General features: G+C 32.2%; 2 protein-coding genes and 1 long non-coding RNA gene across 6 annotated transcripts; 2 read left to right on the top strand and 1 right to left on the bottom strand.

Moving 5' to 3' along the window:
* The first annotated feature begins 12,621 nt into the window (after nt 1-12,621).
* LOC132254901 (putative disease resistance RPP13-like protein 1) lies at nt 12,622-17,702 on the top strand. Its single transcript, XM_059741920.1, has 5 exons — nt 12,622-12,758; nt 15,759-16,348; nt 16,997-17,234; nt 17,298-17,449; nt 17,662-17,702. Exons 1-5 carry the CDS (start codon nt 12,622-12,624, stop codon nt 17,700-17,702), a joined length of 1,158 nt encoding a protein of 385 aa, XP_059597903.1.
* A 3,609-nt stretch (nt 17,703-21,311) lies between these two features.
* LOC104881239 (uncharacterized) lies at nt 21,312-38,764 on the top strand. 4 transcript variants are annotated; one of them, XR_009467232.1, is made up of 7 exons: nt 21,312-21,350; nt 22,454-22,539; nt 22,667-22,725; nt 22,822-22,947; nt 23,966-24,686; nt 24,772-26,084; nt 27,780-28,851. It is a non-coding gene; the product is annotated as an uncharacterized LOC104881239 (long non-coding RNA). The 4 variants fall into 4 exon arrangements; XR_009467233.1 differs by lacking the exons at nt 24,772-26,084; nt 27,780-28,851 and adding an exon at nt 38,680-38,764; XR_009467231.1 differs by having other exon boundaries at nt 24,772-28,866.
* A 3,263-nt stretch (nt 38,765-42,027) lies between these two features.
* LOC104881240 (phenylacetaldehyde reductase) lies at nt 42,028-52,020 on the bottom strand. The gene is given in 5 exon segments (XM_059742141.1): nt 42,028-44,248; nt 44,250-44,339; nt 44,918-45,109; nt 50,632-50,801; nt 51,873-52,020. Coding segments are annotated over 5 exon segments (846 nt in total). The 5' UTR covers nt 51,991-52,020; the 3' UTR covers nt 42,028-43,972.
* Nucleotides 52,021-72,089: the final 20,069 nt, after the last annotated feature.

Below are 72,089 nucleotides of genomic sequence, written 5' to 3'. Positions count from 1 at the left end.
AAATCTTAAAAGAATTCTGGGAAGGTGCCTGAATCGTTCCATTTAGAAGCCTGAAACAATTCCAGAAATGTGTTGATGCCAAAGTCCCACAATTTTGAAGTGTGAGACTTCTTGACATGGATGACAAACCTGTCTCTTGGCAATAGAATCTCAGCCCGCCTGTTATTAACTTGTTCAGTGTATTTGTGTGTATTTTTGCCATCTGAATACCAACCATTTTCTTATTATTTTTTTTCTCAGTACTTTTCAAAACTAAATATTCCGGAAATACATAAGCCAACAATGGCATGCACAGCATCACATGCCCAGTCTCGGGAGCCATAGATTAATGCTCCTCCTCACCATATCAAACAAAATAAAATGTAGTTTTTTGAAAATAGATTTTTTTTAAATTTTTAAATAAAGGTATTTTAAGATTTTTTTTTTATAAAACATTTTAAAAAAAACATATTTTGGGTCTAAAAATAATTGAGAATGTGCTAAAAAAAATATTACTTACAAAAGTGTTTTTAAAGAAACGCCACACCTTTTGTTCAATTGGGAAAGTAATTTTTAATATAATAAATTATTCATCTCTCAATATCATATAATGGTCATTTAATAGTGATTTTAAGAAGCGTTTTTAACTTAATAAATGTTTTTACAAAAAAATTGTATTTGATAAAATTTAGAAAATACTCTCAAAAAATCTTGTAGGATTGAAAAATAGCTTATAATGTTTTATGAAAAAACAAGACTACCTAACTTAGTTCAAAATTGGATTGAGTTGAGTTGAGTTGAATATGTCCAAATTACACCTCTAATTTAATCCATGACTAATTAAAGCAATTATTTAAAAAAATAATTAAATATAAAAAAAAGAAGCCATGTGACACTCTAATTGGGAATAGTTGTGCTAATCCAATTTTGCAAAATAATAATAATATTTATGTAGTGTGATATTATTTCACATTATAACCTATAGTTAATTATGAAATAATAAAGGAATTGGGTATTTATAATTAATTTAAATTGTGACCGATTAAAAGTTGTTACATGATATAAATCTCCTATCAACAAAATAAAATCATATGAAGTACACATGGGAAACCTTTTACGAAAAACAAATTCAAAATAAATACTAACTCGTCTTTTTAAAACATAAGTTTGATATATAAAAAAATAAAAAATTCTTTTTACATTGCACAAAAAAATCAAGTCCGTGCTTTTAGAAGTAATTTGTCTTTGAAAATATAAATTTAATATCTGTCTTTGTGTTTTAGTTTATTACTTTTACATTCAACTTTTCTTTTGAAAATACTAATTTATACTTTACGTTAAATTAAAATAAAGAAAACGTAATAATATATTATGAAAATTTATAAATTCATTTTACATGCAATTTATAATTTAATGTAAAATATAAATTTAATTTTTTTTTATATTAAACTTGTTTTTTCAAAGCAAACCATTTTCCATTCAAATAAAGAAAATATAATAATATATTATGAAAATTAAAACATAATTGGCCATTGGAAGTTTAAAACTCCAAAACTTATGTCCAGTCCAGCCGGCTCTACGTGATCCCCATGCACCTTATTCCAGATACATTATAGATGGTACAAGCATATTTAGGATAATGTGATAGCATGTGAATTTAAGCTTAAAAAATGCACCTAAAGTTTTAAAGTGAATAAATAAACAGTGGTATGCACATGCATGGTCAGTCTTAAAACTTCAAAACTTGTGTTACAAATAAATAAATAAATAAATAACATTTATTTAAATCAACAAAAAATTAAATATTTACGGTTTTAATTTAAATTATTGTTAATTAAAAGTTATTACATGGTATAAGTTTCATTTCAATGACATAATATCATATGTAGCATCAGACTTTCCATTCAAGTAAAACCGTTCAAAAAAATTGAAATAGCATTTTTCCAAAAATATTTCTTAAATTATCATAATATCGGGTTTTTTATTTTATGAACCGAATAGAACTATACTTTTCCCTAATTTATACTAAAGTGAGTTCACTGGAAAACTTTTTTTTTGAAAAGATGAATTCAATATAAAAACTAGATTTGTCTTTTCAAAATAAATTTATTTTTTTAATTGGAAAAAGTAAATATTAAGTCTTACAATGAAGAAAGTACTTTTATCTTTAAGAAATAAATAAAAAAAAATTTTAAAAAATCTTTAAAACTCTTTGAAGCCTTTTTACATAATCTTCATTTTTATTTATTTATTTTTATCAAATTGCGTTCAAATTAGTAAAATCTTTAATTTACTTACATCATTGCCATGAGAATCGTAAGCTTGAAAAATGTGCCTGATGAAATTTTGAGAATTTTTAGAAGTACTAAAATGAAAAAACTAAGAACACGAACAATGGGATGCACATGGGCAGTCTGGGAGTCTCAAATTCCAAAAACAGTGTTCCATTAAATATATAATTTTAACAATTTCCAATAATTTAATAAATTGCCTTCACTCGGTTATACTAAATCCATTAAAATATGATGTTGTAGTAGAGATTTCGATTTGTTTATTTGAATGTGACACCAGTCACACCACAATAGACGGGGTGTGGAGCACATGGCCTACTCAGCATATTGGATTTAAGGGTATGGAAACAAAAGACTAGTCCAACTTCCAACTTTCTCTTTCTCTAAGCTTTCTAATATTTAAGCCATCACCCAACAACCCACGCTTCTTTCTGCTTCCCCAATTTATTTTCACAGTGCTTTGGTTTATAGCTACAATTCTCTCTCTGCAAACTGATCACCATGGAAGTTGTTGGAGAGGTTGTTCTTTCTGATTTGTGGAAGTACGCATGCCAAGAGTAAGTCCACACCGACCTCATAATCTTTTCAAATACTAAAACATCCATCAAATTATTTTGTTATGAGCTTTTTATTTTAATTAAAAGTTTAAAATATGTACTATCTCTATCAATTTTATGTTTTAAAACAAGTTTCTTTCAAAGCTTGTAATGTAAATTAATTAATGAATTTTAGTCATGAATAACTTTGAAGGAGTTTGAATTAAAAATTTTGAGATAGCACTTTTTTGATTGTTTATGATTAAATATGTATCAAATAAATGTACAAAATTGAAAAGACTTTAGAGGGTGATGATAAATCAATTTAATGACTTAATTTTAAGTTATTAAGTATATCAAGTATGATTGATAAAATAATAAATTTAAAAATGATTTTGAGAAATCGTATTAATAACTATGACTTAATGACTTAAATACAATTAATTTAACTTAAAGTCATCTTACCTAGTTAAATATCAAGTTTTACCAAAATTACTTGCTAATGATCTTAATAATTTTTTATTTTCCTTCTAAATATAATTATTTTTATTTATTTATTAATGGATTATGGAGAACAACCATCCTCTCTCCATCCTCTTTTCAAATTGCATATCAAAAGTTAGATAGATATTTGAAAAGGATCCTTAAATATGGTCTAAAGTATCATTGAACTTGGTCTAATTAAAGTGACATGAACAACAACAACATGATTAGACTTCTCATCAAAGCTATAACTATCTAGGAACCTCAACCTTTAGACTATAATTGCAACTTGAAAATTAAAACAAATATTGTATAATGAGCATGAAAAAAAATTTACTAACAATTACATAGATGTTTTGCAATTGCATTCAATGGTACAATATTAGAGATCATGATGGTAAATTAATATAGACAAAAAACATTGAAGATTGTTACTTGATAAAAACCTATCTCTAAAATTGCTTCTTGATAAAAAAAAAAAAAAAAAACATCAATTATAATATTCAATATAGGAAAATATTGATTATACTACTATTTTTACCATCATTTGTACCACTTTGTTAAATGTTAAGTGATGATCATAAACTTTTGAATTTAATAAACAAAGACCTATTTTTATTTTATCTAGGTATACCCACTTGTTATATAATAAGATGATAAAGGTTTACTAGTGGGTTTGCTTGTGACAAAAGTATGATGCATTGACCGAAATTTCTCTATTGTACCAAAATACTTAGCCTTTTTACGTAGTAACTCTGGTCAAGAAAAATTAGAGAAAGAGTCACTACGGCTTTTGTAGTATTCCGGGTATCGTTCTCAAGGACTGGCTTATGAAAATTGTCAATACTAGATAAATGAATTGTTTTTGTTTAAATCCTTAAGTGAAAAACAATATGTGAATAATATGAAACTAAGTAAAAGAAATTGGATTAATAAGAGAAAATGAATATTGATTTTAAATTCAATTGATTCAAGTTTGGGGTTTTCCACAATCCAACCTAGGGTATAGAAATTATAGAAAACAAGGGTATTTTAAGTAATATGATCTTAGGGTTTTGGGATCCTTGGCCACTCGCGATCAAGTTGGGTTTTATAACTCAAAATTGCATCCGAAACCTAATTTTTCCTTTTTCAAACAGATTCCTAAAACCATCAAATGAATGAGATTGATTATCACTTTAAGATTTGGCTTTTTAACCCTTCCTACTCCTTATAGCTTTGTTTAGGGGCAAATAACGGTAGGGAAAACGAGGATAACTAATGATCAAGAATTACCAAGAATCACTAGTATCAAGTAATAACCTATCGTATCATTCCCTAAATGAACTCACAAGGATAGGATAAAAAAATATAATAAATTGTCACCCAACCAATAATTAATCTCATTGTTATAGTAATTTACCCATTGTCCCTATAGGTTTCCTAACCCTTAGGTTTTCATGCTTCAAGCCCCAAGTTGGCTCTTAGCCTCTCATGGGGGTGATGTCACATTCACAATCCATAATAGGGTAAAAATTCATAATTTGAATCAAAAGAAACTAAAAACAATATATTCAATAAAGAAGAAAAAGAAAACAAACCAAAGTTCTCGTCTTCTTCCACCTTCAATGTCAAACTCTCTAGAAAAAAAATCCAAGATCCAAGATCCAAGATCCCTAAAACCTAGAATTGAGAGAGTTTATATAATATCCTCACTTACCTAACATGTGGCACACTCTCATTGGCCACTTATTACAAAAATAATTTCCTAAAAATGATTAAAAATAATAAAATGGTGATTTCTAGTCGTGTGGGGTCCACCTAGAGCGGATGGAGTGCTTTAGATGCAATTCCCGAGGTAGAGGAGGCGGAACATCAAAGTGGCAGTGGGTGAATTCGAAATTGGTGTCATTTCGAAGTGGATTTCGAATTCATAAGTTGAATAGATGCAATTCTCGGGGTAGAGGAGGCGGAACATCAAAGTGGCAGTGGGTGAATTCGAAATTGGTGTCATTTCGAAGTGGATTTCGAATTCATAAGTTGAATTTCGAAATCATAAGTTGAATTTCGAAATCATTTCGAAATGACCCTCCAGCTTGGTGCAGTTGTCTTCAAATGGACATAACTTCTTCATTTCAGCTCCGATTTGCAAACCGTTTGAAGTGTTGGACTCCTGACTTCCCGAGATTCGAAACGATATATAGTATGTATATAATGGACTCCAGAAAGTGCTCCAAATTTGTCCTCAAAGTCAGAGTATATAATGCCATCAGATTTTTGAGTTCTAAATTTCCATGCAGCTAAATCTTGCTTCATGCCTCATTCCCCATGCTTTCTTGCCTTCTTTCTTACTCCATAATGGTCATTTATAATCCTCCAACCTCATGATATCCTTGTTTTGCCTTTCTTTACGTTCAATGAGTCTTGACTCACTTATTTCCTCATTTAGCCCTTTCTTGATCTTTCAAAATCTAAAGTCATTCAATTTGCACAATTTTCTTCCCTTGAACCTGAGATAAATCTCCAAAGTATAGATTAAACCCATGGCTAGGGCCTTAGCATTGATTTAGGTCAAGTTGGGTGATTTGAATGTCCTTTGGTGCACAAATCATATCGAATATGTGCCATTAGAGCACATATTTTGGCTCCAATCATGCATATATATATATATATATATTATTTTTTGTTATATCTATATATATCCACTTGCTATATATTTTTTGTTCTCTACAAGCTTCTTATCCTTATAATTGAAGGCAGATTGACCATCAAAACTTAAAATTTGAAGTCATTACACTACACCTTTTGAGAGAAAATTTTTTATCTTGTTTGCTTCCCTTTGTTTCATTAGCATAATTTTAATTATGCATTTAATATTTTTTAAAAACATTTTATTTCTTTTTTTAAAATTAATTTTAATAAAAATTTACCAAAAACTTTTACAAGTGGCAAACACTCGAGAAACTACTTAGGCTAAGGTTTGGATAACCTAAGCTAGCCCAAACCTAATTTTATATATTTATAATTTATATTATTTTATATAATAATACCTATTTTGTGTTTTTTTTTTTAGTTTTTTTTAAAAAATGTTGAATTTTAATTATATTATTTCATTTTTGTTAGACATATACATAAATTTATTTATTTTTGTTATCATGTTTAAAAGTTATCCAATTTAATTTTTAAAATTATGATATAAAATAAATATAAAAGAGAAAAAAAAAACATTTATGAATAGGTTCAAACTAACTCAACCTTACCAAACCTAGTTATGATCATACAACCTAATCAACTCAACTAAAAGTACTATGAGTCAATTTAAGCCTAACTTTAGTCGGTAAAAATGAGTTTGAGCTAAGTTTGGGTCAAATACCTCACATTAGAGGCTAAATTTGATTGGGTTCGAATTGGCTACCAAATCGATCCAGTTCGTTTAAAATGTAATATTAGTTTTAAGTTTTTATTAGCCTATCTTGGAATTTTAATTGGAAAATTTAAAAATTTTTAATTAAAAAGAAGAGAAAACATGTATAAAGTTTAGACTATGGAAAGTTTGGATAAAGTGGGAAAGATCACAAAGGAAAGAAAAATCAAGAAAAACAAAAAAATTAAGCTGAAGTTTAATATTTTCCATAAGTTCATAAAAATTTATTTGCCTTTTTTCTTTTCTGTAAAGAGTAAATATTAAAAGTATATAAAACTCTAAACAATTTTCATTATATGTAATTTCTTTCATATTTTTAAGATAATCAAATAAAATTTGAACTTCTTTCATTTTCTTGTTTTTTTGGTTGCAATTTCAACTATCTAAAAATAACTTTAACCATACCTTTAATGTTTTTAAATTTCTAACTCTTCATCAGTGTTCATATTTCTAAACGAGTTTGAGACCTTACAATATGCAAAATAAATAAATAAATAAAAAGAAATACAAATAAAAAAAAATTAACTCCAACATAAATTTTTTTCCAACCTAACACGATAGTAAGATCACATTATTCTTTTTAAAAAAATTAGTGATATTTTTTATAAATTATCTCTCCATTAAATTTAATATCATTTTCAATGCAATGACATATCATTTTTAAGGTAATTACTTGAAGGTGTTGTAACATCAGTTTTATAAGTCAAAAATTGAGTCCACATTCTACTTTTCCATAACTTTCATTTTCTATGAGACTCACTACTAAGTTAAGGCATTAGAAAGTTCAAAATTTGGAATCCAAAGTCATATTCATAGAATAATTCATTTTGTTATGAAACATTTCACTGAGACGTTATATGATAGAAAATACTATTGGAATCTAAAGTGGTTTTAATCATTTATCATATCAAATTTTCTTTTTTGTCTTTAAAATTACTTTAAAAAACTTCATTATCCTGCAATAGGTCATATATAAGTTGATAGGGTTTGGATTAATAAAGATTTTTTCTTCAAACAAAAAAGAAGGGTTTTTTCTTTTATTTATTGGCACTCAAAAGAAAAACCAATAGTCATAAAGACTTTAGAAAACAAAAATGAGATTTTACATCAAGGTGCTTATATTGAACAAGTTAATTGCATCATATATACATGAAAGTTCGCATTTGATAACTCATCTTCTATTACTATATACAATACTACAAAAGATTAAAAAAAGAAGATATAATTAATTAATTTAAAACATCTTATATTTCCTTGTTCTTTGTATCTATACTTGAATCATATGTCCCCATTCCAAGAAATGTTTCCCACTCTTTCCCATATCACTATCTTTTAAATATAAACTATACATGTTTTTCTTCATGTTATAGCTTTTTCTCTTAATAAAATATTTATAGAAATACTTCTACCACTTTTTCTTATTTTATAAGGAAACTTATTTTTACAAAAAAATATAACAATCTCTATTTAAAAAAAATAAAATTAAACACATTAATAGTATGATAATTTTTTTTTTTCCAAAAAATAAGAGATATTTATTACTTATCTCTCTTTTGAAAGCAAATCCTTATGATAGTTGGTCAAATTTAATATCAATTCTCAATTCAATGATATCTCACTTTCAAAATAATTACATAAGGCATTGTAACATTACTTAACAAGTAAAAAATTGTGTCTATATTCTACTTTAATTTTCATATTTTTTGTTTTCTTCTAGACCCATCATTGTGGCATTGAAATTGGCTCAAAATTTGGAATCCAAAGTCACTTTCATAGTAACTACATAAGGTATTGTAACATCATCTTACAATTAGTAAAAAATTGTGTCTATATTCCACTTTAATTTCCACATTTTTTATTTTCTTCTAGACCCACCACTAGGGCATTGAAATTGCCTTAAAATTTGGGATCCAAAGTCATATTGACATGAAAAAATTCCTTTTCATCCTAGAATCATTGAGACATTGCATTGGGAAAAAGATAATTGGAATTAAAGTGGTTTTTAGAATTTATCATGGAAATTTTTATCAATGAAATTTCTTGGCATTTTTCTTAACTACAATAAGCAAATAATATATTTGTAAATGTTATGATTTTTGATAAATTTTCTTGGCATTTTTCTTAACTATAATAAGCAAATAATATATTTGTAAATGTTATGATTTTTGCTAAATTAACCTAAGGTAGTCACCCTCGGGGGGAAGGGGAAGGGGAGGGGGAGGGAGGATAAATAGGGTGATGGTTTCTTTTTGCAAACTTAAACTACATGAATACAAAAGACAATTATATGCAAATATACAATAAATACAATGAAAAGTAATTTCATACAAATTAAAAAGATTAGGGAAGAGAGAATACAAACACAATATTTTTATTGTGGTTTGGTGCAACTCGTTCTATGTTCACTCTCCTATAACTTCAATCCTAAACTTGAGGTTCTACTAATCTAAAGTTTCTAATCATACTATTAGATTAACTGACTCCAATGGACACTTACAAATTTTTCAAAAAATACCTCACTCTTGAATTTCCTAAGTGATACCCCACACTTGACAAACACTAAGTGATACCTCATGCTTAAATTTTCCTTTAAGTAATACCCCACACTTAATCTCCCCTTACAAAGGTTTACACAAAATGATAGGAAAGATAATCTCACACATTCCTAGTACAAATTTAAGCTCAAATGATACAAGATAAATTAAGATTAATGGTGAACTAATGATATGCAAGTTTTGAAACAAGGTGTGCTAAAAAACACTCCACCAAGGCTCAAATACTGTTCATAAAAGACTTGGGAATGTTAGACTTACCAACAATGAAGATTGGAACCTTTATGTAGAAGTAGAAAGGCTAAACTTGTTGTTAGGCACATTTAGGGGGTCAACCAGTCAAGTTCCGATTTGACTGATTCACTAACCGTTAGCAATTAATGCTAAAATCATTAGCAATTAATACTTTTAGTAAGTGTTCGTTAGGGTTCAAGACTTTGACCATGAAAGGCAAAGTCTTGACCAAGAAAGAGAGAAAGCGTGTGTAAAAACACCCCTCAATTGATTGAACCTAAATGATTTAATCAATTCCCTGGACTTTTGACCGGTTGCACTATTAAGTACTCAAATACTCAGGTTTTAGGTTTCAAACCTCTAGCAACTCATGCAACCCTTTTAAAAAGTTTAGAAAAAAATTTGGCATAAGGTTTTAATTAAAAACATGAAATCATCTAATTATAAAAAAATTTAAAACAAAATCGCACAAGGATGATCTTTGATGCTTGAATAAAATGCATGTAAATTCTAGTGCACCAACAACCTTACAAAGAGATCTTATAAAAATTTTTGAAGTCTCTTCTCTTTGAGGTCTTCCTTTTCTTTCTTTTTTTTCTTTTGTTTTGGTTTATCTTTGTAATTGTTACTTTAAAAATCATCTTGCCTAGTCACACTCAAGATGAAACTTTAGTCGAACCTTCTTTTATTATCATCAAAACTAAGAATTATCCCATCTTTGGTTTTGCAATAGAAATATGAGTGATAATTCATGTTGGTAACGTAGATCAAACACTCAACTAAATTATAATTAAAAATACAAACTCAAACACAATCTAATTATTAACCAAGTAATACATTGTAACCTATTTAACTCTTATAATAATTAGATGTTATTTAATAGTCAAATTGAGTTTAACATTGTATGATCTTATATGGTTAGTGTCCTAAACTGACATGTTTATAACTCAATTATGATGTCACTATTGAAAATCAAATTTTAAATGAGTCAAATATGAGTTAAATAAGTTAAAGTTATAATTAAGATTAATATTATTAAATAAGTCAATTTGAGTTAAATGTTTGTTATGAAAGTTGACCTAAAAACAATTTATTTTTATTCAAATACAATTATACTCATTTCAAATTTATAAAAAAATGTGTTGGATTTGAATGGTGTGAACAAATCATATTAGACTTTACCCGTCTTAGATAGAAATTACTTATCATAAAGTTTTCTTTACATATTCCTAGAAAATTCTAAAAATATGTTTAGAATAAGACTTTAAGTGAAGATGCATTCATCCCACTATAAAGGCAATGTATAATTAGGATCACAAACATTTTGAAAAAGTGAGATATATTTATTATTTGTCTCTATGTATGGCAATTCCTATAGTTACCTCATGAGATTTAATATGAATTTTCAATATAATGACATCTCACATTCAAGGTAATTACTTGGAAAGCTGTAACATCACTTCAAGCCTTTAAAATTTTGTCTCCATATTCCACTTCAATTTTCCAATCTTTTCTTTTTTTCTTTTAGACCCACTAAGGCATTGAAATTGGCTCCAACTATTCAAAGTTTAGACCAACTCCAATTGCATGCTTCAAAAATTAAAAGAAAAATGGAATAAATTTTAAAAAAATTATGACACAACATAATTAAATTGTTTTCCAAATGAGATCCAACATGACACAATAGTAACATCATAATATTGTTTTAAAAAATGGGTGATATTTTTATGATCCAACATGACACAATAGTAAGATCATAATATTGTTTTAAAAAACGGGTGTTATTTTTATTAGATATGTCTTCATTAAATTTAATATCATTTTCAATACAATAACATATCATTTTCAAGGTAATTAATTGAAGGTGTTGTAACATCACCTCCTAAGTCAAAAATTATGTCCATACTATACTTTTTCCCAAGTTTCATTTTCTATAAGGCCTACTGTCAGCCCCTTAGCCTCTTGACTTAACCATGGAGGAAAAGGCCTCATGGATAGGCCTTGTACCCATGAGAGCCTAGGCTGAAAGCAAGGAAATCCTAGAGGTTTGGTGGTTCAAACTCTAGGGGCTATGTGAGAGGTTACGGGTGAGCCAAATACACACCACGTGCACACCGTGGGCGAGCCAAACGTGCACCGCGCGCGCACCACGGGCGAGCCAGACGCGCACCGTGCGCACATTGTGAACAGGCCAGATGGGCACCGTGCGCGCACTACGGGCGAGCCAGACATGCATCGCGTGCGCACCAGATGGGCATCGTGTGCGCACCTGACTTAGGTGGTGCAGATGAAGGCTGAGAGACTTTTGGAATTTTAATTTATAATTATTTATTATTCCATTATGTCTCCTCAGGCATATTAATGTCTCCTCCAGAAACAATGAAAACGACCCGTATTGCTCTTTAAGGGGGGGGGGTTAGGTGACTCAAAGGAGAGAGCACCAAGGAAAGCCTTGACTGCACCAAGGGGACACCATGGCACGGCCTTGGGCGTGCCTAGGACACACGGATGCGACTTGAGCATGCACACATGGGCTCCACGACATGTGTGGTGTGTACCCCATGGCCACAACGGCATGGGGCTTGGTGCGGCCTACCTCCTTCCCGCGCAAGCACGAGAGTGCCTAAGACTTGTGCGGTGAGCCAGCTGATGAAACCATGGGCACAATGCCATGGTCTGATGGGGCACCAAGCAATAGCTGACTCGCACCATGATGTCTACGCACAGCACCGGGGCACAATGCCCTGTGCACTAAGAGGGATTAGCCATGGGCGCAATGCCATGGCTCGTTGCTATGAAGCTGGATCTGACAAGGGAAGCAAGCAACAAGCCCAAGCCATGGGCACTTAGACATGGCATGGGCTCACACATTAGTGTGGGGAAGGCACACTGATGCACCAGACGCTTGGTCAGCTGGTTGGTGCACACTGCCTGGCTTAGAAGGCCTTGATCAAAGACATGCTGATGGGCACCCAGTCACAAGAGGCACCTTGCGGGGAAGGAGACAGCTTGTTAGGGGGACTCTCCAGCAGCTTAGCGAGCAGGGCTTGAGAAGATGGCAGTGTAGCTAGCTAGTGGCAGCTAGCTCAGACAGCAAGTGACTAAGTCAAGCTGTCATTTGACTTGTAGTTGGCTGAGGGCTGATGGCTGGTGCAAGTGGGTGGCATGTGCAGGCCACTATCTGGGTGGTGGGTGGTTATGCAAGGCAGTTATGGGTGATTCTGGCTAGTTGCATAACCACCATATTGGCTCCAACATTTGAATTTGGAAATTCAAATTTGTAAGTGCAGCTTAAGTCTTTTAAAAGGGCTCCTAGAGCCTTGAAACGGAGAGAGAGAGAATTTGGGGAAAAGGGTTCTTGTCGTAATGCTTGGGTGTGAGCATTGTACTCTGGTTCAGAGGAACAATTTTGTCTTGTAGAGTGAATTAATACAAGTTGGGAAAGGTTTCTTGTAAACGTTTGTGTCCCTATTGATTTACTGTTGTTGTGCTTTTACTCTGTTTTTCTAAACGCTGGGAAGGAAGGTTGGCTAAGGAAGGGTCCTTAGCACCGCGCACTTGTGAAAAATTTGGTGTGACCTTCAGGGGTGTGACACCTACCACTATGTTAAGGCATTAGAAAGTTCAAAATTTGGAATCCAAAGTCATATTCATAAAATAATTCATTTTCATACTAAACCTACCAAGGAGACATTGTATTGAGATATTATATTGATAGAAAATATTATTGGAATCCAAAGTGATTTTCACTATTTGTCATATCATTTTTTTTTTTTTTGTTATCTTTTAACTAAATTGCTTTGAAACTCTTCAAAGTCCAACTGTGGGCCATACATAATTCATATGAACTCTCAAAAAAGTAATAGGCTAGTTGAAGGAACTTTTACTTATAGGTTATTATAGGCAGATGTTTTTAATAGCTTTTAATTTTTGAAAAGTTAATTTTTTTTAAAAAAAATTGTTTTAGGAGAAAAATTAATGCAAGGAGGATTTTTATTTTTTTTGTACTACGAGGGAAAGCCAATTGTTATAAAGAATTTGGAAAATAAAAAGGAAATTTTACATCAAGCTAAATATATTGAACAAGCTAATTGCTTCATTTATGCATGGAGATTTGTATTCACCTTATATTTTTTTATCTCATTGTCCTATCAACATGAACCCACGTACAATCTTGTATCATTTATTATACTAGTAATTTCTTTAATAAAACATTTATTGATGCATTAATACAAAGATTAAAAACCAAAGAAAAACTTCATAAAAATGGCATAACTTATAGGATCCATTGGAATTGATTATCATAAATACGGTTTTAGCCTATAACGCTTCCATTGATAGCTCTTTTGGAGGGGGAAAAAACCATTTTTGTGAAAGCAAACCAAAAAGATGGTTTGAAACGGTTCTCGATGATAAAATGTATAATAAGAAAAAATGATTTTGAAGAAGTATCTTTTAATTGCTAGTTCAAAATAACTCTCTAGATTTGAAAATAATTTTTGAAGTTATATATATTTTTAAATTATCTTTAACTTAAAGTTAAGATTAGTTTAATAATAATAATAATCATAATCATAGATATTCAAGTAGAGCCATGCATAGGACTATTTTTGGGACATTGGTTTGATCAATTCATCTCCTACTTTTTATTTCATTCTTCTTTTAGTTGTGGATCGACCCCAATCTTAACTATATCTTTCTCGCTTAAACAAAGTTAATTAGCCCTCGACCAATAGCATTATAATTTTATTTGATAAAAAATATTTAAAGCATCTAATGAAAAAAATGTAATAATAAAGTACAAGAAGTTAAAAAGTTTTTTAATTTTTTATCCTTACATTTTTTTTTATCTTAAATGAAAATATCTCTTTATTTCATTTAAATGAGTAGGAGTTTATACCATTCAATATTAAGTATTTGTTTAGATATACTTCTCATTTTTTGTTTTTAAAAACAAAAAGTGATAAAAACGTTTATATAAAAATAGGAACTCTTGTATAAAAGGTATAAATTTAGCTTAAGCCCTTAAAAATATCAAACTAGTTTGCCTTTTTCTCCTCCTTATAATTATGATCTTTATAATTTTTATTGATCTCAAGATTAATTTAAAAGGTTAGGTAAGAGATTAACCTACTTGCAATTTATTAAACTCAAGTTAATAAAATTAGTCAATTAAATTAGTTTGTCGGCCTTTTCTTTTTTATGATTACAGTTGGCAAGGTTCTTATATATATCAAGATTAATTTAAACGTTAGTTAAGACTTAAGAAAACTTACTTGTAATTAATTAAATTTGAGTTAATAAAATTAGTCAATAGAATTAACTTGTCGTCTTTTTGTTTTTATAATTATTGTCGGCTTCATTCTTATCAATATGAAGATTAAATTAAAAGATTAGGTAAGGGCACCGACTTGCAATTTATTAAACTAGATTAGGTCAACTTAGCTTCAATTATTTCTCTTTTTATAATTATGGTCGGCAAGATTCTTGTCAACATCAAGATTAATTTAAAAGATTAGCTAAGGGACCTATTTGCAACTTGTTAAATTTGAGTAATTCAAAAGGTTAGTCAAGCAAATACACTTGCAATAATTTAAATTCGAAATACACTTTAAAAAGGTGTTTCGCTTATTGCGCATTATTTCCCCAAGATTACGAGTTTAAGAAGGAAGAGCTAATCCTCTTGTGGATGGCGGAGGGGTTAATTCAACAATCAAATGAGGATGAGAAAATGGAAGATCTTGGTGATGATTATTTTTGTGAACTATTGTCAAGGTCATTTTTCCAATCGTCGAGCAGCAATAAATCATGATTCATTATGCATGATCTTATTAACGGTCTAGCTAATTCTATTGCTGGAGACACATGCTTGCATTTGGATGATGAGTTGTGGAATGATTTGCAATGCCCCATTTTTGAAAAATGCTCGTCATTCATCATTCATCCATCATCATTATGATATCTTTAAAAATTTTGAAAGGTTTCATGAAAAGGAGCACTTGCGCACATTCATAGCTTTCCCGATTGATGAACAACCAACATGGCTTGATCACTTCATAAGTAATAAGGTGCTTGAAGAATTGATACCAAGGTTAGGGCACTTAAGGGTGCTCTCATTGACTAATTACATGATAAGTGAGATACCGGATTCATTTGGTAAGTTGAAACATTTGAGATACCTTAATTTATCCTACATTAGTATAAAATGGTTACCCGATTCAATTGGTAATCTTTTTTACCTTCAGACATTGAAATTATCATGTTGTAAAGAGCTTATCAGGTTGCCTATTAGCATCGATAACCTAATCAATCTTCGACATCTTGATGTTGCCGGTGCAATAAAATTACAAGAAATGCCTATACGAATTGACAAACTAAAAGATTTGCGGATATTGTCTAATTTCATTGTGGACAAAAACAAAGGTTTGACAATCAAAGAGTTGAAGGACGTGTCACATCTGCGAGGAGAACTTTGCATTTCGAAATTGGAAAATGTGGTGAATATTCAAGATGCAAGGGATGCCGATTTAAAATTAAAGCGTAACCTTGAAAGCTTGATAATGCAGTGGAGTTCTGAGTTGGATGGTTCAGGGAATGAAAGGAATCAAATGGATGTCCTTGACTCTCTACAACGTTGTTTGAATCTGAACAAACTCTGCATTCAGTTGTATGGTGGTCCAAAATTCCCACGTTGGATAGGGGATGCCTTGTTCTCTAAGATGGTGGATCTAAGTCTCATAGATTGCAGAAAGTGCACGTCTTTACCATGCTTGGGGCAGTTGCCATCGCTCAAACAGTTGAGGATCCAAGGAATGGTTGGAGTAAAAAAAGTGGGTGCAGAGTTTTATGGAGAGACTCGTGTTTCTGCAGGTAAGTTTTTCCCATCACTAGAGTCTCTACATTTTGAGAGCATGTCAGAATGGGAGCACTGGGAGGACTGGTCTTCCTCAACAGAGTCATTATTCCCTTGTCTCCATGAGCTTATAATTAAGTATTGCCCCAAATTGATTATGAAACTACCCACTTACCTACCTTCTCTTACAAAGCTCTCTGTTCACTTTTGTCCAAAATTGGAGTCTCCACTTTCAAGACTTCCACTGCTGAGGGAATTGCAAGTAAGAGGATGTAATGAGGCGGTCTTGAGAAGTGGAAATGACCTCACCTCACTCACCAGGTTAACAATTTCTAGGATTTCAAGGCTTGTAAAATTGCATGAAGGACTTGTGCAATTTTTGCAAGGGCTTCGGGTTTTGGAAGTATCAGAATGTGAAGAACTCGAATATTTGTGGGAGGATGGTTTTGGATCAAAAAACTCTCTTTCTCTTGAGATTAGAGATTGTGATCAACTTGTATCCTTGGGATGCAATCTTCAGTCTTTGGAAATAATTAAACGTGATAAACTAGAGAGGCTTCCAAATGGATGGCAGAGTCTAACATGCCTTGAAGAATTGACAATCTTCTTTCCAGATGTAGGTTTCCCACCAATGCTGAGAAATCTTTTTCTTAATAATTGTAAAGGTCTAAAGCGTCTACCTGATGGCATGATGTTGAAGATGAGGAACGGTAGTACTGACAACAACTTGTGTCTCCTTGAATGCTTAAGGATATGGAAGTGTCCATCTCTCATTTGCTTTCCAAAAGGGCAATTACCCACCACCCTTAAGAAACTAACCATACGTGATTGTCAAAATCTCAAGTCTCTTCCAGAAGGAATGATGCACTGCAATTCCATCGCCACCACCAGCACCATGGACATGTGTGCCCTTGAATACTTAAGTCTAAATATGTGTCCCTCTTTGATTGGTTTTCCGAGAGGTAGGTTACCCATCACTCTCAAGGCACTCTACATAAGTGATTGTGAAAAGCTGGAGTCTCTACCAGAGGGAATAATGCACTACGATTCCACATATGCTGCTGCTCTTCAAAGCCTGGCTATCTGTCATTGTTCATCTCTCACATCCTTCCCAAGAGGCAAGTTTCCCTCCACCCTTGAGGGACTTGACATTTGGGATTGTGAACACCTCGAGTCAATTTCAGAGGAGATGTTTCACTCTACTAATAATTCACTTCAATCTTTAACCCTCTGGAGGTATCCTAATCTCAAAACCCTACCAGATTGCCTCAACACCCTCACAAATCTACGTATTGCAGATTTTGAAAATCTGGAATTGTTGCTTCCTCAGATAAAAAAGCTCACCCGTCTTACACGGCTCGAGATCTCTAACTGCAAGAATATCAAGACCCCCCTATCCCAATGGGGCCTTTCCAGACTCACCTCTCTTAAACACCTCTGGATTAGAGGCATGTTTCCAGATGCAACTTCCTTTTCGGATGACCCCCACTCGATTCCTTTTCCTACAATTATCACCTTCCTTTCCCTTTCAGAATTCCAGAATCTGGAATCCCTAGCCTCCCTGTCTCTCCAAACCCTCACCTCTCTTGAACAACTAGGAATCGAAAGTTGCCCTAAGCTCCGGTCGATTTTGCCAAGGGAAGGACTATTGCCTGACACCCTTTCTCGACTGCATGCGTGGCGTTGCCCACATCTAACACAAAGGTACTCGAAGGAGGAAGGAGATGATTGGCCCAAGATTGCTCACATCCCCTGTGTGGTGATTAGGGGTCTCCAAAAAGCCCGCGGCCCGCGGCCCGCTTTAGGCCCGGCCCGGCCCGAGCCCGTTTATGGGCGGGCCGGGCCGCGGGCCTAAAATTAGGCCCGGCCCGGCCCGTAGGCCCGGCCCGTAGGCCCGGCCCGTAGGCCCGCCCTTAGGCCCGCCCATTTAAAAAAAAAAACTACAAAAATAAAAAGTATTAAAAAAAATATTCATTTCAAAATTTTATTCATTGAATGTATAATTACATTTAAAAATGTGGGAAAATTTTACATCACTACAAAATAAATACATCCCAACTAGGTTGGCACCTATTTATTTGTCAATCATTTGTATTTTTCAACCACAAAAAATAAAAATAAAAATATAATATACATTTAGTCATTATTTTCTGGCGGTGATGGCGAATTATCATGCATCCATGAAGATCTTGATAGTTTTAAAGATTCCATATCGACAAGCATCTCTGTTTCTCGAATGGAATCGTACATCCTTTTTTCTGCAATTTCCCAATCTTTTACACATATCCCTGCTTCAATAACGTCTGGCGCTAAGTTGCATCGTTTTTTACTAATAACTCTTCCACCTGCACTAAAAGCAGCTTCTGATGCAACTGTACTCACAGGAACTGTTAGTACATCACGAGCAATTATAGAAAGCACAGGATATTTGTGTTGATGTGATTTCCACCATATTAAAATATCAAAATCTTCAAATGGAATTATATCAGTATTAAGATATTTATCTAAATCAGATGTATTATTTGGAGAACTATTTGTTGTCTTTTTTCGACTTTTCAACATTTCTAGAGCTCCTTTATAAAAAGATGAGGAGTTTGTAGATGTAGGTGGTAATTTATTAGTATTAATATCATTACCATATTTTTCTTTATAATAGTTATATAAATTATATAATAATGAATTTATTTCATTTTTAATTTCTTCAATTTTTATTTGGTCATTAAAATAAATAATTGTTAACCATTCATCCAAAGCTTCAAATTTCAATCTAGGGTCCACAATTAAAGCAATATAAAAAATTAAAGGTATTTCTCCCCAATATTTTCTAAATTTTTCTATCATTGCAAATATTGTATCATTAAATATTTCAAAACTTAAATATTTTTGAAGTACAATAAAAATATTAGTTATTTGCATAATAACTCGATTTGAAGTTGGATAATATACACCACAAAAAATGTTTGTTGAAGTATCAAAAATTTCAAAAAGATCTCTTAAAAGATCCGCAACATGCCAATCATAATCACTTAATGCATCAATATCTGCATCACAATCATTGTTAAGTAATTGTATTTCATATAATTCGACTACTTTTCTATATTTTGTAATATTTTGTAAAAGTTTATATGTGGAATTCCATCTAATGGCCATATCCAAATTTATATTTTTTCTTTTCATATTTAACATTTTGCAACAATCAAAAAATAATTCATGTTTTGCTTGAGAACTATTAATACTATATGCAATGCCTCTAATTTTTTCCAATGTATCATCAACATTTTTTAATCCATCCTTTACAATTAAATTTAAAATATGTGCACAACAACGCACATGAAATATTTTAGCATGATCATCTTTTACTTGCCAATATAGTTTTAGTCTATTTATTCCTGCATCATTATTAGCAGCATTATCTAATGTTACTGTCAATATTTTATCACGAAGGCCTAAATTTATAATTTCTTCATTTATTAAAGCTGCTATATTTTTACCACTATGTGGAGCATTTATTAATTTAAATGAAATTATTCTTTTATTTAATTTCCATTCATTATCAATGTAATGAGCAGTTATACATAAAAAACCAGTGTGAGTTAAAGATGTCCAAATATCAGATGTTAAACAAATATTTCCTTCAAAATTTGCAAAAAAAATTTTTAAAATTTCTTTTTGTGTATAAAATTTTTTCATAATATCTCTTTTAACTGTATTTCCAGACCAACCTTTAAATTGAGGATTAATACCTCGTTGAATTGTTCCTACAAAATCATGAGTTTCCATCATGTTGAAAGGTTGTTCTGCTCTTATTATATAATCAATCATTTCTTCACGACAGTTAGATTCATCATAAGAAAATGTTTTTAAATTTCCACTTTCATTTTTACCTAATTGCATATAATTTCTAATATCTACATTATTTTTAGTTTTACAATTTTCGTGATGTCTTTTTAAATGACTTGTGCCTGCATTTGAGCCACCAGTAAGAAATTTATTACAAATTTTACATTTTGCTTTTATTTCTTTTTTATTATTTTCTAAAATTATTTCTACTCTATCAAAAAAATTCCATATATTTGAAGTAAATTTTTTGTTTGATGATATTTCATCACATGGACTAGATGAAGAAGCACTTGTTGTCATATTATAATTATTGATAAAATATTATGCCAAAAATAATAAAGTAATAAATATAAAAAAAAATGTAACAAAAAAATAAAGTAGTAGAGGTGAAGTATGTTACTCAATTAGAGAACCGATGCAGAAATTCCTAGCAAATTTGAACTCTTGGAGCCACCAATGCTTGTTTTGCACCACCAACAATATTGTATAATTTGAGGGAAAAATAAAAAAAATTGAAATATTGTAGAATGTGAGAGAAATAGAGAGAGAAATAGAGAGAATTTGATGAAAAAATGAAAAGGGAGAAGATGTATTTATAGGAAGGTTTTTTTTAAAAAAAAAAAAAAAAAAAAATTGGCCATGTGACCGTTGCCCAACGGTCACATGGCAGCTAGGAGCATGGGTTGGACTGTTGGAGCTCCAACGGTCACATGACCGTTGGAGCCTTTAATTTTTTTTTAAAAAATAATATACTTTATGTTATATATATATATAACTAACTCTAACATTAAACACAAAAGTAATGTGGCTCAGTTGGTTAGAGCCTTTACTTTGAACCATGAGGGGAGGGGTTCGAATCCCCCCCTCTCCATTCATTTCTAAAGCCTTTTGGCTTATTTAAAAAAGCCCAAGGCTTGGCCCGCCAGCCCGCCCCCAGCCCGGCCCGCCAGCCCGCCCGCCAGCCCGGCCCGCAGCCCAGCCCGCCCAGCCCGCGGGCTCATAGGCCGGGCCGCGGGCCGAAGATTTTTCCCTGGCCCGGCCCGGCCCGGCCTGTTGACCAGTCAACGGGCCCATAGGCCCGGCCCGAGCTGGGCCGCGGGCCTCCTATTTACGGCCCGGCCCGCCCGTTGGAGACCCCTAGTGGTGATAGATGACTAATCCATCTGAGTAATAAATAAGGTATTACATCTCATTCCCAACACATCACTCTTCCTCTTTCTCTTCTCAACACCACTTTCAATTTCTCTTACGCGCTACTATAATTTTCTAATTGGACTTAATTTTTAACAAGAAAGCAGCTCTTGACATGGCTCCTGGCTTGGTATTTTCTCAGTGTCTAATTTTCTCTATAATCTGTCACAATAAAAATGAGCATTACTACTTCTACCTTGCCAGGTCCAACAAATTCAATATCTAATGTATCAAGACCTTTAAATATCTTTTACACAGAGGCTATACTAGAGGAAGTTCTAGTTTATTGACTTGGTTTGGTTTACTAATTAGATGACATGATCACTTCACTTATTGTAGTTCCAATGAGGTCATTTACCGGAAAAACGGTGACACAAATATTGAACACATTTTCATGCTCTATTTTGATTTGGCAGTTTGCAAAAATGAAATGAATCATTTATAACTGTTGAAAAATTAAGAAAAAATAACGTAAGAAGTGTTCTCTGTTTTTTGTTTGCTTTTTTTCTGGGTTTTTTTTTTTTTTGTGTTCTCTGTTTATTTCTTATATAGAGGGCACTGAACAACTCTAGGGCATATTCTAGTTAGTTGCTTTATTAGCAAGTTATTCAAATTGCTTTGTTTTTTTCTTGTTTCAATAAACCAAATTTTATGGACAACTTTAATGACTTGAATTTCAATGCTTTTAAATAATTTTATTCACAATTTCATGTGTTTGATTAAACTCAAATAATTGGAATTAAACACATTTAAATTACCGATTTGACAACATCTAAAACATTTTTGGTTCCTCAAAAGTGTTAAATAAATTTCTCATAGATTTTTGTTTTTCCCTCAATTTTTCGATAAATAATCAAACAAGAGAAAAAGTTCATAATTTTTTTCCCTACTTTCCCATAAATTTTTTGAGAACCAAAATAGTTTTATAATTACTAATTTTAAAAAATTATTAAATTCATATATATATATATATATATATATATATATATTACTCTTTCCTTTCTCATGCAAGAAAAAGGAAATTATGTGTGCTAAATTTATCAAACCAAACTAATCATCATTTTTTGTGTTTTTTTTTCTTTTCATTTCAGTGTTCATTGTAAGTTATCAAGATGAGCATAGAAGATTTCTTATGATAAACAAAGTTTCGATTATGACCATGGAAGAAACATGTAAGGTAAACAACAATAATTTTATGCCAATGTTTTTTAGATATGAGATCATTTAGAATTCATATGAAGTATTTTATGATACTTGAGTTTTTCAAATTTTTTAGATGTTTGAACTCTCCTTTGGTTCAGCAGCTTGCAGTGATTGGGCGTCCATGTAAAATGTGCTCTAATCAAGTGGCCTTCTTCAAAAGGTAAGCAATAGGCATAAATCTCTTCTTGAGATAGTTGATGCACTTATTTTTGTCTCAATTTTGATGATATTTTCTTCATGTTTTGACTTTTGCAAGGAAGTGGAATATGAAGAAAGGATAGATTGTTCAGACTTTGCCTGTGGAGGAAGGGAGATTCCTAGGTGCTCAACACTTGATGCTCATTGCTCTGTTTAAGAAGAATAAGAAACTTAGAGATACAAGGTTCATCTCCCCATAATTATCTCAAAAAATTTTGAATAATTCATTTATACATTAATCAATTGAAGAGATTTTGGATCCTCTTCTGTTAAATATCTACTTGTGTATGTGATTTTTTATTCCAGGATCAATTTCAGCCATGTCAAAAGCTGAATATACTAGTATTGTAAAGTTATATCAATTCATTTTCAATGATGGAAGTAAGTTAAATCCTACATTTTATAATCTTAGCAACATAAAATGGTTTCCAGAGGAGTTAGTAGTGATTTTTTTTTTTTGGCTGATAGAATGGAATTTGGGTTTTATGTTGAAGGCTCAAAACATGCAGTGAATGGAGTTAGTGCTTGATGATTGCAATCCAAATAAATTATAATAGGAAGCAACAACTTGTATCTGTCTCAATTTGTGGAAATCTTGAGATGTCCAAGTCTCATAAGCTTTTCCACTAGATAAAGTACATACCATATTTAAGCATCTACATATTCATGATTGTTCAATTTTGTGGTCTATAGCTAGCTGAATGATGTATGATGGCAACAATAGCCATAGGAATTATCCTCTTGAATCACTAGAGATCGAGGGATTTCCACCTCTCACATTCTTTCAGAGATATGAGTCACCCATTTCCTTTAAAGCAAATTAATAATATTTTGGTACAAGCAAATGGGGCCAATTAGGAACAGAAATTACAGAAAAAAAGTCATTTGAAGTCTTTCGTAGTTGGTTAATTCTTTAATGATTGATGCTTATTTGGATTTAATCTTTCTTAGCTCAACTGATTTTAACTCATTTACTAGAATTATTTTATTGCCTAACCATCAAATCCTTGTGGAATTTTTAATGATGCAAATTAGGTACTTGTGGTGGTGATATTCTTAAAACTTTTGGTGTCATTCCCTTTGTGCTAAAATCAATCATGATAATTCACTATATATAAATCTTATCTTCTTAGACATTAACTTCATATTTTTGTTTTAGTAAAAGTTTTTTGTTTTAATGAAATTTTTTGTTGTACATGTAGTATGCCCAAATAGGTTGCACATCCTATTGGACATCCTGTTGGAGTAGCAATGTCAAAGAAGATGTACGTTATACAAATAGTTGAAGAGAAGTATCTAAATCTGGAAAGTACTAGTGTGTCTACAACCTCAGAATTCCTCACTAAAGAAAATGCGAATCTCAAGTCCTACCTCATCAAATTTAGAGTCTCACATCTCTTTAATAGCTTTGTGTTGCACATTGTCCAGGTTCAAGTTTCCTTTGAGGAAACAATTTCAAGAATACACTTGCAAGGGTATTAAAATCCCTTATCTTTGTGGAGCCTCCAAATATTCACCTCTCTAAAAACTCAGTTCATTCATTTTATATTGTATATTGTTAAATGCAATTTCCTTTTGACAGGATTTCTTGCTACAACTCTCTTTGATCTTTCAATGAAAATAATGTCAAATCTGGAATCCTAGCCCCCTCCCTTGGTCTTCAAAACTTCATTTCTTTAACTTGTAGAGATTGAGGGATGCCTTGTTCTAGTCCTCCTTGTCAAGTGAAAGGATGTCTTCTATGTTTTATCAAACTTTGAAATCAAAGATGTTTCAAGGAGAATGATAGAGATTGACCCTAGATTGCCCGCTTCCCCTAAAATGAGGATACGTCATAAACTCATTTTTGAACCATAATAAATTCAAATTGCAAAAATGGGTGTAGAGCCAATTCAACCCTATCCTATCCTTACATTCATTAAGGTAACTCTTATTCTCAATACACATTTCTTACTCTTTTATCTACATAGCCTTGTAAATTTCTCATATTGATGTTGTGTTTTACCAGTGGCTCAACAATTTATGGAAGTCTCCATGGAGTTATGTTGAAAGTTTGACTAGGAAGCAAGTTTTGAGTACAATAGTTACAAACTTATAGGTGAGTATTTTGTTTCTTATCGATCTCTCCCATGGTCAATGTAAGCATCTTAAGTTCTACCTGTAATGAAATCTTCGTAATTTTCTTTAGGTGCTCTTTGAGCAGTCTTAGTTAGAGATTTGACAAGCAAGCATGGGACGTAAAATGACAAGGGAGGGTGTTATTTGACGATAGTTTCAAATTGGCATGGATGCCTTCATTTCAATTAAGCATCTTTTGTGATACCCTTCTAACCGGATTTAAATACAATTTTCTAATTCAATATATAATGCACAAATTTTACCTTAATAAGTACACTTTATGTTAAAATATCAATCTTCTGTAATCAAGGAAATGACAAATTTTCCTTTTAGAATGAATGATGAAAATTTTCTTTACCGTATAGTTATTTATGATCTCAAGTCATTCCTTTAAGGTTTTCAAATTTTCAAAAGGAAGGATTCAATTTGCTATATGTTTAATGCTCTTATTCTGTTGACAAAATGAGATTTGGATTTCACATTGGAGACTACAAGTTTGGCCTAAATGCAAGTAACACCTCTTTATTTATTTCACACATGATTAAAAAACTAAGTAGCAAGTGCATAACTTCCATTTATTTATTGTACAGTTTCTACAACACACCATGTTCTTATGTCTCTTGGAAAGTTAAGAACCTTGTTTAAAATATAGTGTGCTTTCCATGCAAAGAAGTCTCGTGCTTCGTGATTGTGGTGGCTTGAATAGAAACTTGCATCTATTTTGATACGTGGAGAACTCAAGACAACATCTGGTTTTTAGTGCCTTTCAAATTAGTGGATTTCATATTAATTTCTCAATCAATATGCAATGTGTTTTTCATGGAACATTGCTAAAAAAATTTGTAATTTTTTTTTTTTGTTTATAAATCATTACTAAATTTTGATTGCAAATAATTGTCAAGATTCATTAGCAAGAATTTTATCCAACATACAAGCTTTTAGGTGAGTGATATACACTGAAATTTTTTCTATTTTGTTTGGTTTGAAATGCTCTTCAATTTTAAACCAACATACTGTTATTTGTTTGCAACATGTTATATTTGTAGAAAATTATCTTATCTAGATTTATACTATGGATTTGAATAATGTTTGAGGTGAAGGAGTCTTTTGGCATGTCTTGCTTTCTTGAGTTGTGCAAGTCAAAGGCTCGAAGAGCACAAACTCTTATGACTAGAGGAAAGACAATTGAATTCTCATTCTATGGTGAGCTATGAGGATTCTGTTGTGAGTTGTATGGTATTATTTGAATTGCAAATAGCCTTATTTGGCTTTCAAATACTTAATGCAATTGTGCATGGTCACGAATCGAACTCATACTTGACAAATTTGTGAGTTGTATGGTATGCTTTCTTATTTTCTTTTTATTTTATGCATGGGTGAAAAAAAAACATTCTTGGTAACCTGAGGAACATTTGGTTATTGCAATACCTAATGTTTTTTGGAAGCTGATTACAATATTCATGGGTGAAAAAATCTTTGTTTTTATAATTTATTTTTTGAAAGCAGATTCATGGCCTTTATCAATTCCTTGCATATTCCTAATATTATAAAGCTTACTTGTTTTCCAAAATTGCTTATCGTATGATAGAAGTGAATGCATTAAAGATTGTTAATTGAAAGAAATAATTTGTTTGTAGCTAGAGATTGGAGATGACATTACAACATGATCTCATGTCCTTGGTAATTTGTAGATTGAGGGTTTTCAAAAGGCTTTACCCCAATACCAGTAAAAGAACTACCACGGAAGCAACTAACATTAGTACCTTGTATCTCAAGTTTCATAGAGAGTTAATCATTGAATTGGTGCCCAGTCTTTTTTCCAAGATAGGTGTGTTATCCATGCCGAGGGGATGCCCTATTTAAATTATAGGGCTTTGGATTCCTTAATGATTGGAATGAACTCCGGAATTCTTGCATATTTCTAAATGTCATGTCACATCTTTCCAACAAGGAAAATTCCTTCAATGCTCTAAATTGTGGAGATCACGAGTTGCTAAAATTTATGGTCTGCATTAGAGAAGGATTGTTTGATGCTCTCACTACTGGCTACATCTCTTGTCCTTGCAACTACATATCTTTTAATCCCCTTTAGTGAGAAAAGAATAAAGAACATAAACAAGTTGTTCATGATGACTCACATTCCTAATTTTCTAGTTGATGGTGTACCTTCTTGAGATTGAAGAAGGAGAAATGTCAAAGACATCCCTTATCTGAGGGAGGCCTTCACAGACTCACCACTCTCAAACAACTCAAGATTGATAGTATATTTAAGATTTGTTTCTTCTCATATGACTAAGGCTTGCCCTTTCTTCCAATGAATCACTCATGTATATTTCCATGTAAAGATTCCAGAATCCATGAATTTCCTATATCACCAAAACCTCACCTAAGCTCTAGTTGTATTTAATAGATGGAGAAATCCAACTTTGATCCATAATAATTTGGATTCCAAAAATGGAAGCAAAGAGGGTTCACCCTATCCTATCCATATATTTAGTAAGTTTCATCTATTCCCAACACATAATTCTTACATTTTATCTTCTTGTTACAAGTATAAATTATCATACTGTTAAAATTTTCTACAAGTTCAACTACTAGAGAACCCCTACACTCAACCTTTTTGTTGAAAACTTGACTAGGAAGCAGCATCTAACAACAATTACAAGCTTTATGGCTTCACATTTTCTATTCATAGTATGTTCCTCTTGTTGGTCATCCCATAGTCCCATGTAAGCATTAGTATTTTTATTTCTCCCAATTTAAATTTTAACACAATAATTTAACTGAGTGAATTCATTTATGTTAACAAGAAGTTCTGCTTGGTGTATTCTTGTTGCAGGATTCTTTTTGTGAAAGGTTGTCTAACTTCCTATTCACCATGTTTTCTACTTCATTTAGGTGTAGTGACATGTCAATTGGATATCTGGAAGTTATATGATGTAATGAATTAGAAGCTACCAAGAGGGTGCACTACTTTAAGCCTCTTCGAGAGATAATAATTGATGGTTGTATGCCCAAGACACCTTTTTCCTAGGGATAGGTTTTTCATTCAATGTAAGAAGGTTGACAGTTCAAAATTGTATATAGGGCTTTGGGGTTGTTACTGATTGGAATGATTCACAATTCAAGCAACAACAAGTCTCTGGAATTCTTTCAAATTTCTAAATGTCCTCTCACGTGTTTCCAAGAGGCCAGCTTCCTACAATCCTAATGAAGGTGGAGATCCTGAGTTGCTAAAATTTAGGGTGTAGAGTAGATGAATGTTGTCGAATGCAAAAGAAGAATACTACTTCTCTTGAATAATGGTATGTCACTTGTCTCTATCTTTCACATCATTGCCAATTGATACCTTACCTGATCCTGAAACACCTTGGTATTTATGATTGGAATGATTCACAATTCAAGCAACAACAAGTCTCTAGAATTCTTTCAGATTTCTAAATGTCCTCTCATGTGTTTCCAAAAGGCCAGCATCCTGCAATCCTAATGAAGGTGGAGATTCTGAGTTGCTAAAATTTGGGGTGTAGAGTAGATGAATGTTGTTGAATGCAAAAGAAGAATACTACTTCTCTTGAATGCTGGTATGTTGCTTGTCTCTATCTCTCATATCATAGCTAAGAAATGTCTTACTTGATCTTGAAACACCTTGGTATTTATGATTGGAATGATTCACAATTCAAGCAATAGCAAGTCTCTGGAATTCTTTTAGATTTCTAAATGTCCTCTCATGTGTTTCCAAAAGGTCAGCTTCGTGCAATCCTAATGAAAGTGGAGATCCTAAGTTGCTAAAATTTGGGGTTTAGAGTAGATGATTGTTGTCAAATGCAAAAGAAGAATACTATTTCTCTTGAATATTGGTATGTTTCTTGTCTTTATCTCTCACATCAATATCAAGAGATGTCTTACCTGATCTTAGAATACTTTGGTATTTATGATTGGAATGATTCACAATTCAAGCAACAGAAAGTCTTTGGAATTCTTTTAGATTTCTAAATGTTCTCTCGTGTCTTCAAGAGGCTAGCTTCCTGCAATCCTAATGAAGGTGGAGATCTTAAGTTGCTAAAAATTTGGGATGTAGAATAGATGAATGTTGTCGAATGGAAAAGAAGAATACTACTTCTCTTGAACACTGGTATGTTGTTTGTCTCTCTCTCACATCATTGTCAAGAGATGCCATACCTCATGCTTAAACACCTTGGTATTTATGATTGTGGGAAACATGTTTTGTTTGTGAACTAGCTATGGTGGTTGCCCACTTGGCCTCTCTCAATTTGTTGCATATTGGAAACATTTCAAAGCTTAATTCTCTTCACAAATCACATGCTAGAATAGAAGTGATAGAATTAGAAATTGTTGGTTGCATATTGGCAATATTTTGAAGCTTAATTCTCTTCCCAGATCACATAATCTCATTTCCCTTTGTAATTAGCAGATGAATGGTCTTCAAAAGCATTTTCCCTAGTATTAATGGAGGAAGACAATCTACCTCAGAAACAACTAGCATCTTTGATTGAATTGGTGTCTCAAGTCTCCTAAAGAACTCATAATTGAGTTGGTGCTCAAGATAGTTTACTTTCACAAGATGGAATTGGGGTTTGTTCCTTAAGACAATTCAAAATTATAGCACTTCGATTCCTTACTGATTGGAATGATTCATGATAGCATAAAACATGTCTATGGAATTCTTGCATTTTTCTAAATTTGTTATCATCAGCTAAGCTCCATTTGTATTTTGCAAGTGGAACCATATATGAGAAACAGAACTCCTAAATCCAATATTGAGATATGGGCCAAAGATAGCCCACATCTCCTATGTGAAAACCAATGGTGAGATTCATTTTTGATCCATAATGGTTCACTGCAATAGCGGAAGCGAGTTCACCATATCCTAGTTTCACACCATTGAAATTTTCTACAAGTGGAGCTATTAGGTGAATTTTGCACTTACCTTTATTGTGAAAAAACTTCACTAGGGAGCAACTTTTGACAATAGTTACAAGCTTTATGGATTTACATTTACTATTCAATGTTTGTTCCACTTGTTGACCCCTTCCACAATCCTATGAAAGCATTAATATTTCTATCTCTCCCAATTCAATTTTTCAAGCAACTTTATCTTTTAACTGGATGAATTCATTTATGTTAATAAGATTTTCATTTTGGTGTATTCCTATAGGATTCTTTCGATGATGGGTTGTCAACTTCACTTTCAGCATAACTCCTAGTTCATTAAGGTGTAGTGATATTGGTAGTTGAATATCTTTAACTCATATGGTGCAATATATAAGAAACTACCATGAGGGTGCACAACCCTAAGTCTATTAGAGAGATAGTTGCATATGCACATGACACGTCTCTTTCCCAGGGACAGATTTGTTTATATCTTTTAGAGTTGTTATTAATTGGAATGATTCAAAAGTAGTAACAAGCCTTTAGAATTCTTTTGGATTTCTAGATGCCCCATTTCCATGTCTTTCCAAGAAGCCAGCTTCCTGCAATCCTAATGAAGGTGGAGATTCTGAGTTGCCCAAATGTGGAGTTTAGATTAAATGAATGTTGTCAAATTCAAAAGAAGAACATCACGTCTTTTGAATACTGGTATGTTGCTTGTCTCTATCTCTCATATCATTGTCAACAAATTCTTACCTGATGTTTAAAACACCTTGGTCCTTATGATCGTGTAAAATAGATTTTAGGTGGTAGAGGAGGGAATAATGCACCACAACACGTTTCTTGTTCATCTTACAATGATGCTCTCTCACAATGATCAAAATAAACATAGTCAAAACTAAGCAATGATGCGATTTTGCCTCAAGGAGGAAGGAAAGGGAAAGGAGAGGAAGCAACCCAATGCAAAGATGCATCAGATTGATGTGTCTTGACAAGGGATGGAGAGAAGGAGAACACAAGATGCTGCTTATTGGTAACACGAAGTCCTTATGAAGACAAATTGTTTGTCTTGACCAAGAGAGGAAGAAACAGAAAAAAAAAACCCAAGGTTCATCAAAGGATATTGGTGTGACAATTCACCCATGTAAATTTAAACAAGTAGCCCCATTGAAAACGGTTCACATGACATACCCATGAGTGCTACACTTCTATAATTTCATTAAACTGTCATGCCACAAACTGTGTGGATCAATATATTGTGCTATCATAGTATTTCATAATTGCTTCCCAACTTTACATGATCAAAGAGAAAAATATTCATAGGCACGACACCATTTTTGTGATTTGCAAACCTAATGAATATAATTAAATCCTAATAATAAAATCATTATAGCTCAATAAAGAAAAACATTTTAGAATTGTTCTTGGAAAAATGCAACAGAGCAAATCAAAGGGCCAAAATTGCAGGATTATCTGGAATTGTTTCTGATTACAGTGATTCACAAGTAGCAACAAGTCTCTAGGCTTCTTTCATATTTCTAAATGTAGTTCTCTTATGTCTTTCCAAGAGCTTAGATTCTAGCAATCCACCTTCAAGTTTAGACTAAATGAATGTTGTCTAATGCAAATGAAGAAACAACACTTTTCTTGAATACAGGTATGTTTCTTGTTTCTACCTCTCACCTCATTGTCAAGAGATGCCTCACCGGCTGCTTAAACATGTTGATATTTGATTGTGAAAGAACATGTTTTGGTTAGTAGAGAAGGGGATAATTTAGCACAACACAATTATTGTAGACAAAACCATTGAAGATTTCTAATATTTTGTTAGTTTGGATGGAATATGAATTAGAAAACTTTTAAAAGTTATAATTAACTTTAATCATGCATTTAAGATTTATAAAAAAAATTATATCTTCTCAATTTTCTTAATTGTAAGAAACAAATCACTTATTAGTAGAAGTGAGGATGACAATTTATGTTAGTGGGTTGTGTTTGTGTTATATCAAAGGTTAGATCCTCCACTAAATAACTCAACCCAAACATGACATGAATAATAATAAAAATTTAAAACATAAACTCAAACACAATATAATTATTATCTAGGTGATACATTATAACAGGTTTAACCGATTTAATAATAAGATGTTATTTCATAATCAAGTCAAGTTAAATGTTGAATGAAATAATATGGTTAATATTCTAATATGACATGTTTATGACCCAATTATGACATACTTATTGAAGAAAAAAAATTTACATGAGTCAAATATGAGTTCAATAAGTTAAAGTTATTATTAGGTTAACCAATACCATTATTAAATAAGTTAATTTGAGTCAAATGTGAGTTATCCAGATTGACCTAAAAATAATCTATTTATTAAATGGGTTATGTAGATTCATATGATTAATTTAATTTAAATATGATTTTACTCAATTCAAATCCCTAAAACATAAGTTGGGTTTGAATTATGTTGGCGAATTGCACCAAATTGGACCTACCTTAACTAGAAAGAAAGCACTCATCATAGAGTTTTCCTCGACATCCTACTAGAAAATTCTAAAAATATATCTAGGACATGACTCACGTGAAATGCATTCATCCTACTCTAAAAGTTTTATTCACCATTTTATTCACTTAGGGTCATAAACTTTTTGAAAAAACAGGATATATTTATTACTTGTCTTTATGTAAAGCAATTCTTATAGTTACCCAATGAGATTTAATATCAATTTTCAATGACATCTCACATTCTTAGGCAATTACTTGGAAACGGTTGTCACATCACTTTAAACCTCAAAATTTTGTTTCAAGATTCCACTATAATTTCCACATCTTTCATTTTTCTTTTATACCCATTGGGTATTGGATTGGCTCCAACTTTGAAAAATTACTATTTATCATATGATCAAATTTTCTTACTTTATAACTCTTCTGATTCCATGCCAATAATGTATATAAATAAGTGGGTTGGATTTGGATTTGAATTTTTGGGCTCAAATAAATGATTTCATTTTAGTGAAATTGAACTAAAATCAAGTCAAAAGATGTAGCAATTATGCAAGTGGGGCCTTGAATAGGACTAGTGTCATCACTTTATACTATTGGGCTTTGCTTTTACTATTTGGAAGAAGGCATAAGCTTTGGTCAATTCATCTCATACTTTTTTTAGTTGTGAACCCACCTCAACCTTATCTTCATCTTTACTTTTTATTTCATTTTTGTTTTAGATGTGGACCCACTTCAATGTTATCTCTATCTTTCTCACCTAAAGCAAAGTTAATTAGCCCTCCATCAATATAATTATAATTTTATTTCATAAAAATTATTTAAAGCATCTAATGAAAAAAGTGTGTAATGATAAAGTACAAGAAGTTAAAAGTTTTTTTTAAAAATAATTTTTTATCCTTGTATTGTTTTATTTATTTATTTTTATCTTAAATGTAAATCTCTCTCTTCGAAGAAATTAATATCATTACATACTAAAAGTGCATTTTTCAATTGTTTCAATAAATAAAATTTTTTATTCTTCAAGTATTTAAAATATTAGAAAGACTTCTTAAAATTATTGTCAAAGGTACTCTAAGTACTTATTTTTTGTTTTTAAAAATAAAAATTGATAAAAACTTCCATATAAAGAATAGAAATTCTTAACAAAAAATATAGATTTAGTTCATGCCCTTAAAAATTTAAAATTTAAGATAGTAAATCTCAATTTGAAATTAGGGTGATTCTATGGTATTGGAAAGTAATTTTTCTATGGAATATAAAAAAATAAATAAAAATAAAAATTGGTGGTCCATTAAAAACAACCACATAATAAAAATAATTTCATTTATAATCAATCTAAATTTTATTTATATGTATCCGATTCCTATTTATTAACACTTAAATATCATTTCTTTATGTCATGGTTTTATTTTATTTCTCATAGATGTGTTTTAGGACTCATTGGAATTGATTCTCATAGACTTGTTTATAGTCTATTACACTTCCATCAATAATCTCATAAAGACAAAATGTCTACTTCATACCATTCATTTTTTTTTCTTTTGTATTGATCAGCTTTTGTTTGGTTTTTTATTTTCAATAAAAATTGGTCACCCAAATTGATAAAACTTAATACTAATTACTTAATTATTTAAGTTGACTTTTAGTTAAATTATTAACTTAAAACTTATTACTTAATTTTTATTTTAAGTATGAAGATTGTTTTACAAAACTAACTTATGATTAATTATAAATGATCAAATTGACATATTTATCCTCATAAATTATAACTAGGGTAAAGGAGATCGTGTAAAAGTAAAGATCGTGGAATAGTAAAGGAAATTGTGAAGGTAATTATGGAAAATTAGGATAAAAAGGTAAAATAAAAATATGAATTTAAGAATAAGTTAATTATTTTTATTTATCATTTAAAGTTTTTTATTTATTTTAAATCATACCATTATGTTATTTTACTAAACATACTTAATTTATTTAATGATTTAAATTAAGTTTTTAATTTAATTTAATAAAGTATCCCATAAAAGACCTTTTGTTTTCATTTCTTAACAAATTCATCAACTTTCAAGAAAAATATTTTCTTTTCTCATTTTCCTTGATTAGTAATTTTTTCACCGTTTGATAACAAAATTAAGTATTAAAAAAGGAAGAAAATAAATTGGTATGACCTTCAATAATTTAAATGCAATACTATTTCGTTGAAATAAATTTCAAGTGGATTAAAATCTTCTTAATTTTCATTTCTTTTTATGAATTTTATTGTTAATCATTTTCTTTTTCCATTTTAATATCTTTCTACTTTAGTATGTTATTGTAAAAGAAATTATATGAACATTCTTGATTATAAGTCAAAAATAGAAAAATAATAGATAATCTTTTATTTTGATAGTGAATTTTTATTTTAGCTAGTGAATTTTTTTTTTAAATTTTTTTAAATATTATTATTTTTTATAATTTTCTTTTTTAGGATTGTAAAAATTAACCAACTAATTAACTTTTTTTTTTTCTCTTTTCAATTGTGGAAAGATTTTTATTGAACTCAAGATTAATATAAATGATGTAGAAAGTTTTGAGCTCATTTGATAACATTTGTGAAAATAATTCTTCAAAACAATTTTTGAAAATTGCAATTACCCATTTCGATTTATTCTTTCCAAAGGAATTGTACACTTAAATACGATACAAAATTTTCCAAAATATATATTATCTATATCTTCAATTTTTATTTAAATTATTGTGAAAAAATTAAAAAAAAAATCAATTTTGTTCTGAAAAATAACTTATTTGAAGAATAAATTCTAAAAATAAATTGTTTTATATCAAAAGTTTGTCAAATGTATATTTCTAAGTGAAAAAACCTCATTTTTCATGTTGTTTTCAATAATAGTTTTTGAACAAGACTTTTATTTTATGTTTTTGTATCTTCAAATAAAAATTAATCGATTATTAAATCTAAAATTATATAAAGTTTATTTCATATAAATCTTCATAGTTGCATTAAATTACTTCATACAAGCAAAACCATCTAAGTACAAATATGATGTGAAAACACATTAATTGTCATATTTATTTTTCTATTTGATGGCTAATATTATCTATATTCTACTTTTTATTAACTAACAAAATTATACAAAAATTATAGAAAAATAATTATTTTCATTTCCCAAATTGTAGAACACAAGTTTCTAATGAAATTGGAAATGGGCATAATTGATAACATGAAAAAATCCTAGGAACAAAAGAAAAATGGAAACCTCAATTCAAAAAGATTAAAGGAAGAACACATGAATAAAGAAAACCACATATAACGGTTAGACAACTACTAAGGCCCAAACATCTCATTTTTCCTGCTCTTTGTATCTCTATCATAAACCAAGAATCATTTTGCTCCACTAAGTGTTTCTCATTCTTCTTCACATCTACACCCTTCCCTAGTGAACCCTCTTGTTCTACCAATGTCTCTTGCTCTTGATCACATCTCTTTTTCATATCTTCCATAATTTTTTCTCTTCAGGTCCTAAAATATTTATAAATATATTTGTACTAGCTTGAATTTAATTACAATCACATATAAACTTTGGAAATATTCTATGTAATATTTGTTTCACAAAAAAATGGTATATTCTAATTTGGAATTTAAGACACCTCTTAACAATTTTTTATATCTTATAGTTAATAAAATTAACTAATTAAATATCAAATCGACTTTTGTTTTGGCTCTTCTTATGATTATGGTCTGTATGATTCTTATTGATCTTAAGATTAAATTAAAAAGGATAGTGTGGACCCCACATTTCGGCTCATGCGTTTTCCACTCAATGGCAAGCTCGATTTTATTTGAAAAATGATTTATTTATTAGAAAATGACTTGGAGTCACCACTTATTTTTGTTTTATTTTTTAAAGGGTAAACAAAATAAGAAAGAAAATCCTAAGTGTGACTCCTTATTTTGGAAAATGTGGTCTGTCAAAAACCGGGCTTTGGTGGGGGCCCTACACATGTGATTTATGATTGATTAATGGATTGATTCATCCAATTGTCATGCGTGATTGATTTATTCTGCTTTGTGATACGCATATATTCATCTTATATTGGTTCACTAACCCTTGTTTCCCTTGAAGTAAACCGGTTCATCACTTAGGTACATTCTTTGCCTCTCTCGTTCATTCAGTTATTTTGTTTTGAGTGACATTCATTTGGTATCCATGCTCGATTAATCGATTGCCATGATTGCTTCATTTTATTAGTAGAGACCCGTTTCTAGGGATTTAGAGGGGTGCTACGATCTCCATCGTACCTTCCCAATAAGTAACCTGACCCCCGAAACCCGATCCGATTTTTCGCAGACCAACCTTTTCCAAAACAAGGAGTCACACCTAGGGTTTTCTGTCTTATTTTGTTTACCCTTTTAAAAATAAAACAAAAATAAGTGGCGACTCCAAGTCATGTTCTTAATCAATAAAATCATTTTTCAAAATAAAAATCAAGCTCGCCATTGAGTGGGAAACGCATGAGCCGAAATACGGGGTCCACAGATTGGTAAGAGATCAACCTAATTTTAATTTATTAAACCTAAGTTAATAAAATTAGCCAATTAAATTAGTTTGTCGTCTTTCTCTTTTTATAATTATATTGCAAAGTTATCAAGATTAATCTAAAGGTTAGGTAAGAGAAATTGTGATTTATTAAATTTTAGTTAATAAAAGTAATCATAGCTTGTCGTCTTCTTATTTTTATAATTATGGCCGATTTGGTTCTTATCAATATGAAGATTAAATTAAAAGATTAGGTAAAGGGCACCCACTTGCAATTTATTAATCTCAATTTAGTAAAATCAGCTTGACTTATTTGTCTTTTTATAATTATGGTTGTCAAAGTGCTTGTGAACATCAAGATTAATTTAAAAGATTAGGTAAGGGCACCCACTTGCAATCTAGTAAATCAACTCGATTTATTTGTCTTTTTATAATTATGGTTGGCAAATTGCTTGTCAACATCAAGATTAATTTAAAAGATTAGGTGGGGGAACTATTTGTAACTTGTTAAATTCTACTAATTTATAAGGTTAGTCAAGAAATATATGACTAATCCATCTCTGAGCAATAAAACAGGTATTACATCTCATTCCCAACATCATTATTCCTCTTTCTCTCCTCAACATCACTTTCAATTTCTTTTACCTACTACTGCAATTTTTTTTAATTGGACTTAATTTTTTGCTAAAATTTTTAACTAGAAAGCAGATCTTGACATGGCTTTTGGCTTGGTATTTTCTCAATGTCTAATTTTCTCTATAATCTGTCATAATTCGAAATTAGCATTATTACTTCTATCTTGCCAGGTGCAATAAATAAGATTTTAATCCAACAATTTCAATATCTAATGTATCAAGACCTTTAAATTTCTTTTACGTAGAGGCTATACTAGAGGAAGTTCTAGTTTATTAACTTGGTTTGGTTTACTAATTAGATAACATTATCACTTCACTTATTCTAGTTCTAATGAGGTCATTATAATGAAGCTGAATATACTAGTATTGCAAAGTTTTATCAATTCATTCTCAATGATGGAAGTGAGTTACATCCTACATCTTATAATATGAGACAAAAAATGGTTTCTAGAGGAGTTATTAGGATTTTTTTTTTTTTTTTTGGTTGATAGAATGGAATTTGGGTTTTATGTTGAAGACTCAAAACATGCAGTGAATGGAGTTAGTGCTTGTTGATTGCAATCTAGATGAATTATAATAGGAAACAACAACAACTTGTATCTGTCTTGATTCCTAGAAATCTTGAGATGTCCAAGTCTCATTTGCTTTTCCACTCAATGAACTACATACCTTATTTGAGCATCTATGTGTTCATGATTGTTCAATTATGTAGTCTATAGCTAGTTGAATGATGCACAATGACAACAATAGCCATAGGAATTATCTTCTTGAATCATTGGAAATCGTGGAATTTCCACCTTTCACATCCTTTCTTTTTTACAGTATTTCTTGCTACAACTCTCATTGATATTTCAATGAAAATATTGTCAAATCCAGAATCCCTAGCCCCCTTCCTTGGTCTTCAAAACTTCATCTCTTTAACTTGTAGAGATTGAGGGGTGCCCTATTCTAGCCCTCTTTTCCAAGTGAAAGGTTGCCTTTTAAGTTTTATCGAATCTCTAAATCAAAGATGTTTCAAGAAGATTGCCCACTTTCCCTAAAGTGAGGATAGATCATAAACTCATTTTTGAACCGTAATAAATTCAAATTGCAAAAATAGGTGCAGAGCCAATTCAACCATATCCTATCCTTACATTAATTAAGGTAACTCTTATTCTCAACACACATTTATACTCTTTTATTTGCACAGTACCTTGTCAATTTCTCATATTGATGTTATTTTCTACTAGTGGCTTAACTATTTGTGAAAGTCTCCATGGAGTTGTGTTGAAAGTTTGACTAGGAAGCGGGTTTTGAGTACAACAAATTACAAACTTATGGGTAAGTATTTTGTTTCTTGTTGATCCCTCCCATGGTTCAATGTTAGCATCTCGAGTTCTGCATGTGATGAAATCTTGGTAATTTTCTTTTAGGTGCTCTTTGAGTAGTCTTAGTTGGAGATTTGACATGCAGGCATGGGACATAAAATGTCAAGGGAAGGTGTTATTTGACAACAGTTACAAATTGGCATGGATGCCTTCATTTCAATTATGCATCTTTTATGGTACCTTTCTAACTGGATTTAAATACAATTTTCTAATTTCAATGTATAATGCACAAAGTTTACCTTAATAAGTGCACTTTATGTCAAAATATCTATCTTCCGTAATCAAGGAAATAACATATTTTTCTTTTAGAAAGAATAATGAAAATTTTCTTTATCGTATAATTGTTTATGATCCCGAGTCATTTCTTTCAGGTTTTCACATTGTCAAAAGGAAGGATTCAATTTGTTGTATGTTTAATGCTCTTATTGTGTTGACAAAATGAGATTTGGATTTTACATTGGAGACCACAAGTTTGGATTGAATACAAGTAACACCTCTTTATTTATTTCATAGATGATTAAAAAAAATAAGTAGCAAGTGCATGTGTATCTAACTTCCATTTATTTATTCTACAGTTTATACAACACACCATGTTCTTATGTCTCTTGGAAAGTTAAGAACCTTGTTTGAAATCTGGTATGCCTTCCATGCTGAGAAGTCTCGTACTCCGTGATTGTGGTGGCTCGAATAGCAACTTGCATCTATTTTGATACATGGAGAACTCAAGATAACATCTAGTTTTTAGTGTCTTTCAAATTAGATATTCACTTCTCAATCAATGTACAATGTATTTTTCATGGAAAATTGCTAAAGAATTTTGTAATTTCCTCTTTTTTTTTTGGTTTATAAGTTATTACTAAATTTTGATTGCAAACAATTGTCAGGATTCATTAGCATGAATTTTATCCAACATACAAGTTTTTAGGTGAGTGATAAACATTAAATTTTTTTTTTATTTTGTTTAGTTTAAAATGCTCTTCAATTTTAAACTAACATATTGTTATTTGTTTGCAACATGTTATATTTGTAGAAAATTTTCTTATCAAGATTTATATTGCATATTTGAATAATGTTTAAGGTGAAGGAGACTTTTTGGCATGTTCTGCTATCTTGAGTTGTGCAAGTCAGAGGCTCAAAGAGCACAAACTCTTATGACTGGAAGAAAGACAATTGAGTTCTCATTCTATGATAAGTTGTGAGCATTGTATGTTATTCTTTGAATTGCGCATAGCCTTATTTAGCTTTCAAATACTTAATGCAATTGTGCATGAACATAAACTGAACTCATACTTGACACAATTGTGAGTTATATGGTATGTGTTCTTATTTTCTTTTTATTTTATGCATGGGTCAAAAAATGCACTCTTGGTAACTTTGAACTTTAACTTTAATACCTGAGGAACATTTGGTTATTGCCTTACCTAATGCTTTTTGGAAGCTGGTTACGATATTCATAGGTGAAAAAATCTTTGTTTTTATTTTTTAATTTTTAATTTTAAGTAGATTCATGACCTTCATCAATTCCTTGCATATTCCTAATATTATAAAGCTTACTTGTTTTTCCAAATTTCATATCCTATGATAGAAGTGAAAGCATTAAAGATTGTTAATTGAAAGAAATAATCTATTTGCAACTGGAGATTGGAGATAAGATTACAACATGATCTCATGTCCTTGGTAATTTGTTGATTGAGGGTTTTCGCAAGGCTTTGCCCCTAATACTAGTATAAGAAGAAGAGCTGCCAGCTAATTTTTACTAACATTAGTACCTTGTATCTCCAGTTTCATAGAGAGTTGATAATTGAATTGGTGCTCAACATGTGGTATTTGTCCTAAGATAGGTGCGTTATCCATGCCAAGTAAATGCCCTATTCAAATTATAAGGCTTTGGATTCCTTAATGATTGGAATGATCTCTGGAATTTTTACCCATTTCTAAATGTCATGTCACATCTTTCCAAAGGCCAGCTTCCTTGTGCTCTAAATTGTGGAGATCACGAGTTACTAAAATTTGTGGTATGCATTAAAGAAGGATTGTTCAATGCTCTCATTATTGGCTACATCTTTTGTCCTTGCAACTACATATCTTTCAATCCCCTCTGGTAAGAAAAGAATACAGAACATAAACAAGTTGTCCCATGATGACTCACATTCCTAAGGTTCTAGTTGATGATGTACCTTCCTGAGATTGAAGAGTGAGAAATGTCAAAGACGTCCCTTATCTGAGTGAGGCCTTCAAAGACTCCTGACTCTCAAACAACTCATGATTGATGGTATACTTTAAGATGTGTTTCTTCTTAGATGGCCTGCCCTTTCTTCCAATATATCTCATGTATATTTTCATGTAAAGATTCCAGAATCCATGGCTTTCCTACATCACCAAGACCTCACCTAAGCTCCAGTGGTATTTGGCAACTGAAGAAGAACCCTGCCACAATATAACATGGGCATATCATCAGAGGATACTGGTGCGACATTACACCCATGTAAATTTAAACTAATTGTCAATGCCACATTGAATAAGGTTCACATGATATGCCCATGAGTGCTACACTTCTGCAATTTCATCAAACTGTCATGCCACAAACTGTGTGCATCAATATACCATGCTATTACAGTAACCCATAACTGTTTCCCAACTTTACATGATCAAAGAGGAAAATAATCATATCGTGATCTGCAAACCTAATGAATACAATTAAATCCAAATAATACAATCATTACAGCTCAATAAAGAAAAATATTTTAGAAAAGCTTAGTGCACAAACCACCCTCGATCCTTCATAACATCAGAACTTAGTGCACAACCTTTAAGTTACATGTGGTAGACTATCAACTATAGGCAAAAATTGAGTGTTTGCCAAGTCCATCATGTTGTGGAAGAATCATGTCAATCTTCATTTCATACATCTCTTCCTCCTTTAGCCATCAACCCATCCATAAATTAAGTACTCTGTCCCTACCACCATAGGCTACCTTCTCACCATCTGGACTCCAATCAACAGCAAAAACCTTTCCAGAATACGAAAAGAAGGAAAACATTAATTAAACCAAGTACAATGTCAAAAGAAGAATATTAACTAGTACTTAAGAGGAGGAAAATACCTCATCTTCATAGCTTGGAAGATCTTGTTTTAACTTTTGTGTCCGGATATCTCAAGCCTATATGATAAACAATATTAAATCGAGTTCATTGCTATGTTGTTGATGTTAACATGAATAAGGAAAGCCACTTTGGCAAAATAGAAGCACTCACATTCCCTACTGCAACCATAATTTCTCACCTGCTCTAAAAATTCTAGCCCAAAATTAGTAGACATGACCGTCCTTAATATTAGTAATTGGTTTCTAACATATTTGCAACAATTTAGAACAACTACAAGGCTTGGTGTGATGGGAGTGTCTGTGGTGGTCAGGAGTGCAGGGGAAGATTCATAAGAAATATCCAAAGTAGAATGCATTCATAGGATTTTTTTATTTTAGTATATTTTCATAATACACTCTCCTGAATTACTATTTAAACTTGGAAGAAAAAATGTTGCCATGTGATTATATCTAACTGTAATTTACCAAAATAAGACTTCATAAGGAAATAGTATGCCTGAAATCAGGACGAAATATTATTCCTAGTTCTACCTTTGTTTTTTTCTTTTTTAGTGCCTTGAAAAGCTATGAGGAAGCAATAGAATCATTCAACTATATGATAACCCCATCTATACCACAAAAAGACATAGTTCCCACAATTTACCTTCAGTATAGAGTCCTTGCTTCCACTCAAAAGAAGCCTACCATCAGCAGACCAACTATAAGGCAAACATGAAACAAGATGATTGACTATGTAAAGAAAAAAAAAAGGAAAAAAAGAAGGGATTGTCTTAAACAAGAATAATAGAAGCGATTCAAACCTTATCTGATGGACAGGCTCGACATGGCAACAAAAAGCAGCAACAAATTAATGGCATTAGCATTGAGAAGTAGCATCAATTCATTTTTCTTTCAATCCTCAAAGTCAGCTGCCATTCTGTCTTCTCATTTGTATGAACATAAAATGCTTTGGACTTTAATTGATCAAAATCTTGCATATCGGAAATTATACTTCTTTCTTTTGAGTTTTTAGGTTGCTATAGGATGGAGTTTATTTTCTGATCAATATGTGTACATATAAATGCCCTTATCTGCATTACTGATTTTTAATGTTTTGAAATTTTTGAAGCACACATTTTCGTCTTAGACTGTTTGTCTCAAACGGAAATGCTTAGATAATGATGCAATCACACTTAGCAAATACACTTCTATTTATCGCTTTATGTAATGTTGGAAATTACACATGAAAACATTATTTTGTACAAAATACCTTTCTTATTTCATATGAAAGATCCAATGGTTCTAAAGCAGCATGACAAATTACTTTGGTTATTGCAAGCATTGAACTAAAGCAACTACCAACAAGTCTAATCCCAATGACAATGGTCTGGATCCATGAATCAGAGTACAGCCATCAAGGCACAGGTTTATCATATGTCCAATGCTCAACCTAATGGCAACACCCTCATAATTGAAGCAAGATACAGGGGAGGTCAGTTGGAGGCAGAAGAGGTTGGTTAGTAAGTAAACAAACCATATTGGCTATACAGTTATGGAAGTATTGATTCTTGTAAGAGTTGTCAATAAAGTAACATGATATTTCCCTATAAAGCCACTAGAAATGATTCTAAATGTTTAAAGAATGTTAAGATCTGCAAAATAGTCCAAAAAAGTTGGTAGAAGTTTTTAAAAATACTGATCAAGTGAGTTGCACATGAACAACTCATTTGCAATGGAGTTGGATGCGGGGAACCCCCACTTTAGATGGGTTGGATCAAAAGGATTAATGGATTATTTAAGAAGTTCTTGCCCTTGGATTGAACTTGCATGCAAATATACGTCAAGTTCAAGATAGTAATTGCATACCCATGCTTTCAGTCCTTTCACAGTCCAGGGGTCCTTCCAAACCAGTCTGGCTTAGGAGGCCAAAACGAAATATATCTTCATCTAATCTCATATGCAAATCTCCCAAATGAGTATCTTGGTGATATAACTATAATGACCAGAGGAGAGAACAATTTTTTAATGTTAGGAGATTAGTCAGCATATATCAAAATGCATATGTAGTCCTTTTATGTGGAACTGTGGAAGTCTTGTGACGGTTTATTGATAAGTTTCGATTTAAACTTCTGAGTTTCCATTTGCAGGGCTGTTGGATAGAGTTGACTCAATATTGAAGTGAAGCATGTATTGCTACTGGAGCAGAAAGATAAACATAAAAAAGAGATTCTCATCAATTGTTGAAGAGTACCTTTTAGTAGCTTCAGAACTTCCTCCACACTTAGATTAAGAGTAGGCTGTAAGAGAGGCCCAATCAAAACCCCCCCCCCCCCCCCCCCCCCCCCCCTCCGGATTTATTGTAACCATGTCAATCCCGTTCTCTTTTGCAAACTTCCAAGCAGCCTCCTCAGCTAATGTCTTTGAAAGCATATACCATAGCTAGTAGAAACCAACATGTTTGAAAATATATAGTGAGAAGCATTTCTAGTAGATAATGGAACATAGAGAACAAGCAATGAACTTATGAACCCAAGAAAAATCTATAGGAGGCTGTGCAGGCATACACACTCACATTAAAACTAATGTGAGTTTTGTCAACCCATGTTTCTGAGCCCATCATGCTTAATGGACAGTAAGACAATCAGAGATTAACATTCATTTCAATCATATAATATCCAAATTAGAGTTCTCATTTAATTTCTTGTTTGAGGAATGAGACTTAATGGATCAGACAGCTACCAACACCATATTAGTGAAATATTAGACATACATGGAAGGATTATTTAATCTAATGGCAGGCTTAGCAAAATAAAGGGATAATCCTCCCATTCCCATCGTGTTATTTAACCCTAAGCTGGCTAGCAGAAGTGTAAAAACAAGAGGGCATGACAAATTGGCAGCTACTTCTGCAGGGTAAAAGAAGTGAAGAGCCATGGAAAGAAAACATTTTGTAAAGCCACAAACAAGATCATGCAAAAGAGATAGCATGTGATGGGAAATCATCTCATTTAAGCAACCTTTGATTTCTCACAGAAAACTGGATCTGAAAACCAACTCTCATCAACTAGCACATCAGGAGCTAGAGGTTTCCCATTGAATGCAACTGAAGCCATAGATGATGTTACAACTACTCTTTTGACAGATGGAACTTTTGCACAAGATCCTAGAACGCTCATTGTTCCTTCTAGTGCTGGGTCAATTAGTTGTGCCTGAAACACGGAGAAACAGATAAAACAAATCTCCACATAAGTAGTCCAATGAAGATAAGCTAATTAAAAGCTAATAATTATGTATAGAAGCAAACATAAGATCACATTATGGATCCTAAAGAAATTCTCAGCTTGTCTATGATCTATGTTTTTGTGTGATAATATTATGCAAACAGTTATTTACAAGGAAGGATGAGAAATCCTTCAAACAAGTAGATGTACAAGAACATGATTCAATAAGGGGAAAAAAAATAAAGGGAAAAAAATGAAGAGACAAGGAACCCTCCAGCCTTAAAGATTAACCCCAGGTAGAAGTATATGATATGGCTCACTCAAACAAAGTTGGCATAGGACATGACTTCTCTCTTAATCAGCCTCTCATCTTCTTGATTTCTCGATCTAGACTTTCAAGAAATGATCAGCCAATGTCTCTAAAAAGATCCACAATCCTCCACAAGTGGTGGTTTTATCTCCCTGACCCTTTTTGACCCAGTGACATGCAAGAGAGAACCATTGCTCAATTCTCCTTCCCCATAAGATCATAAACATCCAACTCTTTCACCAGATTTACATCCCTTCTAATAGTTTCAGGACCTCTGCATCACATCAATAGCAAACCCCATCACAAATGACATTAAAAAGCCCTAATAATCACACATCTATGGACCTGTAAAAGGCTGGAAATTTCCATCTGTCTCGAGTTTGCTAGGTAACATCAACCAAACTTGAGCTTTAGGCTACCATGAGGCTAAAGAGCCCACTACATTTTTGACATCTAAGTAGACTATCTAGTCGAAGACTTTAGTTGACCTTTTGACACTAACTTATCATGTATCATTTGCTTCTATTTCTTCTAGATAAGTTTGAATATCCATACATATGTATTTTCTATCTAGCATCAGTCTATCTCAGGCCTCAGGGTCCTCTATTTTCAACTGGTTGAAATATCTTATCACTTTTTCTTTTTCAATAAAGGCATAGAAGGTCCACAATAAAGCAGCATTCTTGAACAGGTCATAGGAGAAAGGAGCCATTGAAAAACCGAAAGGAGATTCTGAGTCTTCCAAAGAGGAATAAGCCTAATCCCTCATGGAAAGAACAGAGACATAGTAAAATGAATTTCTGCTTTGTTTCTCTTTTCATTTTCATATTTTCATTCATAACTTGAGCCTTGATTTGGCACAAACACACATCTATAAAGTTTTGTCGATTGAAGGGCCATCCACAATTGCTCTGATGGCCAAAAAGTCACAAACAACAGCATGCTGCATTCTGAAATGAAAAGATGCTGCCTGACTTCACCAGAAAAGCAAGGCAGGTGAATAACTAAAAACTGGTGCCCACACTGTGATTGTTGGCATGCTGCTAATTCCAATGATTGAGGTGGAGCTGAATTCGATCACATAGAGGCTGTTATGTTAATTGTATAACATGTTGTGTCCAGAAACTGAAAAAAGTGAAGAGTGGACTGGCCACAGTCAGGAGTCTAGAAATAGCACAGGCAGTGCCTCCTCCAGCACAAAAGCACTCTCCGACGGGAAAGGCATATTGATCTCCGATCCAAAAATGAATGTATATGCATTAAAGGGAACCTAAAGAACTCTACAGTGACAGGTATTCAAAGAGTTGTGAGATAATATACATTAGCACACAAGTCAGTGAAAGATTTTCTCATGTTCTCAAGTATCCAATCATTTCTCTGAAGCCGAATAATCCATTAGCCAGCTAAGTTGGTCTCTCTGCACAGTGCTCTCCCTCTAGAACTCCTCCCACCTCCCAAACCCTTGAAGAATCCCAACTACAGAAATCAATATCTGCCATTACATCAACACAAGATTTCCCTTCGTAACTGAGAGAACTTCAAAATCTAGGCTCCATTGTGCAATATGAAATCAGGTTGATGAGACACATTATGATCCTTTCATCATATTGATAAGCTATGTTATCAAAGAATTTTGATAAAATAAAATGTTGTTGGGCGTACCATACCTATTTATGAGAAGGAGATATTCAAAAAATAAAAAAATAAAAAAGCCACTTTCCTACATTTCAAAGAAAGATGCACAACATTGATGGAGTTATTCCATAACTGTTCCAGGATCTAACTCTCCCAACCACTATATGGAGTCACATGGTGATGGTGACAAAGGAATTGTGGTTACACATGAATTATGATAAAAAAATAAAATAAAATCAAATAAAACCTCTTTAAACATAAAATGAACCAAAAAAATAAAATAAAATTGGAAAAGAAGTATAGCAGTACACCACAAACCAATTGGTTGGTGAATGAGGCTAAACAAAATCATCATAGACAAACTCAATAGATTATGTTTGATTCTTGAAAAGTACTAAAAAAAAAACACTAAGGAAAATGATTTTCTCATGTTTGATTGTTCTATAGAAAATACCAAAAAAAGTCAAATATAATTAAAACTAATTAGAAACTTATAAATTTTCAAATTATTTAATCTTTATATTCAATAGTTAAAATAAGTGAAATAAGTTTGAAGTAACATATAAAAATAATTTATTGACTTTAAATCTATTTTTAATTTTCCTTCAATTTTTCTTTCTTTCTACTTTTCCTTTCTATTTTCTTTCCCTAGCATTTTGCCTCAAATTTTGTAGGAACCAAACATAGCCATAAGGTTCATCCATCAAATTCTGGAAGTAACTTTTATTTTTATTTTTATTTTTTTGCTGATCATGTTATGACAGTGCTAGTTTAGAATCAGAAACACAACAAATATGTCATGCAATTGGAGGAGTTATGGATGATCCTTGTATTCATAACTACATCAAAGGTATAATCATGTAGAATTATTTGAGTTTTTAAGGGGCAGTGCCTAACTAACTAAAATTAGCAAGGAGGTAATATATGAATCTTGTGAAGCATTCCCATTTAAAAAAATAATAATAATAATCATGGGGAGTAACTGAGCTGTTTGAGAAAATAAAGGAAAAGAGAATTTGGGAAGGTGAGGGAGGTGAGTAAGGAGGTAAGGAAAGAGATAGAGAGAAGGAAACAACCACTTCTCTAGCATTTTGTGGAATGCATCCACTATTAGTAAGCACATTTACCTATTTCTTATACCTATAGCATTCGGGGTCAGGAGAAAATGATAAGCAACTTGTCTAACATTTTGTGGAATGCATCTTTAGTCACCTTGAGGCAGTGGTTGTAAGTTAAAATGCTATAACTCTCTACTCTTGAAGATAAGAACAAGGATTTTTTGTTTGTTTGGGTGGGGGGGGATTTAAGGTGGGAAGTAGAAGTGGCAAGGGAGTGGAGGTGTCTCATCTTTTGTTTGCAGATGACACATTGATTTTTTACGAGGCTTCTAAGGACCAACTATTGCATCTTCATTGGGTCTTGATGTGGTTTGAAGCAATTTCTGGGCTTAAGATCAACCTTGAAAAAAGTGAGCTAATCTTAGTTGAAGGGTTCCAATAATGGAGGAGTTGGTGGATATTTTGGGGTGTAAAGTGGGGTTGTTACCTTCCAAGTATCTTGGGCTTCCTTTGGGTGCTACCTTTAAATCAACAACAATGAGGGACTTTGGCGGAAGAGCGGATGGAAAGAAAGCTCACAAGGTGGAAGAAACAAAGCTTGTCCAAGGGGGGGTTGTTTAACTCTCATCGAAAGTACCTTGTCTAGCCTACCCATTTATTTCATGTCCATTTTTGTTATTTCAAGAATGGTCTGTTGTAAATTGGAAAAATTCAAAAGGACTTTCTTTGGGGAGGGGGGTTTTCTTGAAAATAAGCCTCACTTAGTGAGTTGGCACAAGTTTGTAAGCCAAAAGCGAAATGAGGGAGGGTTAGGCATTCAAAATCTTTCTATTTTGAACAAGGCTCTCTTAGGCAAATGGAGTTGAAGGTTCATGTCAAAAGGGGAGCCCTTGTGGAAGAAAGAAATCATTGGTAAGTATGGGGTAGAAGAAGCAGGTTGGTGCTCTTTGGAGATAAGGAAGGGTTATGGCATAGAATTGTGGAAGGCTATAAGGAAATGATGGGATTCTTTCAAACGCAAGATTTCCTATGATTTGGGCAATGGAAGAAGGATAAGGTTTTGGAATGACATTTGGTGTGGGGGCACCCCTTTGAGTACCTCTTTCCCCTCTTTGTTTGCTATAGCCACTTCAAAGGAGGCTTGGGTATGTGATGTTTGGAAGCATACTAATTTTGAGGGGTGTTGGAACCCTTGTTTTGTAAGGAATTTCCAAGATTAAGAGTTAGGTTATGCTGAAGCACTCCTTTTGCGTTTACATGGCAAATCAATGAGTAGGGAGATGGATGACAAGGTGGTGTGGATGGCTACAAAGGGAGGCCCACCAATTTTTAGTTAAATCTTTCTAAGATGGGATGGTTCAAAGGGGTTCAGATTCTTTCCCGACAAGGCTTATTTGGAATTCTTAGGCTCCAATAAAAGTGAGTTTTTTTTTTGTTTTGGGAAGCAACTTGGAAGGGGATTCTAACTATGGACAATTTGAAGAGGAGAGGTTGGACTTTGGTAAACAAACACTTTTTATGTAAAGACGAGAAGGAATCTTTCAATCACATCCTTCTTCATTGTTCTAAGGCTAGTTTGTTATGGCAATTAGTTTTTTCCTTGTTTGTAGTGGTTTGGGTGTTGCATACCTCAGTCCAAGCAACGCTTCTTAGTTGGCATAGCTGATCTGTTGGGGACAGGAAAAAAAAGGTGTGGAATGTTGCACTTCTTTGTTTGTTTTGGACTATTTGAAAAGAGAGGAATAGAAAGGCTTTTGATAATATTGAGCTTTCATATCAAGAGCTAAAATTCTCTTTTCTTTGTAACTTTTTAGAATGGACCAAAGGGGGTCTAGGGCAAGAGTCCTTGTATATGATTGATTTTATCGATTGGTTAGGTTGCCATTAAGAAGAGGGTTTTGTGTTTTTTCTTTGGTGCGCACATGCGTATTTCCTATGTACTTGGTGTAGCCTTTTTTTTGGCTCTTTAACACGTCTTCTGCCCTTTTGCCTATCAAAACAAAAAAAGCACAAGGAGTGTTTGGATCAGCCACCATAAATTTCCATGGAATAGCCTTGTTACGGTGTGAGCATTCCCATGCTGCTGTCAAGGAAGTTATACATTCCTAAATAAATATTCACAGGGTTTTTGGTTCTAATTGATGCAAGACAAAGGGCCTTTATCTTCTTTTGAACAAACATAACAAGTGGAGAAAAGGAAGGATTAGGGGGGAGAATGAAAGAAAGAAAGAAAGAAAAAAAAAAAAAAAAAAGCTATTCAATATTTTTGCACATAAGCAGAATATAAAAAATCCAATATCAGTCTCTCTTTTCCACCATTGTATTGGTTTAGTGAAATCAGCAATCACTACCATTGGATCAGTTGAAGAAACCACATACAGAAAGAAGAATCATGCAAATTAACAATTCATGATTAGTTACTAATTTCAAGATCAGTAACTGATTGAAAAAGAATATAGACAATGCTAAATTTTACAGTATCCGAATGGAACCAATATAGGATAAACCTGGGGATCGTCAACTATCATCACAACTGGGGATGCTGTATGAAATACTCCATCACATCCATCAACCACAGAATCAAAGGATCCTTCTTCAAGTAAGTTTGCTTTAAACAAATGAAGCCTTTCTTTAGCACCTTCAAGTGCAAGCAAGTGTTCTGTCTTCTTTGGATCATCTGTGGCATATATAAGCACAACTTGCATGTTAAATGGAAATAAGAAGAATGAAAGCTTACAAAAACTTTATTTTGGTAAGAACATGTATTATGTGATAGAAAAAAACAACCCCAAATGGGGAAACCCTAGTACATAAGGAGTATACAGTGGAAGCATGAGTCGCATGACTAGAATATTAAGAAGTTCAACTATGCTCTTCTTAAAAGAATGGGGATTGAAGTAAAATGGATGGGGCATGTAGAGTAGTCATTTTCTCAACTGCAATTGCAAGCTTTTGGATCATTTATGCAAGATGATTGGATTTTCAAAGTGCAAGAAACTTCAGTTGTGATGTACAATTTGTTGAAATACTAACAATAGATAGAGCTAAAGGCATTGAAGAGGAAACCGAAGAACAGCAAAGAAACAAAATGAAGACCTAAACTGTCCTCTTGTCTTGTTTGTATAACAACAAAAGCTTGCAATAAAGCCAAATAATTGTACAAAAATTTGTAGATTTTCTTCGTTTCTCTGAAATTATTTTCAAGAATAGGTTTCCAAAAAGAACACAGGCCCATATTTAGAGTTTTTGGTTCCAAAACAATTTGGTATGGCTGAAGGAAAATCTTTCTTTCCCTTTGCTTTTCTTTTTTAGACCCCCCCAGTGTCTTGTAAATTAAATGCAAATTTTTTTACAAGAATAGTAGTAATTAAGAAGGAACACATGCAGAATCTGAGATGGATTGATTCTGAAAGTATCTGAAATCATTTTTAATAGCATAAACTCGATCAATTTGCCCTGTAGAACCATGTAGAGAGTATAATTCCAAGAAAATTAGGACAACACAAAGACCCGAGTACTGAATATTGACTTTCAATCATAGATTAAACTTCTGAAAAAGGAAAAAGGACAAAGACCCATCAAAATACCACTCAATCTAAGTTTCAAACTGCTAAATAACGGCCCACCCACATGCATAAAACTAACATTATGCTTGAAAAGTACTGAAACAATAAAGAAAGAAGAAAATTGGGGACAATAGCAAGTGGGGTCGGGAATGAGAAGTTTTGTAATTGGGAAGAGATCTGCCTTGGGTCTCGAACTGTGGCTTTGACGGTGTAGCCGCATTGGAGCAGGAGCTTCACCAGCCATGAGGCTATGTACCCAGAAGCTCCGGTCACGCACACCACCTTGCCTTGCCCGCTCATTTCTCACTCTCTGCTGCAAAAGATCAAAATTGTAGTACACTCACCACCTTTTCTCAGATTCCACTATCGTAATAATAATTATATTCTATTTTCTTATATTTCATATCCGCCCCCCGCCCGCCCGGACCAACCCGAAATTTTGGGCTTCAGACTGGATTTTTGGACTTAAAAGAGAAGAATTTGTGTTAAGCCAGGAGCTTCCCGGCCCAACCCAAAAGTTTGGGCTTCAGACGGGCTTTTTGGACTTAAAAGAGAAGAATTTGTGCTCAGCCAGGCCCGACTGTTTTTCCCAAACCTAAAAGGCCCAAAACCAGCCCCACAGGAGCTTCGGGCTTTGGGTTCAAGCATGGTTGCTAATTATTTTTTAAAGCAGTTTTTTGTTTTTTAGAAAAACAAAAACAAGAAGACATATTTGACAAAAAAAGAATAGTTTTCTATTCATAAAAATAAAAAAATAAAGTGTTTTAAAATAAATCTTTTAATTATTTCCATTTGTTTTCATAGAGTTATTTTAAATAGAGAAGTACCCCTTTTGGTGGTGAGGGCCCGGGGAGTTGTTATTTCTTGACTTTTCATGATATTTTTAGAAGGGGTAGGGGACCCCACGGGAGGCATGGATCCCGGATGCATGAGACGTACGGCTGCAAGGGGGTGATGGCCGGCCATGCTTGCTGATGGGTGAACAGCAGGGCAAGTAATGGCTTGCCAAGGAAGAAATAAGAAAACAGGGGGGAGAAGGAGGAAAGAAAAGGGGAAAAGGAGAGACTGGTGATTTTTCTTGGGAGGAGCTCGGAGGGGAAAACGAGAGAGAGCTAGTCAGAGATAGGAGGAAACACGCCGGTGAGACATCTTGAAGGAGGTTGTCACAGGTATCATTTCCATATGCTGTTGATGCTTTCGTGTTCACGCCATTCTGTCGTTTTTTTTTTGGGTATTGTGAGATCCTATTCTGGTGTCCGAATGTGAGTATAGGAGATCCTTACGTATTGCTTTTAACATCTGAGTTTGATCACACCTATTTTGTGCTTGATTTCTATGTCTTCTTGGCTCTGTTTTGAGATTTCATATGAGGTATTTGCAGTCCCTCCACCATACCCATCATCAATACTTTGCCACCTTCATTTCCTCCACTCTCCGCCACCCCTCACCACCATTCTCTTACTAGCTCCCTCAGTACCCGTTTCCCATCAATTTATCTCCCATCCTACCCACCTTTCAAATACCCGTTTCTCTCACCAAACCCATCCATCATGCACCATATCATCTCCATGGTCATTCCACCACTCGCCACCCTCCATCATCCACTCCCCACCCGCCTAGTTTCATTTCTCACTCACGCATAGGAAGCATGCATGCATGGCCGCCTTCACTTCCCCACACCCATCTTCATACCCATACTCCAATACTCGTCAAGCTCATTTCCCCCATGCTTGCATGGCCGTGCATGGCCACACAAAGTTTTCGTCACTCCATCCCAACCCTGCAACATCCACGTAAACACCCATCTTTCCATACCCATCTTCATGCAAATCCCACCCCTCACCACCTTTTCTCTCTATATCCGCGTACCCACCATCACTCAGACCTCTATGCGCGCGAGCCCTCTTCAGTGGCTGGGGAACGGGCAGCAGCCAAGCAAGCCTTTCGTTCCCCACGAACCTCGCCAGAGCCGCCTTTGGAGTTCGGCGCTGCTGCTTCAGTTCGGAGCGCCTCTCTCTAGGCCGTCGACGGCGGCCCGCGCGCCGTCCTCTTCGACTGCTTCCGCGGCGTGGTCGACGGCGCCATCGGCGAAGACATCCACTTGCTGGTGTCGTGGCTTCGAAAGCCATATATCTCCACCGTCTCAGCGCCGCCCTCGAAGCCACCACCCCTTCCCCTCTCTTTTACGTCGCTGCTGGTGGAGGCCTCGCCTGAAGGAGTTGCCCAGATGGAGAGGGATGCCTTGGGCTGTGATGGAGTTTGTGTTGGTGATGGGCTTGGGCTTGTCCATGATGGACATTAGACTTGAGAAGAAGCCCAGCCTAGGCGTGTTGATGGAGGGCAATATTCTCTTAAATGAATGGGCTGTGTTGAAAAGGTGGGTGCTTTGGGCTTGTGTTGGAGCACCAAGCCCAAGTTTGTGATCAAGTTAGCCCATTGGGCTTGCCCATAGTATCAAATATGGGCTTGAGTTTGGAGCCCAGCCCAAGCATATTGATGGGGAGCCTCATTGCTCCTCAAACTAATCCCTCTCATGGGCCATACCCATTTCAAGATAGCCCATTTGGCTATTTCATTTCTAAACAAGTTTTTTTTTTTTAAAACCTCTAATTTAGTAATTTATTAAGTCATTCATTCATTTTTATTTTTTTCTTATTTCATTTTTACCAATTTAGTTAACTCAAACTTAAAGACAACTTAAAGAAAAATTATTATTGTTAATTATGTTTTTATCTCGAAATTTATACAATTCAATTTCATTAGCTTAAACATTATGATTGTTAATTATTATTATTATTTCGTATGTATTTGTTTATCATCTTTTAAAATCTCATTCGTTAAAAACTAATTCTAATTCTTCAAAAATCCAACATCCCAAATTCAATTTTCAATCTCGAAATTTACACTATTCAATTTCATTCGTTTAAATATCATGTTTGACAATTATTATTATTATTATTATTATTTCGCATGTATCTATTTATCATCTTTTAAAAATCTCATTTATTAAAGTTAAATTCTAATCTTTCAAAAATCTCATGTCCTAATTTAATTTTTCAATCCTAGAAATTCCATTATCCGTCTAGATTTTATTTTTGTTAATTAGAATCCTTATTCCATATCTATTTATTTATATAAGGTCCAGTTCTTCAAAAATCCAACTTCTGAATTAAATTTCCAATCCCAAAAATTCTACTATTCATCTTTATTCGCCTAAATATTATTCTCGTTAATTAGTGTTATAATCCCATACTTATTAATTTATTCAAAGCCAAATCCTTCAAAAATCCAATGTCTTAATTTAATTTTTCAATGACTCGCTTAGATCTTATTTTCATCATTTGGAATTATAATCCCATACTTACCTAGTTATTTAAAGTCTAAGTCCTTCAAAAATCTCATGTCTTAATTTAATTTTTCAATAGTTCATTTAAATCTTATTTTCATCAAATAGAATCATTATCCCATACTTACCTAGTTATTTAAAGTCTAAGTCCTTCAAAAATCCCCTGTCTTAGTTTAATTTTTCAATAGTTCGTTTAAATCTTATAGAATCATTATCCCATATATATATAGTTATTTAAAGTCTAAATCCTTCAAAAAATCCAATGTCTTAATTTAATTTTTCAATGACTCGCTTAGATCTTATTTTCATCAATTGGAATTATAATCTCATACTTACCTAGTTATTTAAAGTCTAAGTCCTTCAAAAATCCCATGTCTCAATTTAATTTTTCAATAGTTCATTTAAATTTTACTTTCATCAAATAGAATCATTATCTCATATAAATCTAGTTATTTAAAGTCTAAATCCTTCAAAAATCTCATGTCTCGATTTAATTTTTCCATAGTTCGTTTAAATCTTATTTTCATCAAATAGAATCATTATCCCGTATATATCTAGTTATTGGAAGTCTAAATCCTTTAAAAATCCAATGTCTTAATTTAATTTTTCAATGACTCGTTTAGATCTTATTTTCATCAGTTGGAATTATAATCTCATACTTACCTAGTTATTTAAAGTCTAATCCTTCAAAAATCCCCTGTTTTAATTCAATCTTTCAAATATTCGTTTAAATCTTATTTTCATTAAATAGAATCATTATCCCATATTTATCTAGTCTAATCCTTCAAAAATCTCATGTCTTAATTTAATTCTTCAAATATTCGTTTAAATCTTATTTTCGTTAAATAGAACCATTATCCCATATTTATCTAGTCTAATCCGTCAAAAATCTCATGTCTTAATTTAATTAATTCTTCAACTATTCTTCTATATCTTATTTTCATCAATTAGAATTATTATCCCCCACTTATCTATTTATTTAAAGTTCAATTCTTCAAAAATCCAACGTCCTAATTTGATTTTCAATCTTAAAAATTCCACTATTTATTTTCTATTCGTTTAAAATTTTGCTTCCGTTAATTAGATACATTATTCTATACTTACCTATTTATTCCTCTTAAAGATCTCAACCATTAAAGTCTAATTCTTCAAAATTCCGATTTCTAAATTTAGTCATCCGAAATTCCAATTGTCCTATCTCCGAACTTAATTTTCACTTCTCAATATTCCAATTATCGTATTTATCCGGTTACTCACTTATTGTTATCACTATTATTGTTATCATTTTATTCATTCGTTTCTAAAAGGTCCGCCTTCAAATGATTTTCAAGATTTCCAATTTTTATAAATCAACTTTCATAATTTCTACTTCTCAAATAACTCACAACTCTGATCCCTTTCAAAATTCAACTCCCAAAGTCCCAATTTTCGTAAACTCAATTTCTCTTAAAAAAATCCCGAACTTTTAAATAATTCCTCAAAATCCCAATTTTCTTTCAAATTTAATTTCTAAAATTCTCATTCTTACATTCAATTCCTAAGAATTCAATTTTCAAATAATCTCCAAAACTCCAATTTTCAAATGATCGCTAAGATTTCGATTCTCAAATGAATTTCAAAAATCGAGTTTTCCTTCTACCAATTTTAATCCCTGCTTAGTGATGCATGTGATGTGTTTCGGGCTCTATATTGTGCACTGACTCTATTTCTATGATAGCGCATTATTCGTTCGTGGTCCAGGTACGCATCCACTCCTATTCTGGTCATTCTTTATTGCATGTTTCGATTCCCATATGCACCTAATCGATTTGAGTATCCATTGATTTTCCTATTGATTGCCATGTCAGCTTCATTTTATTAGTAGAGACCCGACTTTAGGGACTTAGAGGGGTGCTACGGTCTTTACCGTACCTTCTCGATAAGCAACCTGACCCCCGAGTCTGATCCAGTTTTTCGTAGATCACCTTTTCCAAAATAAGGAGTCGCACTTAGGGTTTTCTTTCTTATTTTGTTTATCCTTTTAAAAATAAAACAAAAATAAGTGGCGACTCCAAGTCATTTTCTTAATCAATAAAAATCATTTTTCAAATTAAAATCGAGCTTGCCATCGAGTAGAAAACTCATAAGCCGAAATGCGGGGTCCACAACTATATATAAGATAAAGTTATTTTTAAAACATATTTTTTTTAAAAAAATATTTTCATAAATTACTCTCAAAATTTTTTTTCATAATTCTTATTAAAAACACTTTGCAAACATAACCAAATATTAAAAGATATTTAGACTAATATTTCATAATTGTTAAAATTTATATGTTCATGTTTTAAAATTTGAAATAAAAATTATTAATAAGCATTAAAAAAATATATCTTTTCCATGTTGTCTAACATATAAATAATTTTTTTTTTCTTGAAGGCACTAATTAATATAATTATGATATGATATAAAATAAAATGGTGATAAATTCTAGATGGATAAAATATTGGGAGTTTAATGTTCTATTAGTTTACCTTAAAATATGAATGAGACAACTTTAAATTACAAAGAACAAAAAACTTCATTAGCATAATTTTAGTTATGCATTTAATATTTTTGAAAACATTTTATTTCTTTTTCTTTTTATTAATTTCAATTAAAAAAAGAGCAAAAATACTTTTTACAAGTAGCAAACACTCAGTCACACTACTATTTTATACATACATACATATATAACCTAATTTTATATTTTTATAATATTTGTAATTTATTTTATTTTATATAATAATATCTATTTTATGTTTTTTAGTATTTAAAGAAAAATATTAAATTTTAATTATATTATTTCATTTTTGTTAGAAAGATACATAAATTCATTCTCATTTTTTTTAATAATGTTTAAATGTTGTCCTATTTTCTATTTAAATTATGATATAAAAGAAGTTAAAAAAAAAAAAAAACATTATGAACGAGTTCACCCTAATTCAATCTTACAAAACTTAGCTTTGATCATACAACTTAAACAACTCAACTACGAGTATACCTGAGTCAATTTAAGCCTAACTTTAATATATAGAAATAAGTTGAGTTTGAATTAAACACCTCATATTTGAGGCTATATCTGGTTAGTTAGGGTTGAATGTTTCTTAATTCAAGTTTGGTTCGAGTTGATTACCAAATCAACCAAATTCGTCTAAGATGTTATATTAATTTTAAAGTTTTATTACCCTATTTTGGAATTTGAATTGAAAAATTCAAAACTTCTTAATTAAAAAGAAGATGAAACGCCGTGAAATTTAGACCTTAGAAAGTTTTGGATTAAGTGGGAAACATTATAAAGGAAAATTAAGAAAGACACTAAAAATCAAGAAAAATAAATATTAAGCTTAAGTTTAATGATTTTCAGAACCTAAAAAAAATTTATTTGTTTTTTTGTCTATAAAGAGTAAATATTAGAAAGTACATAAAATCTAAACAATTTTCATTATTTGTAATTTCTTTGATATTTTTAAGATAATCAAATAAAATTTGAACTTCTTTCATTTTTTCTTTTTTGTATTTTTTTTTAAAGGAATTTCAACTATCTAAACATGGCTTTAACTATGTACTTAATGTTCCAAAATTTCTAACTCTTCATTCATCATTGTTCATATTTCTAAAGGAACTTGAAACCTTACAATATGCACCAAAAAAAGAAAAAAAAAAGTAAAAGAAAAAGGAACAAGAATATATTAAGAAAAATCTAGCACCACCATAAATTGCTTTCCAACTGGAGACGATGGTAAGATCATATTATTCTTTTAAAAAATGATGATATTTTTATAAATAATCTCTCAATTAAATTTAATACATTTTCAATGCAATGACCTATCATTTTCAGGGTAATTACTTGAAGGTGTTGTAAAATCTACTCATTAAGTAAAAAATTGTGTCCATATTCTACTTTTCCACAACTTTCAATTTTTACGAGACCCACCACTAAACTAAGGAATTAGAAAATTCAAAATTTGGCATCGAAAGTCGTATTCATAGAATACTTCATTTTTTTATGAAACCTGCCAATGAAACATTATATCATAAAACTATTATTGGAATCTAATGTAGTTTTCACTATTTAACCTCAATTTTTATTGTTATCTTTGAGTTGTTTTAAAACTCTTCATAGTCCCATGTCATATATAAATCAAAAGGGTTTGGATTAATAAAACTTTTTTCTTCGAAACAAGGTTCAAATGAATGCTCAGGTAAGGAGGGTTTTTCTTTTTTTTTTTTCTTTGGTATTCCATGGAAAGGCCAATAGCCATAAAGACTTTGGAAAAAAATTGATATTTTACATCAAGGAACTTATATTGAACAAGTTAAGTCTCTATCATTTATGTATGGAGGTTTGCATTCAATAAACCCATCTATTTCTTTTATCCCATCATTGTATCAAAGTGATCCTACTTATAATCTTGTAACCTTTGTTGTAAAAGTAATTTCTTCAATACCATTTATTGATGCATTAATACAAAGAGAAAAAATAAATTATTAATACGAGGCATGTAGGGTTTTAAATATGGTTTGTCTCACCATATTTACATCTAATGGATAGAAACAATCATTCTACTATTACAACAAACAATATTACAAACGATTAAAAAAAGAAGATTAAATGGCAAGTACTCTAATGATGTCACAAACGAATACTACCAATAACTAATAGAAACTTACTTTTTGGGCAGGGGTAAATTAGGGTAGAGCTTGTGCAAAATCTTCAGTGTCTCGGAATAGTGTAAATCCCTCTCTACTAAGCATTATCTTCCACTGGCTTTGGGATCTCATATGCTTGAATGTGTGCATTGACAACATCTCTAGCATCAACCCACCGGTATGATCTATTAGGAAATGTTTGAGCTCTTGCACCAAAAAAATTTCAAATGCTTGCATCATAACAATTAAGTACCTTGATATAAAGTATGCAATCTGCTTGTTGATATTCTGATATTTTGTCATTCATTTTCTTGGATATTGTCAAGTGATGTCTTATGGGATCACAACCTTTTTTATTTCACATCTATGGTAATTTCCCTTCACTTCCTTCAACCCCAACCTTATTTGACATCTTGGATACCTCATCCTTTCTGTTGTATGAACTAACTCCACTATCTAAAATACATTTAGTTTCATAATCTAATATGTTAAGAGCTATAAACTCATGTTTGCATTTCTATTGTCGATTCTAATACAATCAAACAGATTTTATTTTTTAAAATTTTAATTTAATGATTTTAAGGAGTTCAAAATATTAATTTCTCATTTTTTAAATTCTACTTAGAAAAACCTTGATAAAGATTTTAGTTTATTTTTTGATAATTTATGGGTTGAAAAATGATTATAAAATTAAATTAGTTTTTTTAATAAATATTTTGGACATTTTTTTTTATTATAATGAGTTTAAAATATTTAGGTGCTCAATGGACAATGTGAGTGTTTAGCTAGGTTGGCAATTCCAGACAAAATTCCTAAGTGTCCCCTAACTCGGCTTTCCTATTCCTATTCGGACTACTTGACTTTGAAGACTAAGACTTTGCTAAGAGGCCGAGGTATGTAGTCGAGTGTGGAGTGATTGGGTGTGAATCAACCCGGTTTTTAATCTTTAAATGTGTTAGAAAGTTGGGAAAAATGGTTTTTGGTGCAAGGCTTTCATTCCTCTGTTTCTGGATCGATCCAAGTGTAGGGGTGGATCTATCCAACTAATGTTTTTTTGATCAAATCTCAGCCATTAGATTAAGGGTTTCTTTTTACACTTTAAAAACCAATCTTCTCTCATTTTCTAAAATGAGAGACTGCAGAAAATGGGTTAGAGCAGCCACACTCCAAGTGTTCTTCATTTCTCATTTTTGCTTTCCTAAGTTGGGGTTTTTGATTGCAAAGAAAATCCACTTCTCTTAATGTTTTCAAAACTAGTTTTCAATGGATTTTCTTGAGCAATAAATGGGTTGATTCATTCTTTCATTCACATCTAAATCTCTCATTCTATTTGGGTTGTGCAAAAACCCATTTTCTTCTTGTGTGGATTCAAGAAGAGGCCGAGATTGAGCTTGGTGCGGACTCCAAGTATGCTCCAAAAGGGGAAGCTGAAAATGAAGGTACTAGTCAAGTATTCCGGGAAGGATTGGTTGGCTTGAGCTAGGTAAAACCTTGTACTCAGTTTTTATTCTTCATAGTGGAGTTTTCAATCGGTGATAGGCCCGTGGTTTTTGATCTCTTCGGAGGATTTCCACGTTAAAAATCCGGTGTTCATTGTCTCTTTCTCTCACTCTATATTTTGATTTATTTTTGAGAAGTGTTGAAGCATTTGCATGTGTTTTGCACTTATAAATTGTTGGGAGAGTGTTGATGCATACATTATTGCTTGTGGATGTTTTGCTTTGTTGAAAAGTTATTAGAAGAAAAAATTCTTGACATTAAGATAGTCTAAGGTTAGGTAATTTTTGTTGGAAGGATTTTTTAAATTGTTCTACAACACCTATTCACCCCCCTCTAGGTGTAGTTCATTATTGAGATTCACATTTTCAGACAATTTTCTGTCTTTGTTATTTTTAAAAATAGGATATATAAACCGGTTTGATTATAACTTATAAAACGAAAATATGTTTACTAATTATATTACAAGAAGGTTAGCAATTTTTATTTTAATTTTTAAATAATAAGTAATATCCAGTAATTTTCAAGTAATTTTATTTGTCTGAAAATTTTAATAAGAAAAAAAAATGAAAAATATGGTAGGTAGGTCAATCATGAGGGTCAAGTAATTAATCCCACTTGAATTGAACAGAGCAAACACACCCAAGTTTATTCAGACCCTTCAGTCCTCACTTGGCTTTTCTCATTTTTTTCTGTTGCTAAAACTCCTTTCATTTTCCCTTAGACCTTTGAAAGATGGCTGAACAAATTTCATTCAGTAATATTGTTGACAATCTTTTGATGAGGTTAGGGTATTTTGTTTTTGTAGAGATGTATGGTTCAAGAGGAGTTTATGAAGCATAAGGACACACTGTCCTCTTTCAAATTTGTACTTGCTGATGCTGAAGAGGAGCAACAGTAACAACTTGGGTACAGAAGCTTAAAGATGTTTTATAGTATGTTGATGACTTAGCAACGGAGGACTTGTGGAGAAAGACAGACATGCTGGGTGCTTTTTTGGTCTGGATGAATCATAGAATGAAGGATATTAGGGAAAGGCTAGATTTCTGAATGCCCCCAATTGAAATCACTGCCAGAAGGGATGCATTCCCTCAGCATTTTCAAACATCAACTATGCCAAAGTTACTAAAATAAAGACAAAACCTCTCTTTCATCGAAGTTACTAATTACTGTATGTCTTGTTATGGTGCCTTATGACTATGTTGGTTTGTTTGGGTATTCTTCTTGAGTGATGCAGTAGGCTTTTAAGTACATTACTCTAGCAAATCACATTTGCTAAAAGTGATAGGTAGAAGTGCGCCTGAAATATTACAACCATTAAGTAATTTCTGGAGTAGAACTAATTCATAGTGAGGATATTGAGTATAAAGAATAAGCACTTCTTGGGAATGAACATTGAACTAAGCAAAGTAAAACAGACAATACCCCATTCTTTTCACTTATTAAGTAAAAATATTTTTTTAAAATAAAGGATATTGAAATAGTCACATCGAAGGGAAAGTGTTATAAAAGAGCATGGAAATGAAAATTTTTACAGGAGCTAACCATATTTCTAGGTCTTGAAAATCTAAGTAGAGGGACATGGCTATATTATACCAATTTCTTTGAATTTTTTTCTTTGTCAAGGCTATTTTACTTCACTTCCCCTTAAACTTCCTAGGCTTGGATTTCCCAATATCAATTCTTTTTACACTTATTAATTGTTTTGTTGTTTAGTTTATAAGGTATTGATTTGACATTCAATAAAATAAACATGGATAATATCGACCAATATATTGAAATCGTTGTCAATATCTTGGTGAATGAAGACAATTATTAATTGATACATCATATCATAAAAATAAGCTAATATGTAGCTATCACCAAAGTAATTATTTCCTTGAGAAAATTAGCTCAAATAATTCATCTTGAAATATGGTATTAGATGAGTGACTTAACAAAACAAACTTTTAGTAGGATTAATTGTGTAAGGCAAAATGTTATTTCCCTCTTATATTATTTATGTTGACTTTTTAGACAACATTGAATATGTAGTATCTAAATCCTATTAAATAGTGTGATAGAGCAATGCATTAAGGCATCTAGTTAATTTATTTTTCTTTATATTATATGAATATGCTAAATTTCTAGCTTGGCTGCCAAATTTTCTTTTTAAAATTAAAAAAATTTACGTATTAGTTTACATATCAAAATGTTGTCTAAGATATATATAAATTTTAGACATCTGAAATTAGTGGTAGTCATAAGTTTCCCCAAGTTTGTATATCATGTGGTTATATCTTTAATTGAGTTTATTAAGCTTTTAAAATATTAAATTTGCATTTACTTAATATTTCATTTGTGGAGTTGTTTTCTAAATTATTATTTATCCTATCCTAATACGTTATTTTTTTCAATTTATATTTTGTAGATTCAGCATCCAAAAGTGAGTTGTGGTTTTATATGGTTCTTCCTCATGCACTTTTCACCAAAATTATGTAAAACTAAATACAGGAAAAACTATGAACCACTCAAAGCTTAAGAAGAGCTTGTAAAAGTATGTCGACTTAGTTAAGAAAATTCCTACTAAAAATAATAGGTGACATAATATAGAAAATTATTAGGGTTCCCAAACCTATAAATTTAGATAAATAGTTAATAGTAATAGTTGTCTTTTTGTTTTTGTTAGGTTTGAAATAGATTCTTTGAGACGAAATTCTTCGGGGTTAAATACTTCAAGGTTTTTGAGTACTTATTTGAGGTGAGGGAAATTAATGCAGATTTTTGTAAAAGAAAATAATTTTCTTTTTATATTGTATTTTGAAATGTGTAAAAATATTATTTTTATCTTTACGCGTGGATCAAATATATGTTTTGTATGAAAAGTATATTTGAGCATTTTATTTGTTTATGAAAAATGAAAAATTGAAGAGATACGATGTTTTGTTTTGTAAGTTTGAATTAATGAAATAAAGTGTTTGACTTTAGATTATATGACCCTAGTCAACAAGTTATAATTGTTGACATTTGGTTTTGTTCACCTTAAATGGAAAAAATTTGAAACTAGTTGCTCAATTGTGAAGTCCCACCTAATTGGGCACTATTTGTCATTTGATAACCTGAGTAAAGATATTTTGAATGTATTTAATTTGGTTTTGAAATGAATATGAGAAAGTTTTGTTGAAAAGTTTGAATGTATTAGCATTTTGAACTCAAAAGTTTTTTATGAAATAAGTATATGTTATATTTCCTATTTGCAAGGATGATTGAAAATGTTTGATCCATGAAACTGTATTAATATTTCTTATTGGGCTTTGAGCTCATCCCCCTTTGTTGATAATCTTTCATGTAACCTCAGTTCGAGCGATGAGTGATCGTTAGGAGGGAAATTTGGCTTTAATAGGATATTTGTTTAAACTCTTTTTATTTTGGACATTGTTTAAATGTTAAAATTTAATTCTCGTTTGAATTATTTTGAGTTTGGAGTTATTTGGACAATAAAACTTTGGTTGATATATTAGTTTTTTTTTTTTTTTTTTTTTTAAGTTGATACTTAGAAATTTTAGAATTTTGTCCTACTACTCTGAATAGGAATTTGGTAATTGGTAAATTTTCAGTTACAATACGACTGTTTGTATCGTTTCTACTTTGAACCTTTGGGCTTGACGTGTGAAATGACCGTAATGCCCTTGGAGTGGGTTTGGGGTGTGATAGGTTCACTACAATATATAAGAAATCACTAAGAGGGTGCACAACCCTGAGTCTATTAAAGAGATGGTTACATGCCCAGGAAACATCTCTTTCCCAGAACAAATTTGTATATATCTTTGGAGTTGTTATTGATTGGAATGATTCAAAAGTAGCAACTGGCCTTTGGGATTCTTCCATATTTCTAAATGCCCCATTTTCATGTCTTTCCAAGAAGCTAGCTTCCTACAATCCTAATGAAGGCGGAGATTTTGAGTTGCTTGAATCTAAAGTTCAAACTAAATGAATGTTGTAAAGTGAAAAAGCAGAACATCACTTCTTGTGAATACTGGTATGTTGTTTGTTAGAGTTTGGTAACTCGAATTCTATTTAGTCTTACCCAAAAAGCTCGTGATACGACATATGTGGTGAAGAAAAATTTGTGAGATTTTTGGAGAGTCTGTGGTGGTAGCGGAGGGATCGGGCCAATAGAATTTAGGGTTATGATGTTTATTACTCTCCTACACACACACACACACACACGCATACACACACACACACACACACTATATATATATATTTGCAATTATGTATAATATTAGGGCTATGTTGTCTATGCTTATAAAGTAGTCGCTCGCATCTCTCCCCTTTTGTATCAATTTTTTAATATAATGAATTTTTTTCTCCTCTACCCGTGGTTTTTCCAGTCTAAGGTTTTCCACATAAATATGTGTATTCTTATTCTGTTATTTTTTTTTTATATACATATTCTTGTTATTTAGTAACATTACTTGTCTATATCTCTCACATCATTATCAAGAGATGTCTTACCTAATGCTTAAACACTTCGATATTTATGATTGTGGAAAGTAGATTTTGGGTGGTAGAGAAAGGAATAATGCACCACAACATGTTTCTTGTACATCTTATAATGATGCTATTCCACAATGATCAAAAGAAACAGAGTAGTCAAAACTAAGCAATGATAAAAAATTTCCTCAAGGGGAAGGAAAGGGAAAGGAGAGGAAGCAAACCTAGTTCAACTATATGATCATCTCTAACTGTAATTTACCAAAATAAAGAGTTCATATAGAAAGAGTAACTGAAATCAGGAAGAATATTTTTCCTAGGTCTACCTTTGTTCTTTTCTTTTTTTAGAGCCTTGAAAAGCTATAAGGAAGCCATAGAATCAATCAACTATATGATAACCCCATATTCCCCTTAACTTATCAAAAAAAAAAAAAAAACTATATGATAACCCCATCAATACCACAAAAAGACATAGTTCCCACAATTTACCTTTAGTGTAGAGTCCTTACTTCCACCCAAAGGAAGCCTACCATCAGTAGACCAACTATAGGGCAAACATCAAACAAGATGATTAACTATGTAAAGGAAAAAAAAAAAGATAAAAAAAAGAAGAAAAAGCTTTGAAGTTTCTCATGGATTCTGAATAATTCATAAGAGCAACTCATCCATGGAATTCTCGCATGCTTTTAACTGTCTCCTCCTATCTTTCCAACAGGCCTGCTTCCTCCCATGCTCAAAATTATGGATCATGAGTTGCCAAAATTTGTGGTTTATACTAAATGAGGGTTGTTTGATTCGCAAAACCAAGTGCACATCCCTTAATCTCCACCTTTTCACATCAATTTCTGAGAGGCATATCACCTGCCATAATTAAATACCTCCATATTTATGATTGTGAAAAACAAGTTGAGTTGTCGGAAGTCAAGAAGATGTGTAATAATGCATTTTGAATATCTTAATATACTGTAATACCCAAGCCTCCAAAAATCTCTAAGGCTACTTTGCATGACTAAAGGGAATTCAGATACTACATACCTCTCTGACATCACATTAGTTCTATACACACCTCTTCTAGCATCTCAAATAAACAAAGAAAGAAAAACAAGACTCTATCCCTTGACTCAAAGAAACATAGAAGCAGTGGAGATATTTCAAGCTTCCTTTTAACTAGGAGGAATCCAAGACATCAATACATTAAATTATGTGTTTTGACAAGGGATAGAGAGATGGGAGAACCTAAGATGCTACTTTTTGATGTGGAGTGAAGAAAAAACGGAGAAACCACAGACTATTTGGCTTAACTAAGAGAGGAAGAAGCAGAGGAATCGATAGTACAATGAAAGAAAATGGTCTTAACTCTCAATTTCTCTTATTCTTTTATTGAAAAGGGTTGTTTCATTTTACGATGAAGAAAGGACAAAACCCCTTACACTTTGCTGCAATGTAGAGTAGAGGAATCTTTGTAACATATCTCTGTGGTGGGTGGGGGTTTGGGGGTTAATTAGTGATTTTGTTAAAATTTTCTAATGCTAAAGCTGTAAATACGTTCGAATATTCCACTAGTTAAACAGAAATCAAGTACTTGTCTTCCATGTTTAGAATTAGTTTCTTCTTCAATTTATTGGAAATAAACTAGGTTTCTACTGAAAAAGAGTAAGGAAAACACTTGTTCCCTTGTTTAGATTATTACTTTTTCTTTATTGGATGCTAAGTTGGACTCAATTTTTTGTGGGTACCTGAAAGTAGATACATGAAAGTTCTGTTGTTGATAAAAGTTTCAAAATGACTATTTCTTTCGGGAAAGGACACACAACTGTGACTGTGGCCATGGTCAACACGAGAGCACACTACAAGAAAAAAGGCCATTGTTGACAGTTTTTTGCCGTTAAGATAAGATATATCTATCAAGATAGGTTACTATTTGTATATGTCATCTATGCTAGTGTCAAGAAAATTTTAAAGCTAGCTTGACATATACATATGTCAAGATTTCTCTATTTCTACTAATGATGAAATCTTAATAGTATGATATCTATCAATGTTTCTTTTACTTCTGTCAATGTTGAATTTAACAAATGACAAGATTACTTGATCTTATGTCAAGGTTAACTTACTCTTTTGTTAAGGTTACTCCAACAAGTGTCAAGGTCAGACGTCATATATGTCATGATTAATCCCACATATGTCAAGATTTCTAAATATATATGTCAAGGTTAGATTTTATATATATCATAATTGTTTTATATATGTCAATGTTTGGTATCACATATGTCATAGTTGCCACTGCACATGTCAATATTGGGCATGAGCCATATGTCAATATAACTTATGAAAAATTTAATATTATTTTCTTATAATTTTTATTTTTTAATGGAAAATGAACATGTTATATACCATATGAAACCTATCTCAAAATTAAATTTGGTGTATTTTTAATTATGCTAATCACAATCAAGTCCCGAAAATAATTTAAATAAATTACTATTTAAGAAAAAAAATCATTACATATACATTAAATATTAAGAACAACAATTCCATAAGTGTTTTTCAAGTACCTCTCTATTTTCTATATACAAACAAAACCTAGCTAAAAACATTCAATTAAAATAATATACAAAATTAAATTGAAAAGTACAACATTATCTTCATAAGAGGTGATCTTTGTTTCTGCATCATTGTCTTCTTCTTGATGTATTTCTTAGATACCTAGTAGAATAAACACAAAATTAAGTAACAAATACCAAAAAATTAAAAGATTTTTTCATAGGACAGTAAATATACTAACCTTCAATATCACAAAAATAAAATAAATACACCTATTGACCTTTAATATCATCAATTGTAATTGAATTGATTTTGTGATTCTAGATTCAATGTAAAACACGGTGGATATTCAAACTCACATATCCTCCAGGATGAAGCCTCATCCATACTTATCTCTTGCTTGAAGCCCAATCAATGGTGAAGCATGACCTCAACAATCCTAAGGTTCAACAAAACTCCAAGGCTCTCAAAGAACCAACCTGCTTATGTGTGCCTGATACTCTTATTATTGGGCTCAACCAAATGAAACACAAGGCCCAAGTAATAAAATATTATAACATCAAACCCATGCACCAAATATTTGAAGCCCAATCATAAAGAAAATGAGACCCAAGCCCATATAAAAATTAAATTAAAACTACCTCAACAAGTATTGTAGAGATCCAAGGAAACTTACCTACGTCTCTTGAAGCCCTAAGATGAAGAACGAAGTCCCAACCATGGAGATGGTGGTGTTGATGTCAGTCCAACAAAATTCAATGGGTAGTGCAGGAGGTACCAAGGCTGTGGGCTGCAACAATGGTGGCTATGATGGTGATGGAACATCAAGAATCACATCGGGGTTATGGCGAAACATCGGGAAGCACGTTTGAGTCGTAGTGAACATGGGAACAATAGCCATGGGGGAATATAAAGATGGTGGCATGGTGGGTGTGGGACTCATGGATGGTAACAACACAGGAGATGGAGGTGGTGGCGTAGAGGCTACCATGAATATGAGGATGAGAGGATGAAAAAAGAAAGAAGAAAGAAGAAAAAAAATAGGAAAAGAAGAGAAAAAGGAAGATGGGGAAGATGGGGCGGCTGTAAGTGGAAGGAAATGGAATAGAAAGGAAAAACAAAAAACTTATTTATCAAGCTTTTTTTATGGCTCAGGTGATTACTACTCAAAAAGTGTTTTATTTGATAGCTTGTAATTAACTCTTTTAAACACTTTTGAGTAGTAATTATTACCTTTTAACTCAATTGACATGTTAAGGACCCTTGCAATCGTTTCTAATCAAATTGTGTTAAGTTTTGGTGTTTTTGATAGCTTTTAGCTACACCAAAGCAATCCAAGAATGAAGGAGAGCTGTATATAGTTCATGACAAAGATTTTGGAAGCTCAAATTAATGAAGAACCAAGCTCTGGAGCTCCATAGCCCTTTTCCAAAGTCGTTCAAAGTATGCAAGGAAAGAACAACGGAGAGAGGAAAAACAGAGTGAAGAAAATAGAGGACAGCAGCTGCAGTCTTCTTTCGCACTTTTGGAGCACTAACCAAAGTCCATTTTCTACATGCTATATACCATTTCAAAGCTCAGGAAGTCAAGAATCCAACGCTTCAAACGGTGTACGAATTGAAGCTGAAATGAGGAAGATATGGCCTTCACAAGACAACTGCATCCATCTAAAGGACAAATTCGCATCTTGCGAATTTGGAACTCCAACGTGCGAAATTAAAGCCTACCTTGCGAAATGGAAATGGAATACAGCCGCACAGTCATAGAGAAGCCCAACTTGCGAAAGTGATTTTGCAACTTGCGAACTTGGAGCTCAACGTGCGAAAATGGATTCCAAGTTGCGAAATCAACTTGCGAGATTTTCGCAAGTCACCATGCAACGTGCGAAATCTACATGCGAACTGGGATATTTGTGCACCGACTCTTTTAGATCTTTTCTTCAGATATTTTTGTATAAATTTCCATTCTTCTCCTTGTAATCCACCAACCATAAGATTTCTTAGCTAGGAAGGTTGGAAAAACTTCTCTATATATATTCCCTTGCATCCATTGTAAAATATAGATATATCATATATGTAATCGACGAACAGAGCACTTGCTCTATTTCTTTTTGATATTTTTGTTTTCTCGTTAGTTTTCTTTCTAGCCAATCAAACTCTGAGGATTTTTCCTTAGAGGATGAGAGGCTAGGCTCTTCGTCTCTTGGAGTGAAGAAAGCCGGGTAAGTTTTCTCATGCAAAAATTGGAAGTTTTGTTGTTTTAGTTTTTAATGAAGAGAAAGTGTAACCCGTTAATGGTTTTTATCTTTTTAGTTAACTTAAAACGCCTTTAAATCACCTGGGCCAACACTTGGTAAGGCAAGTGATCTCCGTCCATGGAGATTCACTAGTTTACCCCTTGCGAGCCTCTGGGAGGTGACTTGAAGGTAGGATTTTCTAGAATTGCCAACACTTGGTAAGCTTTTGGACTCCAAGGAGACATCCATTAGTTATCTCTTGCGAGCTTTTGACGGGTAATCCAAGGTTAAAGATCACCTTAAATGGCAAATGCTAGGTGAGAGGCACGAGCCATTACAAGGTGCATCAGTGAGAGGGATTTATTGTTTGAACCCATTAAGGGGAAGCATCTGTACCACACCGGTTAGAGAATTAACTATATGTTAATTCTCTAATGCGAGGAAAAGAAACAAGTGACCAGAACTCTCCTTTTTGTATGATGAACCTGAGCCTAGTGATCTAAACTCCAAGAAACACTTTTCTTTGTAAGTAAAATCAGTTACTATTTTTGGTTAGTTTAAAACCAAACCTTTTTTTTTCATTCAAACATCTTTATGTTTTCTTTTAAAGCTAACCTTGAAATGAAAAGGCACCAATTCAGCTTTGAATTAATATCATTTGCAAAGTGAAAACCCATCCCAGTGAACGATCCTAGAGCCACTATGTTATAGTAGCTTTGTCTTTGCTACCCTAGTTCATGGTGTAATAGGTTATAAATTTTGTTGATTACTCCCTCAATCAAGGAGCACCAACTGGACACAAATCAGCTGAGACACCAATTGGGCACAAATCATCAGGCAAAAGCATAAATGTAATGGGCCCAAACTAAATAAAATGGGCTTAAAATATTTTAAAAGAAATGTGTCTATGGATTGATTTTGTGGTCTACAATTAGTTATAATACCTAAATACTAATTAAGTTATTCTTAGTAGATTTAATGTCTAATTAAACACAAATAATAATTTAATTACCTAATACTTGTGAGACCTCGACCCAAGTTAGTGGCAATATATTTTAATTCCAACAATTAGAAATATAGAGACATAACTTAGTGCCTTATCCAAAATATTAAAATAAGATTATAGGAATAGTTTTCAATATATTGATATTCTTTTTTAAATGGAAACATTATCTTATCCTTTTTAATCACAAATTTCTATTCAAAATAATAATGAATATGCTTGTAAAAACTACCAAAATTTGATAAAATTTCCTTAAATTAGGATTTTGTTTTTCAATAACTCAGCCTTAATAAATTAAAATAAAATAGGCTTATTTTCACTTACAAAATATATGATAAAGTGACAGTACCAAATATTCTAATCTTAAAATATTAATTTATTAAATATTTATTAACTTATAAATTTCTATTAAGGTTGTGTCATTATAAACCATATAAAAATTTAGCAAATGCATGTATGTCATTATTACTTTTATTTAGATAGAAAAGATTAACTATACTTTGACTAATGAATTTTTAGTCAAGATTGCATATCATTAAACCAAGAAAAATTTAGCAAATAATATATATGTCATTATTGCTTTCATTTTGGTACCTTGACATATGAACATATTAATTATAGATTGACTT

Source organism: Vitis vinifera, chromosome 13, assembly GCF_030704535.1.
Source record: "Vitis vinifera cultivar Pinot Noir 40024 chromosome 13, ASM3070453v1".
Taxonomy (NCBI): domain Eukaryota; kingdom Viridiplantae; phylum Streptophyta; class Magnoliopsida; order Vitales; family Vitaceae; genus Vitis; species Vitis vinifera.
The sequence above is the reverse complement of the archived record's forward strand: the minus strand, read 5'-3'. Positions and strand labels throughout refer to the sequence as shown.

Coding starts and splice junctions, on each gene's coding strand:
- LOC132254901 (XM_059741920.1), top strand. CDS start 12,622: ATGGCTGGTGCAAGTGGGTGGCATGTGCAGGCCACTATCTGGGTGGTG. Junction 16,349..16,996: donor AGAGACTCGTGTTTCTGCAG/GTAAGTTTTTCC, acceptor ATAATTGTAAAG/GTCTAAAGCGTCTACCTGAT. Junction 17,450..17,661: donor TCTCACATCCTTCCCAAGAG/GCAAGTTTCCCT, acceptor TTGCTTCCTCAG/ATAAAAAAGCTCACCCGTCT.